Genomic DNA, 72,089 nt, shown 5'->3' on the forward strand with positions numbered 1-72,089 from the left:
ACACATATTGGAAGAAACTTTTAAACCCATAGCCCATTAAAATACACAAAATGTCATTATCTGTTTTCCTAATCAGATCTGTGACTCCATATACTCAGTGATGAGCCCTTTCATACTTTCCTGTATGAGTCAGAGAAGTATGCTTTGCTCTTAGCAGGCATCTTTTATACACATTTTAAATTATCTTTTAGAGAAAGTCTAGTGACAAATGTTTGCTGATACAGTGCATAATATTTTCTTTGGGGCATAATTTTCGACAGGCTTTTCATCATAATCCATTATATACTACTTGATTATATAGACATAATATATACACATATACACACACACAAACACATATAGTGTCATGTGTCACAATGATGCGGATACTTTCAGAGAAATGCATTGTTAGGTGATTTCATTACTGTGTGAACATTTCAGAGTATACTTACACAAACCAAGATGGGATAGCCTACCTACATAGTATAGCCTATTGTTCCTAGGCTACAAACCTTTGCAGCATGTTACTGTACTGCATACTATAGACAAATGTAACACAATGGTAAGTATTTGTGTATCTAGTCATATCTAAGTATAAAAAAGTACAGTAAAAATATGATATAAATTATTGAAAAATGGTACAACTGTATAGGGAACTTGCCATAAATGAAGCTTGCAGAACTGGAAGTTGCTCTGGTTGAGTCAGTGAGTACATGGTGAGTAAAGGTGAAGGCCCAAAACATTAGTGTACCCTACTGTAGACTTTACAAACACTGTACACATAGGCTACACTAAATTTATTTTAAAAAATTGTTTCTCTCTTCAATAAAAAATTAACCTTAGCTTACTGTAATATTTTTACTTTATAAATATTTTAACTTTTGACTCTTGTAATAACACTTTACTTAAAACAATAACACACTGTACATGTGTTCAAAAATATTTTCTTTCTTTATGTCATTACTCGATAAGCATTTTCCCATTTTTAAGTTTTAAAATTTACTTTACATACTTTTTGTGTTAAAAAAGTAAGATAGAAACACACACATTAGTCTAGGCCTATACAGGGTCAGGCCTTCACATCTTTTCTCACTGGGAGGTCTTCAGGGGTAATAACATGCATGAGGTTATCACCTTCTATGATAAAAATGCTTCTCCTGGAATATCTCCTGAAGACCTGCCTGAGGCTCTTTAATGGCTAAGTTTTTAATTTTATTTTAGGTTTTAATTTTTATTTATTCATTTTTTTGAGACAGAGTCTAGCTTTGTTGCCCAGGCTGGAGTGCAGTGGCACAATCTTGGCTCACTACAACCTCCACCTCCCATTCCCAGGCTCAAACAATTCTCCTGCCTCAGCCTCCCAGGTAGCTTGAGGTGAGGAGTTCGACACCAGCCTGGTCAACATGGTGAAACCCTGCCTCTACAAAAAATACAAAGTTTTTTTAAAAAATAAGAAGTAGTATATTCTAAAATAATGATAAAAAGTATAAAAAAAGTATAAAATTGACAACCTAACATCACAATTAAAAAAACTACGGAAAGAAAATAAAACACATGCAAAAGCTAGCAGAAGACAAAAAATAACTAAGATCAGAGCAGAACTGAAGGAGATAGAAACACGAAGAACCCTTCAAAAAGTCAATGAATCTGGGAGCTGGTATTTTGAAAAGATCAACAAAATTGATAGACCACTCGCCTGGCTAATAAAGAAGAAAAGAGAGAAGAATCAAATAGATGCAATAAAAAATGATAAAGGGGATATCACCACTGATCCTACAGAAATACAAATTGCCATCAGAGAATACTATAAACACCTCTATGCAAATAAACTAGAAAATCTAGAAGAAATGGATAAATTCCTGGACACATACACCCTCCCAAGACTAAACCAGGAAGAAGCTGAATCTCTGAATAGACCAATAACAGGCTCTGAAATTGAGGCAGTAATTAATAGCTTACCAACCAAAAAAAGTCCAGGACCAGATGGATTCACAGCTGAATTCTACCAGAGGTACAAGGAGGAACTGGTACCATTCCTTCTGAAACTATTCCAATCAATAGAAAAAGAGGGACTCCTCCCTAACTCATTTTATGAGGCCAGAATCATCCTGATACCAAAGCCTGACAGAGAAAAAACAAAAAAAAAGAGAATTTTAGACCAATACCCTTGATGAATATTGATACAAAAATTCTCAATATAAAATACTGGCAAACCGAATCCAGTAACACATCAAAAAGCTTATCCACCATGATCAAGTGGGCTTCATCCCTGGGATTGAAGGCTGGTTCAACATACACAAATCAATAAACATAATCCAGCATATAAACAGAACCAAAGACAAAAACTACACGATTATCTCAATAGATGCAGAAAAGGCCTTTGACAAAATTCAACAACCCTTCATGCTAAAAACTCTCAACAAATTAGGTATTGATGGGACTTATCTCAAAATAATAAGAGCTATCTATGACAAACCCACAGCCAATATCATACTGAATGGACAAAAACTGGAAGCATTCCCTTTGAAAACTGGCACAAGACAGGGATGCCTTCTCTCACCACTCCTATTCAACATAGTGTTGGATGTTCTGGCCAGGGCAATTAGGCAGGAGAAGGAAATAAAGGGCATTCAATTAGGAAAAGAGGAAGTCAAGTTGTCCCTGTATGCAGATGACATGATTGTATATCTAGAAAACCCCACTGTCTCAGCCCAAAATCTCCTTAACCTGATAAGCAACTTCAGCAAAGTCTCAGGATACAAAATCAATGTGCAAAAATCGCAAGCATTCCTCTCCACCAATAACAGACAAACAGAGAGCCAAATCATGAGTGAACTCCCATTCACAATTACTTCAAAGAGAATAAAATACCTAGGAATCCAACTTACAAGGGATGTGAAGGACCTCTTCAAGGAGAACTACAAACCACTGCTCAATGAAATAAAAGAGGATACAAACAAATGGAAGAAGATTCCATGCTCATGGTTAGGAAGAATCAATATCGTGAAAATGGCCATACTGTCCAAGGTAATTTATAGATTCAATGGCATCCCTATCAAGCTACCAATGACTTTCTTCACAGAATTGGAAAAAACTACTTTAAAGTTCATATGGAACCAAAAAAGAGCCTGAATCACCAAGTCAATCCTAAGCCAAAAGAACAAAGCTGGAGGCATCACGCTACCTGACTTCAAACTATACTACAAGGCAACACTAACCGAAACAGCATGGTACTGGTACCAAAACAGAGATATAGACAAATGGAACAGAACAGAACCCTCAGAAATAATGCTGCATATCTACAACTATCTGATCTTTGACAAACCTGACAAAAACAAGCAATGGGGAAAGGATTCCCTATTTAACAAATGGTGCTGGGAAAACTGGATAGCTATATGTAGAAAGCTGAAACTGGATCCCTTCCTTACACCTTATACAAAAATTAATTCAAGATGGATTAAAGACTTACATGTTAGACCTAAAACCATAAAAACCCTAGAAGAAAACCTAGCCAATACCATTCAGGACATAGGCATGGGCAAGGACTTCATGTCTAAAACACCAAAAACAATGGCAACAAAAGCCAAAATTGACAAATGGGATTGAATTAAACTAAAGAGCTTCTGCACAGCAAAAGAAACCACCAGCAGAGTGAACAGGCAACCTGCAGAATGGAGACAATTTTTGCAACCTACTCATCTGACAAAGGGCTAATATCCAGAATCTACAATGAACTCAAACTAATTTACAAGAAAAAAACAACCCCATCCAAAAGTGGGTGAAGGATGTGAACAGACACTTCTCAAAAGAAGACATTTATGCAGCCAAAAGACACATGAAAAAATGTTCATCATCACTGGCCATCAGAGAAATGCAAATCAAAACCACAATGAGATATCATCTCACACCAGTTAGAATGGCAATCATTAAAAAGTCAGGAAACAACAGGTGCTAGAGAGGATGTGGAGAAATAGGAACACTTTTACACTGTTGGTGGGACTGTAAACTAGTTCAACCATTGTGGAAGTCAGTGTGGTGATTTCTCAGGGATCTAGAACTAGAAATACCATTTGACCCAGCCATCCCATTACTGGGTATATACCCAAAGGATTATAAATCATGCTGCTATAAAGACACATGCACACGTATGTTTATTGAGGCACTATTCACAATAGCAAAGACTTGGAACCAACCCAAATGTCCAACAATGATAGACTGGATTAAGAAAATGTGGCACATATACACCATGGAATACTATGCAGCCATAAAAAATGGTGAGTTCATGTCCTTTGTAGGGTCATGGATGAAGCTGGAAACCATCATTCTCAGAAAACTATCGCAAGGACAAAAAACCAAACACCGCATGTTCTCACTCATAGGTGGGAATTGAACAATGAGAAAACATGGACACAGGAAGGGGAACGTCACACACCGGCGACTGTTGTGGGGTGGGGGGAGGGGGGAGGGATAGCATTAGGAGATATACCTAATGATAAATGACGAGTTAATGGGTGCAGCACACCAACATGGCACATGTATACATATGTAACAAACCTGCACATTGTGCACATGTACCCTAAAACTTAAAGTATAATAATAATAAAACTAAATAAATAAATAAATCTACGGGTGGATTTTTCAGATGCACTGGCAGAGCAAATATCGGTTTTATATAAAAAGTCAGCATAAGCCAATTGGAGAAATGTGAGGGAATGCTTCTAACTACTTCATTACATCCTAATCACAAAAGCAGAAAGGACAATGGATAAAGACAAAAGCAAATGTACATTATCACATTTTGGCCCTATACAACTATTAGGACAAGAGAGGAAGGAGAAAAGCAGGCCCACGTCAGTTTAAAAATGCCATGTAAGTCAGGTACCTTGAAAACAATCATAGGCAGGGGGCGCGGGGAGGGATAGCATGAGGAGATATACCTAATGTAAATGACGGGTTAATGGGTGCAGCACACCAACACGGCACATGTATACATATGTAACAAAACTGCACATTGTGCACATGTACTCTAGAACTTAAAGTATAATAATAAATATAATAATAATAATAAAGAAAGAAAGAAAACAATCATAGGCTTTGTTCCAGCAAGGCTGAAACTGCCTTTGCAAAAATTACAACTAAGGAAATTATGACAGTAAAAGAGATCAGACCTAACTGACTCGACTCTATCTTGCTTCTAACCTTTAAGCTGGCCTTGTTCATTCCTGGGCATAGGCCAAACTAACCTTGGGAAGGAATTTAGTTTATAGTTCAACTTTGAAACAAAATTAATAATAGCCCTTTCCCAAAGGGGAAAGCAAAACAAATCACCCCTTCTTGCCTGGGGACCAGTCTGAGTCTGTCTTTGTAGGACTAACAAACTAGCTACAAGATTAGAAATTATGGTTTGGGGCCATGCAGCCTCTGGCTGCAAGTATCTGAACCTCCCCAAATTGCTCCTGTGAATAACATCACTATTGCAAAATCTAACATCAGTGATTGACATATTTTGCAGACACTGCACTCCAGGTCTGGTAATCTGGCTCAACCAGATTGAGGCTGGTAACCTGGCTCAACCAGTTCTGCGATTTCACCCAAGAACAGAAGACAGCAAGAGAAACTCACTTTGACCCCCTATGATTCCATCTCCAACCCGACCAATCAGCACACCCCACTTCCCAAGCCTCTCCCCACCAAATTATCCTTAAAAACTCTGATCCCGGGGAAGGCTTGGAAAGACAGATTTGAGTAATAATAAAACTCCAGTGTCCCACACAGCTTCTCTGCATGAATTACTCTTTCTCCATTGCAATTCCCTTGTCTAGGCAGCGGGCAGGGTTTCTAGAAGGCTGACAAGGAAAAAAAACACAAACAAAAATTTGTCTTACAACCAATAGTGCGGAGGTCGGGATGGGGGCAGAAGGGTGAGAACTAACAAATTAGCTCGGATTTTGGTCTCTCCTGGCCTCTTTCCATCTGAGAATTGGGGGAACCTTCTGGTAACAGCTGGGGATTGTGCTTTTGTGGTGACTAGGGGCATAGTGTGGAGGAAAAGAGTCAAACTCTGTAAAATATTTGAAAAGATTTATTCTGAGACAAATATAAGTGACTATGGCCTGTGACACAGCCCTCAGGATATCCTGAGAACATGTGCCCAAGGCGGTTGGGGTGCAGCTTGATTTTACACATTTTAGAAGACATGAGACATCATTTAAATACATTTAAGATACACATTGATTCGGTCCAGAAAGGCAGGACAACTGGAAGGGGGGGTGCTTTCAATTTATAGGTAGATTTAAAAATTTTCTGATTGGCAACTGGTTATTATCAATAAAATGCGATGTCTGGGTTATAGTAAGAGGTTGTAGACACCAAAGTTTCATCATCCTGATGGTGCCTCCAGGTAGATGGCTTCAGAGAGAATACATTAGAATGTTTCTTATCATATTTAAGGTCTGTGTTTATGTTAATGTTGGAGGGTATAATGAGGTAGGTCCGATCCCCCCACTTTCTGCCATATCCTGAACCAGTCTTTCAGGTTAAATTTTAGAGTGCCCTGGCAGAGGAGGATGTCCATTCAGATGGTTGGGGGGGCCTTAGAATTTTATTTTGGGTTTACAGTAGTTTAGTCTTTTATGAGAATGAAAGCCTGGGGTACGGCTGGCTGGTTACTGTTGGTTGGAACTCCACAGTTGATTTCTAGCCAGTAGAGGCAGCTTAGGTTTGGGATGACTCTGCCTAAGCCATTTCCTGTGGAATTGTTCCCCCTCGTGGTAGGCACTGAAGGGTCTGAAGAGCCACCTTATTGAGTGGTTGGTCCACTTTTAACTTTTCCTGGTCCTTAGAGCTCCTAGATGTGTGTGTAAGCCTAAGGCCATAGGGATTCCCTTTATAGGGTAGTAAATGGGAGGTGAGGGTAATTACACCAATGTGTATGGTTCTCATAATGAAAACTGTGTCACAGTCCAAGTCTTTAATGGCTTGGCTCCAGAATGCGACGTTTGGGAGAAAACATCTTGGTGGACAGTTTGTATAAATTGGCAGTCATAACTTTTATGGAATTTTGATAGATATTGAGAATACTGCACATTGTTTGGAAAGGAAATTCAGTGGAAAATGGAGAATCGGATAAGTATGGAGCGGGTCCTTTCTAAACAACCTTTGTTAAACTGTAAAGGACTATGCAATGATCTCTCTTATTTACCTTTTTAGATCTATTTTCTTTTTTGTCCTTACAAAAACTGTATCTGACTAGAATTATTCTGTGTGATTGGTACAGGGATATTTCTACTATTATTAATCTTTATAACCTTCACACTGTTAGAGACATGCTTTTGCATGAATTAAAAATTTTATTTAAAAACATTACATCTCTTATACAAGTGTACATATGTAAAAGAGAGAACAAATTTTCGTTCCATTGCAATTTCTCTGAGGAAATTAAAAGCCTGCCTTCAAAACAAGAGGCTGAAACAGAAATCATTCTAAAAGTTAATGTCCTAATGACCAGCAGAAGAGGGCAACTTCAGTTAGGTAGAGAAAAACTTGTGAGTGGCTATGGAAACTGAGAAAAACTTTCAACTTAGTAGGGAAGAAAAACATATCATGGAAGAAGTGAGCATATTGTTGCTAAAATAGTTTTACCTGCCACTGAAATTTATGCTCTAAAGGGAAAAGAAGACTTTATCATCTTTTTTGAGGAAAGCTGCTATTTATATATTTAGTTCTTTTGAGGATAGCAATGGCCCATGACTGTTTCACTGGGGAGAGTTTGAAATAGTCTTTAAACTCAAATAAATGGACCAAATTAAATTTGTCAGTATAGATTTAGTAAAATAAGATTGCTAGCCAATAATTGCAGAAAGAAAAAGTATCATATTTGTTCACAAAGTCCAATATTTTGTTCATTTAAAACAGCTTTGAGTGGAGCTGTTACCTGTTTATGTAATTTTTCTTGTTGAAATGAACAAAATAAAATTCCCTAAAAACTGAAATAAAATCAGAGAATTGTACACCTCCTTACCAGAGACTATAAAGCATCTAGCAAATATGGTGAAACTGGGACCAGGTCAAAGGAGGATGTTGAGCATATCTTCTGTAATCTCAAACTGAGTCTAGAACTCCAAAGGACCTACCCAATATTTTACCTGGAAAGATAAGAAATAAATATTTGAATTAACGTGTCACTATTGAAATTCATGCATAAGTACACAATAAATGTGTATGACAATGTTCTTGGTGGCATTGTTCATAATAACCACATTTTGGAAACTGTCCCAATATATATCAACAAGGATTTGCTAAATAAATTATGCTTTATTCACACAATGGAATACTATACAAAGAAGTAACTCTGCATATAAGAACCTACAAACATGTTCACGTTCTATTAAGTGGAAAAATTTATAGAGGAGGATATATACTATGGTTCTATTTCTACAACTTCGTATATGTGCACATAGATGGATTTAATGTACAGGTGTATATATGCGTTTTCTGCCTCTCTGGTCCTCTCTGTGTCTCTACACACATGTGTACATGCATGCATAAAAATACACAGAAAGGAACTTCTATGGTTTGAATATTCCCTCCAAAACTTATGTTGAAACTTAATCTCCAATGTGGCAGTATTCAGAGGTATGGCCTTTAACAGGTGATTGGAACATGAGGGTTCTGCCCTTGTGAATGGATTAATCCACTGACAGATTATCATGGAAGTAGAACTGGTGGTTTTATAAGAAGAGAAAGAGAGACCTAAGCTACCATGTTAGCATACTTAGTCCCCTTGCCATGTGATGCCCTGTGCTACCTCAGGACTGCAGAGAGTTTCTACCATCAAGAAGGCCCTCACCAGATGTGGCCCCTCAATCTTGAACTTCCCAGCCTCCAGAACTGTAAGAAATACATTTTATTTTTTTAAATAAATTTTCAGGTATTTTGTTATAAGCAACAGAAAATAGGCTAAGACAGGTGCCATGAGTGAGAGTGAACCTCCAGAGTTTATGATCATTTGATACCTAGGAGCTGTGTTGGACTTGACATAGCCAAACCTTGATCAGACTGTTGATGGCCTACATGTGATGTAGGAAATATATGGGACATTGTGTGATTGTCTTTAATCAAACCATAAAGCTAGACCACACTGCTTTAGGCCTAGACAGAATTTCCTCCAAAGGGAATATGTTGCCACTGTCAGATTCAATGTATGAACAGGAAATGAAGACCTAGGAGGCAGGCCTTACCTTGACTATGAATGAAGAAAAAGTACTCCTTTCAGTATCTGGAGCTGGTGAAAAATTTGGCCTTGAACTCCACCTTGTGGACAGATGTGGAGATGCTATAAACACTTCCAGTGGTTGGAAGGTGAGCTGTCTGAAGCCAAGTGAAGGCAGAAAAGGAAGACAGACAGGAGAGTCAACTTGGTAGGAGACTCTGGGATGCGTCTGTGCCTGAATAGTTGTAATTATATTCAGTGTAGCATTTTCCTTCTTACATTCCAAAACTTTCAGTAAAATCTTGTAAACGCTTACCTTATGCCCACTCTTAGGATTAAATAGAAAAGAGGCCATCCTGTTGGTTTCACAGCAGTCACCCATGAAGAACAGCTGTTCCTAGGAGAGATGATTGCCCAGGGTTTAGCACCACCAGAAGCAGGAACATGCTACCGTCACAAGACTGGAGCAGAAGATCCTGAGAGGCTTGCTCATGAGCACATGTGGGGATAATAATATTAAGGATAAATAATCTGAAAGCTCTGTAAATGGTGAAACCCTTTTAATTAACAGTATTTACCTGAGGACAGGACTCAGTGAGGTAAATATGATCTTATGTGGAGTCTTGCAATAAGTTTGTCTCCCAGCCTCCAGCCACTCCAGCCCTAATATACATATACCCTTTATACTTCTGGACCTTTTAAAGCATGCATCTGATCCTACTGTCACTGCTCAAAATCATCAGTACTTTCCCTTCTGCCTGCAGAACAGATTCCAAATTCCTTAAACCTTCATTGAAAGGCCATTGTAGATTACAGTGTTAGATTAAACTCAACATATATTTCCAACCTCAGCAATCTCTATACATCTTTTCACTATCTTTAGGTATATGAGAGTCCTAGCTGTTCTACAAAACCTGATAGTGTAATCTGGCAAACATAGTAATTTTGGCTTTTATCCAGCTTGGCCCTGCTGTTTTTTTTTCAAGAGGTCTGAGTCTGCATTGGTTACCAAGAGTTTCTTAGTCAAGCCCTACCTATATGGCAGTCAGTAGGAATTTCTGCCAGAGTATGGTGAACCAATCATTGAGATTCTCCAGTCCATCATGGATTATTCAGTGAGAGAGTAAAAGTGGATGAAGCATCACCAGTTTGCCACCATCTTAACCCAGAAACAAAAACACAGTAAAAAGGAAAGTACACTAAAAGAACCAAACAGCAAACAAAACAACCAGTATTCCAAGTGAGATTTATTTTGTTATGTTCTATTTTTTTGTTAGTGGCCTTTTAAGCTGCAAAATATAACTGAATATGAATTAAACTGTAAACACATAATTGACACATTTATCTATTTTTCTCAGAGACAAAGGCACAGTGCTAGTTTTTCGGTGAAAACATTCTAAACCATGTTAAAACATGTCCAGTTTGTAACCGGCCTTTAGAATTTGTATAGGGCTGATTTTCTGCCTAGAAACTGATGCTATTATGTCTCTTCCAGCTTTATTAAAAAGGATTTTTTCCTGTATGTTTATATCAGATCTAAAGCCCTCACAAAACATGAAGATATAATTAAATGTAATCATTTTTGCTGATTCTCTGGACTTGGTCCTAAGGTAGATAAAATTAAGACCTCGTTCATAGGACAAGTTGGTCATTTATCCAGTGTCTACCTATGACCATTGTTGTCCATATGCTGACTTAAAATTGCCCCTTCACGATTCATGACACAGCACTGTCAACAACTTCACACGTGTTTTCACACTCTAGTTCTGCTTGGATCCTCACTAAATCTTGTGACGTACTCAGATCAGATTCTGGTTCCACCTGACAGACCAATGTAACTATTCGGAAGAGAAGTTTGGTATTCTCTAGCAAAATCGAAGATGTGCCCACCCTATGACCCAGCAATTCTAGGCATATGCACAACAGAAACTCATGTGCAAAAGGAGAAATGTGTAAGGATATTTTAGAACAAGAATTAAAAACAAACAAACAAACAAACAAAAAATCCCAAACTAACAATTACCTAGATATTCATTCTTTGGGAATATATACATTGTGGTATAGCCTCAAAATGGCATTTTATATATCCATATGAAAAGGTCACAAAAATAGAGTGAAAAAAGCAGGACACAAAAATACTGGCATAGTACACTATATGGGTAAAAATTTAAAACATGAAAACAATATATATTTTGGGGATACATATATAGTGAAAAAATAAACTAGTAGGAAGGACATATCAACTACAGTTCAGCGACAAAGGAAAAAAATGGGGTTGGAATAAAATAAGAACTAAAAATGTATCTCTCTTTTTTAATTTCCTTCATTAAAAAAAAAAGGGACAAAAGAAGAAGGGGCAGCAGCAGTAGCAGCGTGGCTTGGGAGTCAGACATACTGATTTAAGATGTGACTCCTATAGGACTTTACTGTTACTTTAAACCCTTTCCACTCTCTGGACCTGTTTCATACTCTGTACAAATGAGGAGGGAGACTAGACAATCTCAAGGCCCGCACAGCTCTTAAATTCTATTTTTCTGTCCTTACCACCAGTCCTTGTCTGTATATGCTTACATTCTTAATTTCCATATACCCAGTTAACAATCTTCTGTACATCTAAGTAACAAATTGGCATTTCCTTTCGTGGTACAGAACATTACCGGCATTAAAAAGAAAAAAAATAAAAAGAAACATATTAGTTAAAATCTTTTTTTTTTTTTTGGTAAGTGCCAGAAAATGAAAGCAATGTATTGACTAATAATACTGGGACAAACAGAGGGAAGAAGAGGCCTAAAGCCTCTCTAAATCCACAGATTCAGGACTGGCACAATGGCTCACGCCTATAATCCCAGCACTTTGGGAGGCCGAGGCAGGCAGATCACCTGAGGTCAGGAGTTTGAGACCAGCCTGGCCAACACGGTGAAACCCCGTCTCTACTAAAAATACAAAAATTATCCAGGCATGTTGGTGGCTGGCGCCTGTAGTCACAGATACTTGGGAGGCTGAGACAGAATTGCTTGAACCCAGGAGATGGAGGTTGCAGTGAGCCAAGATCACACCACTGAACTCCAGTCTGGGAGACAGAGTGAGACTCCATCTCAAAAAAAAAAAAAAAAAGAAAAAGAAAAATTCCGCAGATTCAAATGTTATAATCATGATAAAGTTTTTGTTTGTTTGTTTCATTTTGTGATTTGGTTTTCCCCCTGTGGGTACCTTTATTCTCATGCATATCTTCTCTATATACTTTCAAAGGTGGCCAGCTAAAGGTCCAGGTTTATGACATTGTTGATGTAAACTTTAAACTACCAATGGATAAAAAGTTCCTCAACTTCAAATCCCAAAAACTACAGCTTTAAACTCTCTTATAATTCCTATCATGGCATAGATGAGCACTGCAGACATTAAACTGGTTTCTGGATTTTATACTTATTTCCTATCTGCATTTTCCTGCAAGAGTAATATTCACTCACGGATTTATGGTAACATTTTTTTAAACTTAAATATCCCATTACACTTCACAAGCGTATCTTTGCTCATTATATGACTAGAGCATCACAAAAAGCCTGTGAGGTGCATGGCTTATTGGTGCCATACCCCACCCTCAATTCCCTGTGCCTTTCATTTTGTTTCAGGAATTAATGGGTCCAAAAGGAAGAGAAGTTGACTGACTTCCTCATGTCTCACAGGCAATAGATGGTAGAAGTGGAGCAAGAAGGTTCTCCAGTATCTGCTGCTTCCCCGAGTTTGTTCACAATGTACAGCTCAGTGATGGGTGAAAAAACATCTTTGTTGTCCTGAGGCTGGCCAGAGATAGACACTTGACTCCATCGTTACTTGGAGAGGTACTACATCCTCTCAGGGTAAATGGGCTCACCCTGGACAGCATCACGGACCACCCAGGATCATGATGGAATTCTCAGGGCCAGAAGCAACATATGGAGAAACCCCTTATCCTGAATGCATCCAGGTCAGGCTTGAGCTATAACTCCTGCCCAGATTCAGGGGAGCTGGAGCAGGAAGTTTAGGGTCTGGTGTTAGGAGCCCAAGGTTGGAGTTCCAGCCCCACTGCTGATTAGCTGTGGGACCTGGGAGACCTGCCACTTCCCTTCTCAGTTTCTTCTTGTGAGAAAAGGGAGGGAAACATCTGACTTCACAGAAGCACTGGAAGTTATCATCTGAAAGAATGGCCGTAAGATTGTTACTGTCACCTCAGTTCTTTTCTCCTCCAGTGCTTCTGTGTACTCTCGTGGCAAATCCCTTCTACTTGTCTTGAGAAGAAAATACCCAGGGCCAGCATTGCTTCTCTCAGCCAGTCACTTAGTCAAAAAATACTTTCTGATGCCCCAGAAAGAACCTTGTCTGTGCTGGGCAATGTCTAGAATATGAAGAGGAATTCAACCACACAGCTGTTGCCTCTGAAGAGATCACAGAGAAGCTGTCATTCTGGGGGAACAGGAGGTAGCAGTAAATACTATAACAAAGGGATAAAGGATATAAGAGTAAAGAGCGATCAACTGACCAAGCTGTGGAGTTAATTAAAGACTTCAGATATGAAATGTTTAAGTAAATCCTGTTTCCACCCAGGTAATACAGTGAGAGGAAGCACATTCCAGGCAGGAGAAACAAGTGCAAAAACCAAGAGACTTGAAACAACTTGGACTGTTGAAGGAAATGGCCTGAAACATAAGGACCAGGGAGTAGTAGTAAATAGTGCAGTAGTAAATAGTTAAGCTACAAAGGTAGAAAGGAGCCAGATCATGAAGGGCCTTGAATGCTGGGCTGAAAAGGTGGTCTTCATTCCAGGCAAATTATGTAATGCTGTCATGCAGTTTAGTGGCCCCATTTGTCATGCAAAATTACAAACTGCATTTCCATTCTGTGAAACTATCCACTTTAAAAGGCATCATCAATTTCAGACAATACTGATATGTTAATATTTATTCCAAAACCTGCCTTTCCTTGTGCAGGGTGATAGTTTTCAACAGTCATTCTTGAGACACCTGTTCTTTTACGTGCCCCGCAGCTAGTGGTACTCATGTGTGCAGGGTACTCACATTTTAGTGAATGAGGGGAAAAAGGAGAGTGAGAGACAAGGAATAAGAGGTGAGGATTAGAAAACTTTGGGATTTTCTACCCTATCCCCAGCCATCCCACTACTCTTCAGTTCTTTTCTCTCTTCCCATGCAGAATGGAATCTCTTAAGAAACAGTCACAATCTCACACAGGGTAACTGATAGCATTCCAAATGTCTGAGGTTTTGGAAAGAAGTGGGCCAAGCACCATTTGAATTACTGTGTGGGTGAATCTGATAGTGTGTGTGCAGTGATTTGTGTACTTCAGTGTTTAAGCAAGGGAGGCCCTAAGGCCAACGAATATCTACAGTTATCAACAAATATTCAGCAAATAATAAATCAACAGATATCCATGGGAATCAACAGTTTCAACAGACCTGAGTAGTGGGATGAGCAAAGGCTCTGCAAGGTCAGTACTATGCTAGGGTGGGGCTTGACTACTGGGGACCCCGCTGAGGCCATCTGCACTAGAAATATTTTGTGTTCCATAACTAAATGCTGGTAAGAAGAGGCAGATCACTGAATGATAGCATCTGGGTAGTGCTTGGCTATGTATGTATAATACAGAGGACTGATATAATAGAGCCGTAGGTTAACTAGGTCTCTCCTTGCATTGGCCTTGACTTCCTTCTTTTATTTTAGTTTTTAGAGATGGAGGTCTCACTATGTTGCCCAGATGGGACTTGAACTCCTGCACTCAGGGATCCTCTCACTTCAGCCATCCCAGCAGCTGGAACTACAGGCACATACCAGCACGGCCCTCTAATTTCCTTCTTTAATTAGTCAACTGAGCTTTGAGTTAGGCTTTCAGAGCCCACCTCCCCTCTCTCTCGTTCACGAAGACACTGTTTTTTGACACTTGTTCCATCCATTCCATTTGCTTTCTGCCGTGTTATAGGGTTGGAAGAGGATATTTAAAAAATAACTTCTTACCTTCTAGGTGTTTGCTGTTGGTCTGCTGGTCTCATTCATAACATTGGTGTGGGGTGAAGGAAACCATATTGTCCCTCAAAATCTTTCCAGCTTTAGAGATGTCTGAGGAAGAAGTGAGTTGCTGGTGCTCACACCGGTGGACACATTACTTTGATACAATGAAAAGAAAGTCATGTATGGGTTCTTGGTGGTGGGCAGGTTTATTCAAAGGAGCTGAAAAGCAAAAAAAAAAAGTACAGTGGAGGAGCTGACATTTGAGATTAAGTGAAAAAAAAAATTGTCACAAAGAGATTTATGGGAAGGAGGAAGGCCAAAAAGGACTTCCAAGACATCACACTTCGTTTACCTCCTACCTCACTGGTGGTGACTTCTCAGTCTCTTGTTTGTGTCTCCTCTTCTCTCTGATCTCTTTAAGACCCAGGTCTCTGTCCATGGTCATCTGTTGTTCTCTATGTACACCCATTCCCTAGGGTGATCTCATACAGTCCCATGGTTTTAAGTATTATTTACATGGAGAAATTTCCAACTTATGTATCCAGCTTAGTCAGACCTCTCCCATGAACTGCACACTCATATATCCAATAACTGTTCAACAGCCCCACTTAGGTGTCCTAAAAACACCTTCAAACTCAACTTGTCCAAAACTGATTTCCTAGCCTCTCCTCTTCCTAGCACCCATCCAAACCATAGCCTTCTTCATCTCTATCAGTGGCAACTCCATCTTCCCAGTTGTTTTTTGGAGCCATCCATGACTCCTCTCTTTCCTTACATTTCACTTCTAATTTGTGAGAAAGTTCTACTTACTCTTCCTTCAAAATATACCCCAAATTTAAATACCTCTCACCATCTCCATTGTTACCTCTCAGATATAATCTCACACATGGGATACTGCAATACTCTAACTAGTTTCCCTGCTTCCTCACTCTCTCCTTTATAGCCCGTCCTTAAAACAGCAGAGAGATTTTTTTAGAAACATAAGTGAGGTCAATTCTCTGCTGAAAATCCACAGTGGGTTTGTGGACATGGGATGCAACACCCAGGTTATGCTTCAGTGATGGACTTATTATGCTGCTTCAGCTCTCACCCCCATTAGAGATTGCCTCAGCTGCTGAAAGCAACTTTGTCCAATGCAACACCCCTTCCTGGGGCAGCCCATATCCAAAGACGGATTAGTGTAGGGGTTGAAAGGCCTGTAAATATTACCCCAACTCTGAAGGGCCATTCTAGTTCCACAGCTTCCTGTGGGTGTGGTTGACACTGTAACTGAGTCTTTTTAGAGCTTCATTTTCTTTGTGCTCCTGCTGCTTTCCCATTTCTTCCCCAGGTATTGACCCCAAGGGCGCTGCTTAATAAATTTTCTACAAGATTAACTTTGTTTCTGGGTCTGTTTCCTGGGAAAACCCAACTTGTGACAGGCTCCCCATTTCATGCAGAGTAAATACCAAGTCTTTACAATGCCTTATATTATTTAGACCCTTATTTCCTCTCTGACTTCTCTTATGTCTTTCTCCTTCACCTATGTAGCTCTAGCTAAATAAGCCTCCCTGTTAGTCTTTGAACATGCCAAAAACACACTTATCTCTTAGGCCCTTTCCTCTAGTAGTTCCTTTTGCCTAGTATGCTCTTTCTCTAGATATATGCTTGGCTAACTCACTTCCTTCATTTATTTGCTCAAATATTACCTTCTCCATGAAGTCCACCCCAATCTCCCTATTTACCATGGTGACCTACCACTTCCCTTCCCTCTTATCTTGTTCTAATTTTCTTTTTTATAACAGTTATCAATTTTGACATCCCACATAATTTACTTATTATTATTATTTTTTTAATTGTTAGCCTCCCCTTGCTTGAATGTAAGCTCCATGAGAACAGGCATCACTGAATGCTTTGTTCATGATATATCCCAAATGCCTAGTTAAAGTGCCTGGAACAAAGTAGGCACTGAATAAATTTGTTGAACAAATGAATGAATTAAGTAGATTTAACAGTAGGAACAAAGTGTGTGTAAAAGAGGGTGATAGAGAGGGAAGAATATGAATGAGTCATGGCGAAAATCACAGCTGTGAATCACCTGGACTTCCCCCTTGGTGCTACTGTTTCTTTCCCATTTCTTTATGCAAATATTAGGAAAAAATAATAATTAGACTATTACTTGGCATCAAGAGAGCTAGTTTCAGTCCAGCACTCTTACCAGCTGTGTGACCTTGGTTTCCTTTTTCTCTTTAAGCTTTATCTCCTTATCTGAAAAATGGAGGTAGTAACACACAGCTTCCAGTATCCTGTGCAGATTAAGATGTGCCCAACACATACTAGGTGTCCAACAAATGTTTACTGACATCCCGACATCCTCCAAGGGCAAATGATTTAAACTAATAATACAAATGTCTTGTAGTATGTGCTTGAAAATGTAACCAGAAAAATAGGTATACACATTCATTACATTACATGTGAGCTTCAACTTTATGTTATGCACCTGTTTCATAGATTTGGGGTAGAGGAAGAAATCTGCCCCATTTCCATTTAATCAGTGACCTCTTAGCCACTTTACTTGCTTTCTAGGATAACAATAGAAAAACATATTTAAGGCCGGGCATGGTGGGACATGCCTGTAATCCCAGCACTTTGGGAGGCTGAGGCAGGCGGATCACCTGAGGTCAGGAGTTCAAGACCAGCCTGACCAACATGGTGAAACCATGTCTTTACTAAAAATACAAAATTAACCAGGCATGGTGTTGCATGCCTTTAATCCCAGCTACTTGGGAGGCTGAGGCAGGAGAATTGCTTGAACCCAGGAGGTGGAGGTTGCGGTGAGCCGAGATTGGGCCATTGCATTCCAGCCTGGGCAACAAGAGCAAAACTCTGTCTCAAAAAACAAACAAACAAACAAACAAACAAAAACATATTTAAAAACTCCAAAAACATACCAGAAAACAGCAGAGGTATAGTGTTAGCTGTGCAGAACAGTAGAGAAGAATCACAGGCCCTAGGTTTCAATGTTAAACACATTACTGAATTAATAGCTATGGATAAATGACATCAGGTATTCCAGCCTTTCAACTTTTTTTTTTTTTCTCTCTAGAACACTCCTTCCTCAAATCATTGCATGGGCTGGCTTCTTTAGTTATTTGCTAATATCCACTCAGGCCTTCCTCTGAAAACCTTTTGCTGAAGTAGTTCCCTTATTTCCGTTCATCTCTATCCATTGCTCTGCTTTTTTGTTCTTCATACAACTTATCACTCTCTGAAATTATACACGTTATTTAGGTTATTTGTCTATATCTTTGTTGCTTTTCTCCCCTCTATGAAAATGTAAGCTCCCTGACAGAATGGACAGTATCTATCTCATTAATCACTATTGGGCAAATCCATCAAAAAGTAGCTGAATGAATGAATGAATGATTGCATTCAGGATAATAACCCTGCTCTCTTAACTGTCCAGTAATGTTATAAAGATTAACGAGCTCTCTGGGAAAACAAACTCAGTTCTTAGCAGAGATTAAAAGAGCTATGTACATCTAAAGAATTATTTAAATAATTTCTTTCACATTTCAGTAATAGAATTTCTAGACCTATATTCACTAGTTACATGTCACTGGAGCACTGCTAAATATAAAGGTTAACCAAAAGGACATGCGGTTTACCCTCTTGAGAACTAAAGGGAATTCACCTTTATTAAGCATCTGTGCTGCACTATGTTACATGCTAAGGATATAGTTTCTCATATACTTCTAAACAGAACTGAGTAAAGAGTGTTACTCTCTCTATCAAGAAGGGGAATAGATTCACAAAGATTAAGTAACTTGCTAGTATAGAGCTAGTAAAACCTGGAATTAATGTCCAATCAGCTGACTTTATTGTTTTTTTCACTTATTCCACCCTTTCTTGGGAAGCATGTGGCCCTCAGATCTGTGCTTCTTAGGCCAAGATCAAGCATAACATCTCCATTGTTGAAATGGGCCTACTTGAAAACAGTGAAAGAAGAAAATAAAACTTTGCTTGTTTACTCACTGGTTTTGTGAAATCCCAGTGGAAAGAGACGTGGGTAATTTGGAACTTTGTATGATTTGAAAAGCCAAGTTTTTTTTGCCCCAAATTAAGCTTAGTGAGAACAAGGGCAAGCAGATGGAAGACTTATTAGGAAATAAGATTGGAGCAAGAAAAACCTAATTTCCTAGATCAGTGTTTCCTAATCATTACTGATGATAAAGAATCACCTGAGGTATCTTGTACAGCTGCCCCAGGTCCCTTCCCAAGAGATTTTGATTCATTACATCTAAGATGGGACTCAGCAATTTATATTTAACAATCACTCCAGGTAAATCTTATCAGGTAAGTATAGGAAATAATAACTCTGACCTCACTCAATTGCCACCTATAAATCAGTGATTTTCAATGTGGGGTCCCAGCAGCATCAGTCTCATGTGGGAACTTGTTATAAATATAAGCCTGTGGACCCCACCCTAGACTTGCTCAATCAGAATCTCTGTAAGAGGGCCCCAGAAATCTGTATTTTAACAAGTTCTCAAGGTGATTCTGGTGTGTACTAAAGTGAGAGCTACTGTACTAAATAATCTCTAATTATAGCCAATAATTTAAAAACCTCCAATTGTTCAACCCCCAGGTGCAAGAAGTGGCGTAGAATGCCCAGTTCAACCCCCAAAAAGGGCATCCACCCAAGATATGCCTCCAAGAGAGAACGTCTCAGAAAACACAAAGAGGTATTTGACCAAAGGAGTCACTCAACTGCCAGGATAGGTAGTCCTTGTCTAACAGGTTATGATATATGCTTTGGACCAGAAGCTACTATGTATTGTTTCCTATTTCCTCCCTTTTTCAAATGGTAGTTTTGATTATATTTCTCTGGTTATCTCCCCACTAGTGTATATTGGGTATGTTGAGAAGAGTAGTTTATAATTTAAGTATAGGTGACCAGACTGCAAGGAAGATGGATCTAAAGATGGCTGCATATCAACTAGGGATCTTGAACTTAACGCTAAATGCAGTAACTAGATAAGACTTCAGGTTTTTCTCCTTTGGGGACATGAATTTATCACACCTACATGTGGGCATTCTTTGAAAGAGGATGTGTAGGAAGAAATGTGTCCATGGATACTAGGTATTCAAATGAAGAAGCTATACTAGATATTTGTGATTGGTGAATAGCATTCATTATTCATTTACCCAAAGCCCTTGATTCTACTGGAAATCCATCTGGTTTCAGAGAGATATACCCTAGTGCAGGGGTCCCCAACCCCTGGGCCACTGACAAATACTGGTCCATGGCCTGCTAGGAACCAGGCTGCACAGCAGGAGGTGAGTGGCAGGTGGGTAAGCAAGCGAAGCTTCATCTGTGTTTATAGCTGCTCCCCATCACTTGCATTACCACCTGAGTTCTGCCTCCTGTCAGATCAGCAGTGGCATTAGATGCTCATAGGAGCATGAACCCTATTGTGAACTGTGCATGCAAGGAATCTAGGTTGCATGTTCCTTATGAGAATCTAATGCCTGATGATCTGTTGCTGTCTCCCACCACCCTCATTTGGGACAGTCTAGTTGCAGGAAAACAAGCTCAGGGCTCCTACTGATTCTACATTATGGTGAGTTATATAATTATTTCATTATATATTAGAACATAATAATAGAAATAAATTGCACAATAAATGTAAGGCATTTGAATCATCCCCAAACCACCCCCCTCCCCTCACCCACCCTGTCCGTGGAAAAATTGTTTTCCATGAAACCAGTTCCTGGTGCCAAAACAATTGGGGACCACTGCCCTAGAGGTTAGGGATGGAACACCTGACCTTGCTAAGCCAATCAGTGTATTTCATCCCTGAGATTTTAGTGATTGGTCAAAGTATCTGACCTAAGCCAGCTGAGAATACATCATAGGACACAGGTTATCTATCTTTCTCTAGATTGGACTGCTGTAGCCTGGAACTGCTGGTCCAATTTTGCTACCATAAGAAAAAACAGCCTGAGAATGAAACTGACACACAGAGGGAAAATCCTAAAGAATCATAAACACTGAGCCTGAGCCCCAATTCAAACTATGCCTGAAGCCCATCTGAGCTCTAGATTTTTTTTAAATTTATATTGATCAACGTTTGGTAACAGTTTAAGCCTGTTTGAAATGGGTTTCCTGTTACATGCAGGCAAGTTCTGTTAGAAAAGGCAAATCAAAGCTATAAATATGAATTTGCATATTGCAGTAGATGTGAGTGCAAGTTTAAACAGAAAAAAATAATTGTTCATTTCATTTCTGGTTTATTAATTATATAGTACCTTAACTTTCCCCACAGCTTCAATATATAATTGGTTTTCCTTTTAACTTCCCTCAGTAAAAATATACTGGCCTCTCTTGAGAAGTTCCTCTCAGAGAATACGTTATGTTCACATATATTTCACATTCTACTTTTGAGAAAAATTGGACTGGCAGAAATTGTGGGTTTGTAGGGTCATGTAAGTTTTCATTAAACTGGGTTAGGGTCTGAAGGTTTGAATTAATTACACCTCCTTCCCTTCCAGATTCTGAACCAATTAAAAAATATACACAGGAATCAAATAGGGATTAAGATATCAGCTTTAATATATTGTTCAGTGAAAAAAGCAAAATTCAGAACAGCATGTATAGTATGCCACCATTTGTGTAAAAAAAAAAAAAAAACCTGATACACACATACCCACACACAATATGCTTGTAAATACATGGAATATCTCTGGAATGATACATCAGTAACTGGTAACAGTTGTTACTTTTTGAAAATGGGACCAGGGAACTGAGGCCAGGGGTGAGAAGGAGGAAGAGAGACTTACTTTTTAATAGTATACCCTTTTATACTGTTTGACTTTTACCATAGGCATGTGTTATTTTTCTAAAAAACAATTTATATATTAAAACTGTAAAAAAGAATCAAAATAGATACCAGCTTTATAGCTGATAGAGCTGGATTGGAGAACATGGCTTGGACCTGAGGCTGAAATGAACTTCTATCATAAGTCTAACGACTTTGGGATTCCCCCACCCCAAGGAGAGATAGTTGGGTCTAGAAAGCAGATGTTTACCCAGCCATGTAGTGAAGGACTGCAGTCTTTCCCACATCTTGCTGTGTGGAACGAACTCAAGATCCAAGAGTGGCCTAAGCTGCCTATCCATTATAACCATTTTCTCAATCTCATCAAGTTATTCCTCCTCCCAAGCATAAGATTGAATGAGTGTAAGAGAAGATGGGTAGAACTTTCTTCCAAACATTTTTGAGAGATGCAAGTCTTTTCCTTTTCTTGAGTCAGGAGCATGGAGAGAGGAAGAGGATAGATCCCATCATACCCTTGTACATTTTCATTCTCTTAAGCCACAATGGTTAATGCTCAAGACTCTGGTCAACAAACAGGGCTGTGGCTGTCCCCTTCCAGGGAGACCAACAGTATCTTAGAAAAGTTCTGCTCCCATCAATGTAAGATTGGTGAGCAGTTGTTTTTGCCCCCAAGAGGCTCTGAAATAAGTCAAAATAGAACAGTAATTAAATTAACTCTAAGGCTACATTACACCCTAGACTGAAAATTTGATCACAATTGCAGCCCTAATTTACAATTATGTCCAGCCATATTTCCTGACATAGCTGACAACAATTATACAATGACTCCCAAAGATAGCATTAAAATACTCCAAATAATACAATATCAACAACATAATAAAAATGCCTTAGTTTGAACTATATGACCTCACCCCCACCCCATCAACTATTAAACTCCAAGGGAAAAAGGACTGCCCAAAATTAAATTTCTAATTCAAAGTCCAAAATAATTAAAGTCCAAAATTCTGCCTTTCCCAATTTCTCGTTTTTCTCATTTCAGCCATATAGATCTCACAAAGATGTCTGCCCAGATATGGGGTTCCTTCAGCAGCTGCAGCCTTGGCTGTCTTCCTCTTGACTGGGTGAAGTTCCTTCAGGACCTCAGGAGTTGAATTAATCTAACCCCACAATTGCATGTCATACATATTAAAGAGTCCAAAGGGTCAAGAAGACATAAGATTATCACAATATCAACCTCACATCAAAAAAATTAGAAAGCACACTAGTCCCCAGCCACTAGAACAGTTTTTTTAAGCAAATATATGACCCCAGGACTTAGAACATAGGGCAATACAGACCCACATTGCTGTTGTCAGTCAAACATCATAGTAGAGACTTAGTGGCATCAAAAAGCAAAAGTAGACAGATAAAACATAGGAGAAAAGAGAACATCTTCTTTGTTTCATCCTCAGCAGGATGCCAATCTGTGCCGGTAGTCTGGACTCCATGACCTGTGAACTTAAACTAATTTGGAAGATATCTTGCAGTACAGTCCCAATATGATTGTACTGCCTTGAGTCCCAGCCCCAAATGTGCAGAACTCCATGGCCTTATTAGGCTGTTACTGCTAATGGAGCTTCTGTGAGAACCTCAATGAGAAAGCTTTGGTTTTGGCCAGGTGCTTCTCTCAAAAACCATGCTTGTACTTCAACTTTTCTTTCCTAGGCTTTGGTTAACCTCCGCCAATGGCTCTTTAATAATGGAAAGCTCAAAGGCCCTTCCATTGTTTACTTTTCTGCCACAGTAGAACTCACCCTTATCTGCATATAAGTTTCTTAGGGCCAGCCAAGAAACAGGATAGTTAAAAATCCAAACACTAACAAAAATCTATTAGATTTCTATCTACCAATGCCAGCACTTAAAACATCATTAAGCCTACAGATTACCTACCACTGACTGTGTTCCAAGTCCTGCTGGGATACCATAATAGATGAGCCCACCAGTCCCTGCAAGGAAGTATAGCCTGCTTTCAGCCATTCTTGGTTCTCACAAGTGCCTTGCCCACCTCACATGCTGGGACTCTGAATTCAGTCTCCTAAGAATCAAATCTAAAACTTGAGTCTCTCTTAGCACAGCAAAGAAATCTGTATCTCAGTTTGATTCTAGGTTTCTCCTCTTTCATTTTGAGGTTCTGGACAGATCTGTCCAAACCCAGCCAAACCCAGCCTTTGCCTGTGACTGAGGGCTCTAGCTAGAGCCTGGCTTAATGCTCCTCTGGGCTGGCAAAGACCATTTGTGCTAAAGTCTGCCTGCACAGCTTCTATCAGTTAAAACCTACTCCATGTCTGCAGATACCAGCCAGAGCTATTGGAGACAAGAGAGACCCTAATGCCACTGATGACTAAAACCTTTCACTTAAGCTCCACCAGAAATCTTGATCTCTCCACTTGGAGTTTGGTCCCCAAATGCTTGTCTTCTTATCAGTTTTGCAAGGTTTCTCAGCCTATGGTTAGGTACTAAAATGCAAAGTAATTACCTTCTTAATTCTAAAACAGTTGAGCAATAGGTGAAAGAACCGGAAAGAGAGCAAAATTATTAGCCTTACTTTTAGTACAGTTAGAACTGAGAATGCAACTTGAACAAGAGACCAAAATGGGCTTCCCACTCTTTCCCAAGTTAGATTTTTGAAGCCACTTGGGGGAGATTTGAGATTGCAAAGACACTTACCCAGCCAGTCACATGGGATATCTCAGCAAGCTTCACACCTCAATGAGTGTAGAGTCCAAGTGCCAAAAAGAGTGAGGTGAGAGGTGTTCAGCTACCTTTAATCTATTAACACCACCCAAGATAAAAAAAAGTATGAGCCAATGGATGTCAGACTTTACCCTTCTCACTAATCAGTTAAATTGCGGAGAGGAACCAGTGAAAAGGTTGGACAGATGGGCAAAAGGTTTCTTCCAAAAACGTATGAGAGGGCAGAAGTTCCAATTTTTTTGCCAAGCAAAACGTGCAAAAAGGGAGAAGATGGTTCTTACAAACTGGAAAGCAATCAAGACTTTCTGTGTCTACAGATTTAGAGTCTCATATATTTGGCAAATTTCAAGATGACCTCTAAGATGTTTTTACCAAATCGTAGACATAGATATGGAAATCATCATCAAATTTGATGAAGTACACAGAGGGTTTTGCTTCTACCTGATGAATGACCATGCCAGTTCTCTTGGAGCCATCGTCTTTGGCGTATTCCACCTGTTTGCCTACCAGGCTGTCTATGACTTCTCCTGGCTCCCTCTCTGCCAGAGGAGAATCATTGGAATCTTGAAGGATGCGGAGGTCACCATCTTTATAATCATCTAAGAGCTGGTACATATATAATACAGGATCTTTCTCATAGGTAATGTAAAACCATGTGTTCATGACAGGTGCCTGAGCTAAGACCATCCCCCTCCATTCATTTTTGGAACCTTCCTCTGTCTCAAAAATATGTTCCACTGCTTTGCCAACCATTATTTCTGCCAAGTGTGTATCACTGATTCTAGATGATGCAACTCTATTAGGAAGGACTTCAAGTGATGACACTCTTTCATCTCTGTGAAGTTCCAATCCATAAACACAGTCAAATCCATCATATTTGATAAGATACAGAGAGGGATTTACAGGTACCTGATCCAGAACGGTTCCTTTCCACTGTGTTAGAGGTTCATCTCCATCTTTCCATCCGTGCTGAATTCTGCAGCCCACGATGTTCCCCCGAGGCTGGGAGGTGGGTCGGCTCCTATGCTTCTTGTGTGCAGCCTTCCTCTTTATCATGGTAACAGACACACTGCCGTGGCCAGCGCCCGTCCTGGACCGCTGCCCTGCAGCTGCCTTTCCAAACGGGGTCTTCATGCCTGCGAAGAGGAGCACAGTTGCCAGGTGGACCGAGAAAGGAAATTAACAAAATCAATGCATAACACGGAGAGCTTTTTCTCCTAATCAGCGCACCCAGTAAACCCACACCTGTTTTTCCCGAAAGCTAGATAGCAAAGCTGGAAATCAAGGCACCCTGGCTGAGTGCCTGCAGTAACCTTCCTCCCCAGCTCAGTCTGGCTAAGATCTGCGGTTCGGTGAAATACGAAGCGTTTCCCCATTCCCCTCGCCCTGCTTCCAACACTACCCGGCCAGGAGGCGCAGATTCCCCACCGTCCCGGATTGCGGGCCTCAAGTGCACAAATCGGACACCTCGCCGTTGCCTCCGCAGTGAGCCTATGGAGGAGGAAAATCAGCGGGCGAGCAGCCCGGTGCTTGCAAAAGCTGGGAGAGGATGATCCATAGGCAATGAGTGTCTCTAAGAGGGCGGCGGGGCAGGCGAAGATGACCGTGGCGGCGTCCCTTGCTCTTGGCTCCTGCGTCCTCCGCCTTCCTGGTGGCGGCGGCGGTGGCGGTGGCCGCAGCCCCTCTCCCACATCGGACTCCCACTAGTCGCTGCTGCGCCGCAGTCTCCTCCTTCTTTTTCTAGCGCAGCTTCCGGTCAGTAGAGAGGCCTCCCCTTCCTGCCAAACACCGCGTGGCGCCCCTCCCCCACCAACCTGTACCACAGCCCTGGGCGTGGAAGGTGCTCCTAGGCTCTCGGTCTCGCAGCTTCCTCCAAATCAGAAGCTGTGGAGCCCACAACCACCTCTCTCTCACTGCATTGGTTTACCTCTTCTGGTTTAGCACGCGCCCCTCCCCTCACCTAACCTCAACCCTCTGCGCCCCTGCCCCTTCTGCTTTCCACCTTTCAGGAATTAGCCCTTTCCTTTCCCCTCCCTCCCCGCGTCCCCCCACCCTCCATTGAAGGGGATTTGTGGTAGGACAAGAGAAATGCGCTACTGCTCAGTGTTCAGGCTGCCATCTTGACCCAATCTACGTAATTTTTACTGACTTGTCATTCCCAGACTTAACTTCTTGAGGATTTCTTTTCTTTTCCCCTGATTGCAAAAGAATTGCATGCACAATATTGACACTGTAAAATTCAGAAAATTGACATGAAGAGAAAATAATTAACTAAGCCGGCCTCCCATTTTCCAGGGCTCACAGTGAAATATTAACACTATTTCCTTTTCCTTTTTTCTAAGCTCTTACAAAGCTTGGATAATTTTGAATATGCACTTTCATGTCCTGCTCATTTCCATGTAGAATAAACATTTGCTCAATTTTTTAGATATTTTCTGAGAACATGTTTTGTAGTAGCTTCATAAAATTAAGCATTAGGATTTTTCATAATTTTGCCGTTGCCTCCTATCTTCAGACGTTTAATTGTTAAATACCTATAAATTGTGCTTGCGCATGAATTATTCTGTTCACTTGAACAGAATAACCTAGACACTAAACTTAGAACAATTGCTATAATTAAAACAGGAATTTGTGAGATCATAAATCTGTGGAGAAAGACATTTTAGAAGTGATTCAATCAGTTTTATCGTTACAGCCATCCTAGTGGGTATGAAGTGGTACCTAATTGTGGTTTTAATTTGCATTTCTCTAATGACTAATGAGGATGAGCATCTTTTTGTGTGCTTGTTGGACATTTGTGTATCTTTGGAGAAATGTCTATTTCAAGTGCTTTGTTCATTTTTTAAATGAATTGTTTGTAGCAGGGCTGTTAATTGTTCTTTTTAAATTCTGGATGAGAGAACCTTATCAGATATATGATATGAAAATATTTTATCCCGTTTTGTGGGGTGTCTTCACTTTCTTGATAGTATTTTTGATGCACAAAAGCTTAAAACTTGGTTGTGCGTTTGGAGTCACACCTAAATAAACACTGCCAAATCCAAGTTCATGAAAATGTACCCCTATATTTTCTTGTAAAATTTTGTTTGTTTTTAGCTCTTATATTTATGTCTTTGACCCATTTTGAGTTAATTATTATGTATGGTGTGATGAAGGGGACCAAATTCATTGTTTTGCACATGGATATCCAGTTGTCTCAGCACCTTCTGTTGAAGAGACAATTCTTAGCCTTTTTAATTGTCTTGGCATACTTGTTGAAAATCAATTTAGTACAGATGTATAGGCTTATATCTGGACTCTTAATTCTATTTCATAGAATTTTATGCAAAAACCACGTTTTTAATTTATCTTTATGCAAGAACCACATTTATTTTTTGATTACTGTAACTGTGCAGTATGTTTGAAATCAGTAAGTGTGATTTCTCTGAAAATATTATTAAGATTGTATTGGCTACTCATGCTCCTTTTTTTTTTTTTTTTTTTTTTTTTTTTTTGAGACAGAGTCTTGCTCTGTCGCCCAGGCTAGAGTGCAGTGGCACAATCTCGGCTCACTGCAACCTCCACCTCCCGGGTTCAAGCGATTCTCCTGTCTCACCATCCTGAGTATCTGGGGTTACAGGCATGTACCACCATGCTCAGCTAATTTCATAGTTCCTTTCAATTTCATATGAATTTTAGGATTGTCTTTTCCTTTTCTGAACAAAAGGACTGTTGGGATTTTGATAAGGGTTGCACTGACTCTGCAGATAAACTTGGGAAGTATTGTTATCTCAACAATATTGTCTTACAATCCATGAACACAGAGTTTCCAGAGGGCATAATTTCCCACAAACAGAGTTTCCTATGAACACTGGGTATCTTGCAATTTATTTAGATCTTCTTTAAATTATTTCAGCAATGTTTTATAGTTTTGGTTAGATTTATTTCTAAGTTATTTTATTATTTTTGACGCTATGGTAAATGGAATTGTTTACTGTGATATTGTGAAATATATATTTGCTCTTTGATCTCCTTTTCTGGCATACAGCCCCTAAAACCCTTGAAGTATCCTGAGAGATAAGAGTGTCTTTTGTATGCTAATAAGATGACTGATGATTGGCAGCCCCTAGATAGCTTCAGGATGTGGGCTGTTCACGGCAAAGACCAGGGCATGATTAGAAGATTGGAGCAGAGAGGAGTTAAAGGTTGAATCGATCACCAATGGCTCATGATGTCTACATAATGAAGCCTTCATAAGAACCCAAAATAACAAGGTTAAGAGAGCTTTGGAAGCATATCTAGAACTATATGATCTTTGACAAACCTGACAAAAACAAGCAATGGGGAAAGGATTCCCTATTTAATAAAAGGTGCTGGGAAAACTGGCTAGCCATATGTAGAAAGCTGAAACTGGATCCCTTCTTTACACCTTATACAAAAATTAATTCAAGATGGATTAAAGACTTAAATGTTAGACCTAAAAACCATAAAAACCCTAGAAGAAAACCTAGCCATTACCATTCAGGACACAGGCATGGGCAAGGACTTCATGTCTAAAACACCAAAAGCAATGGCAACAGAAGCCAAAATTGACAAATGGGATCTAATTAAACTAAAGAGCTTCTGCACAGCAAAAGAAACTACCATCAGAGTGAACAGGCAACCTACAGAATGGGAGAAAATTTTCGCAACCTACTCATCTGACAAAGGGCTAATATCCAGAATCTACAATGAACTCAAACAAATTTACAAGAAAAAAACAAACAACCCCATCAAAAAGTGGGCAAAGGACATGAACAGACACTTCTCAAAAGAAGACATTTATGCAGCCAAAAAAACACATGAAAAAATGCTCACCATCACTGGCCATCAGAGAAATGCAAATCAAAACCACAATGAGATACCATCTCACACCAGTTAGAATGGCAATCATTAAAAAGTCAGGAAACAACAGGTGCTAGAGAGGATGTGGAGAAATAGGAACACTTTTACACTGTTGGTGGGACTGTAAACTAGTTCAACCCTTGTGGAAGTCAGTGTGGTGATTCCTCAGGGATCTAGAACTAGAAATACCATTTGACCCAGCCATGCCATTACTGGGTATATACCCAAAGGACTATAAATCATGCTGCTATAAAGACACATGCACATGTATGTTTATTGCGGCACTATTCACAATAGCAAAGACTTGGAACCAACCCAAATGTCCAAAAATGATAGACTGGATTAAGAAAATGTGGCACATATACACCATGAAATACTATGCAGCCATAAAAAATGATGAGTTCATGTCCTTTGTAGGGACATGGATGAAATTGGAAATCATCATTCTCAGTAAACTATCGCAAGAACAAAAAACCAAACACCGCATATTCTCACTCATAGGTGGGAATTGAACAATGAGAACACATGGACACAGGAAGGGGAACATCACACTCTGGAGACTGTTGTGGGGTGGGGGGAGGGGGGAGGGATAGCATTAGGAGATATACCTAATGCTAAATGACGAGTTAATGGGTGCAGCACACCAGCATGGCACATGTATACATATGTAACTAACCTGCACATTGTGCACATGTGCCCTAAAACTTAAAGTATAATAATAATAAAATTAAAAAAAAAAGAGAGAGCTTTGGGATAGCTGAACACGTGGAGGTTCCTGAAGGGTGGCTCACTTGAACAGGGCATGGAAGTTTGGTACCCCATTCCACATACCTTGCCCAATGTATCTCTTCCTTCTGGGTGTTCATCTGTATCTTTTGTAATATCCTTTACAATAAATGGGTAAATGTAAGTAAAGTGTTTCCCTGAGTTCTGTGAGCTGCTCTAGCAAATTAATTGAATGAGAACCCTGATTTATAGTTGGTCTGTTAGAAGTACAGATCATAATCTGGAACTTGTAATTGGCATCTAAAGTGCAGGGCAGTCTTGTGGGATTGAGCCCTCATGATTTTTAAGCCTTGATATTGTATCTTGTCTTAGTTCAGGCTGTTATAACAAATTACCATAGAATGAGTGGCTGAAACAATAAACATATATTTCTCACAGTTCTGGAGACTGGGTCTCCAGATAAGTCCAAGATAAGAAGTACAGGCCAATTTCGTTCCCTGGGGATAGGCCCTCTTTCTGGTTCCAAATGGCTATCTTCTCATTATACCCTCACATGGTGGAGAGCAGAGAGAGAGCTAGCTCTCTGGCTACTTCTTATAAGAGCATTAATCCCATCCATAGGGGCTCTACCCTCATGACCTAATTATCTCCCAAAGGCTCCATCTTCAAATATTATCACACTGGAGATTAGGCTTTAACATATACATTTAGGGGACAGGGCCACAAACATTCAATCCATAGCATGTCCTGAAATTTGACTGAATCCTTTTAATCATTTCAGTAGTTACTAATGGATTCTTTGGGATCATCTCTATATACAATGGTATTATCAGTAAATAAAGATAGTTTTACATTTTCCTAATATGGATAACTTTTATTTACTTATTTTCTTACTTGATTGCCCTGTCTAGAACCTACTGCAGTACAATGCTGAATGGAAATAGTGAGGGGGCATTCTTGTCCTCTTCTTATACTTAGGGGGAGAGGTTTCAGCCTTTCCCTGTTGAATGTGAATTTAGCTCTTTTTTTAATGCATATATGTCTCTTATCTTGAAGAAGTTCCCTTCTATTCCTAGTTTGTTGACAGGTTTATTATTATTATTATTAGAGGGTGTTGGATTTTGTCAAATGCTTTCTTGTGTCAATTGAGATAATCATTTTTTTCCCTTCATCCTATTGAGGTGTATTATTTTTATTAATTTTATAAAATTTTTTAATTGGAGTGAACTATACTATGACATAAAATTACCACTTTAAGAGTACAATTTAGTGGCAGTAAGTACATGCACATTGTTGTGCAATCACCATTATCCGTTTTCAGAACTTTTTTGTTATCCCAAACATAAAATATGTACCCATTAAAAAATAATTCCCTATTCCTCCCTCCCTCAGTCCCTGGTAACTTCTTTTCCTTGGTGCCTCATATAAGTGATATCATACTATATTTGTTCTTTTATGTCTATTTTCACGTAGCATACTGTCTTCAAGATTCATTTATATTATAGTATTTATCACAATTTCATTCCGTTTTAAGGCTGAGTAATATTCCATTGCACCTATATATCACATTTTGTTTTTCAATTCATCTGACAATAGACATTAGTGTTGTTTCCATCTTTTGGCTGTGTGAATGATGATGCTATGAACATTTGTATAGAAATATTTGTTCAAATCCCTGCTTGCCCTTCATTAGAGTATATACTGAGAAGTAGAATTACTGGATCATATGATAATTTAACTTTTTGAGGCACTGCCAAACTGTTTCCACTGTGGCTGTACCATTTTACATTCTTGTCAGTAATGCACAAGTATTCCAATTTCTCCACATCTTCACTCACAGTTTTTATTTTTTTTGTAATAGTCATCATAATGATTGTGCAGTGGTACCTCATTGTACTTTTGACTTGCATTTCCTTAATGATTAGTGAAACTGAGCATCTTTTTATGCTTTTATTGGCCATTTGTATCTCTTTGGAGAAATACCTATTCAATTCATTTGCCCACTTTTTAGTTGGTGCTTGTTTATTATCATTAAGTTGTGGGAATTCTTTGTATATTCTGGATGTTAGTTTCTCATTGGATATATAATTTACAATTTTTGTCTCATTCTGTGAGTTGTCTTTTCATTCTGTTGATGGTGTCCCTTGATGCATTTATTCTAATTTTAATAGAGTCCAATGTATCTCCTGTTTCCATTCCTGTGCTCTTTGTGTCATATCTGATAAATTATTGCAAAATCCAATTTCATAGAAGTTTTCTCTCATGTTTCCTTCTACCAGTTTTACAGTTTTAGCTCTTATGTTTAGGTCTTTGGTTCATTTAAGACAGCGCGGTGTAAGGTATATAGTGTATATGGTGTAAGATAAGCATCCAATATCCTTCTTTTGCAAGTGTCCATGTAGTTTTCCCAGCACTGATTGTTAAAAATATTTTTCTTTCCTCATTTAATGGTCACGGCATTCTTGTCAAAAATCACTTACATAAATAAGCAAGAGTCTATTTCATAGCTCTCTTTTATTCCATTGGTCTATGTGTGTGTGTTTATACCAGCAGCACACTGATTTAGTGCTGTAGCTTTGTAATAAATTTGAAATCAAGAAGTGTGAATCCTCTTTGTTCTTTTTTAAGAATTTGTTTTGTTTTGTTTTGTTTGTTTATTGTTTCGTGGTTCCATATGATTTTATAACAAGTGTTTAAATTACTTTAAAAACCTTGAAACCTTATTAAGATTTTGATAGGAAATTCATTAAATCTGTAGACAGCTTTGGGTAGTATTGTCATCCCGAAGGACTTCTTTTAACATTTTTTGTAGGGCAGGTGTTGTGGTAATGAACTTCCTTGGCTTTTGTTTGCCTGGGAATATCTTAATTTCTCCTTCGATTTTGAAAGACATTTTTGCCAGATATTGAATTCTCAGTTGAAAGATTTTTTTTTCTTCATCAGTCTATCATCCAATTGCCTTCTGGCCTTTAAGATTTTTGCTGAAAAATTGGCTGAAAGTTGAAGGAGAGAGGTGGAGCAAGATGGTGGAACAGGGCTCTCCAGTGATTGTCCCCGCACAGAAACATCAATTTGAACTATTTACAAACTAAAATATCTTCACAAGAACAAAGAAAACCAGGTGAGATATCACAGTACCCGGTTGTAGCACAACAATAAGAATAGATGCATTGAAGAGGGTAGGAAGGACAGTTTTACATTATCCACATCACCTCTCAAAAAACTGCAGGCAACACAGTATAAAAATATGTAACATCTGCTTGAAGGAAAGAGAGGGAAATGAGTACAGGAATTACCTAGGACCAATACCAGTCCCACTACAGTAAAACCCAGCATGAGACAGGTCCCATGGCTCCAGACTGTAGGTCAGTACCCACAGATTGATCTTCCAGCCTTGCCATGGTGCCAGGTGGGACCCCACATCTCCAGACTTCAGGCCTGAGAGGTGCACTTGCTCTCTGACTCACTCCAGTGCCATGGCAGGTAGAGCAGACCCAGGCTTTGGGCATCCCCCAGTGCCACACTGACTGCAATGGCTCCAGGCTTTCATCATGCCCCAGAACCATGCTGGCCCAACTGGCCCTGGGCATCAGTAAAACACAAGATGGCCTGCCCAGAATCTCTGGACAGGCTGACATGGAAGGGTCTTCCAAAACAAAGCCAGTCTGTGAAGCCTGGAGTCAGTACCTATTTCTTCAAATGTGAAGACATCAGTGAACAGCCACAAGGATCAATAGCAATCAGGGAAACATGACATCATCAAAAGGACAAACAAAAATAGCAGTGACTGAAATGGAGATGTGTGAATTACCTGAAAGGGAATTCAAAATAACTGCTTATTAAACTTAATCTTGAAGAAAAATGCCTTTTAGGAGTTATATTATTCAGTGCATTATTTACAAAGTATAACCAAGTCTATGGTAAAATGAATTTCTAATTCAGAGAATGCTGTTATCCTTATTTAACATTTTCCCTATAATAATTACTATTTAAAGATAATTATGATTACAATTTTCAAGCTTTGTGAAAAAATTGTTCATACAAGGAAGTAATGATTACAACCTGCTAAAACTGGCCAGCCTGTAAATACTTTTTATTTGTTTATTACTTTTTACTAGTAGAAATACATTTATATTCTTTTTCTTTCTTTATCCATCCTCCCCACTTCCCTTTGTAGCCTCTGGTAACAGCTAATCTGACCTCTATCTTCATGATATACTAAAAAAGCTAAAAAAGCACTCACATATGAGTGAGAATATGCAACAGGATTTAATTCTTTTTTTATGGTGGAATAATATTCCATTGTGTATATATACAACATTTTCTATTTTTAATTAAAAAAATTTTACTGATTTGAGGGTACAAGTGCAGTATTGTGTAGTAATGAAGTCTGGGCTTTTAGCCATCACTTGAATAATGTACATTATACCCAGTAGGTAATTTTTTATTCCTAACCTCTTCCCAACCTCCCACCTTTCAGAGTCTTCAATGTCTATTATTGCACCTTGTATTCATGTGTATTCATTATTTAGCTCCCGCTTATAAATGAGTCCATGCAGTATTTAACTTTCTGGGTTATTTAACTTAAGAAAATGGCCTCCATTGTTCTCCATGTTGCTGCAAAAGACAGGATTTCATTCTTTTTTATGACTGAGAAGTGTTCTATGGCATGTGTGTATGTCACATTCTCTTTATCCAATTATTCATTGATGGACACTTAGGTTTATTCTATGACTTTGTGAATAGTGCTGAAATAAAGACATGAGTACAGGTAGCATTTTGATGTAACAATTTCTTTTCTTTTTGGTATGTATCTAGTAGTGGGATTGTTGTATCAAATGGTAGTTCTATTTTTAGTTCTTTGAGAAATCTCCATATATTTTTTTCCAGAGAGGTTGTTCTAATTTACATTTCCACCAACATTGAATAAGTGTTCCTTTTCCTCAGCATCCTTGCCAACATCTGTTGTTTTTTGACTTTTTAATGATAGTCATTCTGACTGGAGTAAGATGGTATGTCATTGTGGTTTTAATTTGTATTTCTTTGATGATTAGTGATGTTGAGTATTTTATTTTTTGTTTTGTTTTGTATTGTTTGTTGGCTGTTTCTATATCTTCTTTTGAAAAGTGTCTGTTCATGTTCTTGGCCCACTTTTTAAGGGATTATTATTATTATTATTTACATTACTTTCTGTGTTGCTTGGGTTCTTTCTAGATTCTAGATATTAGTCCTGGGTCAGATGAATACTTTGCAAATATTTTCTCCCATTTTGTAGGTTGTTCATTTACTCTGTTGACTGTTTCTTCTGCTTTGTAGGGGATTTTTAGTTTAATTAAGCCCTATTTGTCTATTTTTGTTTTTGTCGCATTAGCTTTTGAGGACTTAGTCATAAATTCTTTGCCTAGGCCAATGTCCAGAAGTGCTTTCCCTAATTTTTTTCTAGGTTTTGTATGGTTTTATTTACATTTATGTCTTTTATCTGTCATGAGTTTTGTTTGTTTGTGTGTTTCATTCTTCTGCATGGCTATTCACTTCTCCTAGCAACATTTACTGAGTAGGGTGTCTTTTATTCAGTGTATATATTTGTCAGCATTGTTGAAGATCAATTGGTTATAGGTATGTGACCTTACTTCTGGGTTCTCTATTCTGTTCTACTAATTTGTGTGTCTATTTTTATACCAGTACCATGCTGTCTTGGTTACTATATCCCTGTAGTATAAATTGAAGTGAGGTGATGTGATTCTTCCAGCTTTGTTCTTTTTGCTTAGGATTGCTTAGGCTGTTGGGGCTGTTTGTTTCCATATGAATTTTAGGATTGTTTATTCTAATTCTGTGAAAAAATGATGTTGGTAATTTGATAGCAACTGAATTGAATCTGTAAATTACTTTGGGCAGTGTGGTCATTTTAACAATATTGATTCTTCCAATTCATGAGCCTGGGATGTTTTTCCATTTGTTTGTGTTATGTATGATTCCTTTCATTAGTGTTTTGTATTTCTCCTTGTAAAGATCTTTTATCTTCTTTTGTAAATGTATTCCTAGGTATTTTTGTTTTGTAGCTATTGTAAATAACATTGAGATTTAAATTTGGTTCTCAGCTTGATTGTTATTGGTATGTAGATATGGTACTGATCTTTAGACTTTTTTGGAATAGTTTCAGTAGGAATGGTACCATTTCCTTGTATGTCTGATAGAATTCAACTGTGAATTCCTCTGGCCTAGACTTTTACTTTTGGGGACTTTTTTTTTTTTTTATTCATGATCCAATCATACTGCTCATTATTGCTGTCTTAAGAATTTCTTTTTTTTTTCCCTAGTTCAATCTTGGGAGGTTATATGCTTTCAGGAATTTATACATTTACTCTATGTTTACTAATTTGTGAGCATAGAGATGTTCATTCGAGCCTCTGATGATCTTTTTATGTGTCTGTGGTATTAATCGTAATTTTTCCTCTTTCATTTTTGATTGTTCTTATTTGAATCTTCTTCTTTCTTGGGTTAATTTAGCTAGTGGTCTCTGGATTTTGTTTATCTTTTTTAAAAAACCAACTTTTCATTAATCTTTGGATTGTTTTGGGAGTCACAATTTTATTTAGTTTTGCTCCGATCTTTGTTATTTCTTTTCTTCTGCTACCTGTGGACTTGGTTTGTTCTTTTTTTTTTTTTTTTAGTTTCTTGAGGTACAATGTTAGAATGTTAACTTGTAATATTTTTTCCTTTTTGATGTAAGCATTTAATGCTATAACCTTCCCTCTTACCACTGCTTTTGCTATATTTTAGAGGTTTTGGTATGTTGTGTCTCTACTTTTGTTTTGAACATTTAAAAATTTCCACCTTAATTTTGTCATTTGCTCAAAGATCATTAAGAAACAGGTTATTTAATTTTCTTGTATTTGTATAGTTTTTAGAGTTCCTCTTGATATTGATTTCTAGTTTTTTTTTCCCCACTGTGGTCTGAGAAGATACTTGATATGATTTTAATTATTAAAAATGTATTGAGACTTGTTTTGAGGCCTAATATATGATCTATTTTGAAAAACGTTTTAGTGTGCTAATGAAAAGAATGCATATTCTGCAGTTGTTGGGTAAAATGTTCTATAAGTTTCTGTAAGGTCCATTTCGTCTAGATTTCAATTGAAGTCTAGTGTTTATACCTCATTTAAAAAAATTATTTATTGTTGATCTTTACTTTGGTTGATTCTATATTTTGTCTATTATGAATAGTGCTGAAATAAACATTAAAGTGCAGCTAAATCTTTGATATATTAATTTTTTGGATATATACTTAGTGGTGGAATTACTAGATCATATGATAATTCTAGTTTTAGATTTTTGAGTACCTTCCACATTGTTTTTTTATAGTAGATGTACTACCTTGCATTCCTACAATGTATGAGAGTTCCCCTTTCTCCAAATTTTTGCCAACATTTGTTATTTCTTGTCTTTTTGATACAAGCCATTTTGGCTATCGTAAGATGATACATCCTTGTGGTTTTGATTTTTCATTTCCCCAATTATTAGTGATATTGAGCATTTCTCACATACCAGTTGGTCCCTTGTATGTCTTATTTTGAGAAATGTCTATGTAGATATTTTCCCCATTTTAAGTGGATTAGATGGGTTTTTTGCTGTTGAGTTGTTTGAACTTCCTGCACATTCTCATTCTTTCTTTTAACTTTATTTTAGCTTCAGGGGTACATGTGCAAGTTTGTTACATAGGTAAATTTTGTCACAGGGGTTTAATGTACAGATTATTTCGTCACCTAGGTAACAAGCATAGTACCCAATAGGTAATTATTTGATCCCCTACCTCCTTCCACCATGCACCCTTAAGTAGGTCCTGGTGTCTGTTGTTCCCTTCTTTTTGTCTATGTATTCTCAATGTTTAGTTCCCACTTATAACTATGAGGATGCAGTATTTGGTTTTGTGTTCCTGAGTTAGTTTGCTTAGGATAATGACCTTCATCTCTATTCATGTTACTGCAAGGGACGTGATCTGATTATTTTCTATGGCTGCATAGTATTTCATGGTATACATCTACCACTTTTTTATTTTTATTTTTATTTTTTAATTTCTGAGCATTCATAGTAGGTGTATATATTTATGGGGGTACATGAGATGTTTTGATACAGGCATGCAATGCGAAATAATTACATCATGGAAAACGGGTATCCATCCCCTCAAGCATTTATTCTTTGTTTTATAAACAATCTAATTATACTCTTTTTAGTGATTTTAAAATGTGCAATTAAATTATCATTGACTATAGTCACCCTGTTGTGCTGCCAAATACTAGGTTGTATTCATTCTTTCCAACTATATTTTTTGTAACCATTAATCATCATCACCTCCCCCTCAGCCCCTCACCACCATTTCCAGCCTCTGGTAACCATCCTACTCTCGATTTCCATAAATTATATTGTTTTGATGTTTACATACCACAAGTAGGTGAAAACATGCTATGTCTTTCTTACTGTGCCTGACTTATTTCACTTAACATATGATCTCCAGTTCCATTCATATTGTTGCAAATGAATAAATCTCATTCATTTTTATGGCTGAATAGTACTTCATTGTATATATATATGTACCGTGTTTTTTTTGTTTTTTTTAATTTTTATTTATTTTTTTATTATTATACTTTAAGTTTTAGGGTACATGTGCACAGTGTGCAGGTTAGTTACATATGTATACATGTGCCACGCTGGTGCGCTGCACCCACTAACTCGTCATTAATCTGTTGATGAATACTCGGTTGCTTTCATATCTGAGGTATTGTGAACATGCTCTAAAAAACATGGGAGTGCAGTTATCTCTTCCATATATTGATTTTCTTTCTTTTGGATATACACCTAAGAGTGGGATTCCTGGATCCATTGGTAGCTCTATTTTTAGTTTTTTGAGGAACGTTCAAACTGTTCCTAGTGGTTGTACTTTTTTACTTACCCACCAGCAGTGTATGAGGTTTCTATTTCTTCCACATCCTTGCAACCATTTGTTATTGCTTTTTTTTTTTTTTGGATAAAAGCCATTTTAACCGGGGTGAGATGATATCTCATTGTAGTTTTGATTTGCATTTCTCTGATGAACAATGATGTTGAACACCTTTTAATATGCCTGTTTGCCATTTGTATGTCTTCTTTTGTATGTCTATTCAAATCTTTGGCCCAGTTTTTAATTGAATTATTAGAGTTCTTTCTGTACAGTTGTTTGAACTCCTTATGTATTCTGGTTATTAATCTCTTGTCAGATAAATAGTGTGCAAGTATTTTCTCCCATTCTGTGGGTTGTCTTTTCTCTTTGTTGACTGTTTACTTTACTGTGCAGCTTTTTAACTTGATGTGATCTCATTTGTCCATTTATGCTTTCATCGCCTGTGCTTGTGGGGTATTGCTCAAGAAATTTTTGTCCAGGCCAATGTCTGGAGATTTTTCTCAATGTTTCCTTGTAGGAATCTCATAGTTTGAGGTCTTAGATTTAAGTGTTTAATCCATTTCAATTTGTTTTTGTATATGGCAAGAGATGGGGGTCTAGATTAACTCTTCTCCATATCTAGTTTTCCCAGAACCACTTATTGAAGACACTGTCTTCTCCCTAGTGTATATTCTTGACACCTTTGTTGAAAATGAGTTCACTTTAGGTGAGTGGATTTGTTTCTGGGTTTTCAATTCGGTTTCATTGGTCTGTCTGCTTTTATGCCAGTACTATGCTGTTTTGATTACTATAGCTCTAAAATATCATTTCAAGTCAGGTAACGTGATTGCTCCAGTTTTGCTCTTTTTGCTTACAGTAGCTTTGACTATTCTAGGTCTTTTTTGATTCCATATAAATTTTGGGATTTTTTTTATTTCTATGAAGAATGTCATTGGTATTTTGATAGAGATTGCATTAAATCTGTAGATTGCTTTGGGTAGTACAAACATATTAATAATATGAATTCTTCCAATTCATGAACAAAGAATATATATATATATATGTATATATATATATATATACGTATATATATATATGTATATATATATATATATGTATATATATATATATATATATATATATATATATATAGAGAGAGAGAGAGAGAGAGAGAGAGAGATGGAGTTTTACTCTGTCACCCAGGCTGTAGTACAGTGGCACGACCTCAGCTCACTGCAACCTCTGCCTCACAGTTTCAACCGATTCTCCTGCCTCAGCCTTCTGAGTAGCTGGGATTACAGGTGCACGACACCACGTCTGGCTAATTTCTGTGTTTTTAGTAGAGATGGGGTTTCACCATGTTGGCCAGGCTGGTCTCTAACTCCTGACCTCAGGTGATCTACCCGCCTTGGCCTCCCAAAGTTCTGGGATTACAGGCATGAGCCACCGTGCCTGGCCAGAGTATTTTTCAGTATTTTGGTGTTCTCTTCAATTTCTTTCATCAGCTTTTTATAGTTTTCATTATAGAGATCTCTCTCTTTGGTAAATTCCTAGGTATTTAATTTTCTGTATGGCTATCTTAAATGGGACACATTTTATTTTTTATTTCTCTTTTGGATTGTTTACTGTTGGCATATAGAAATACTACTGAATTTTCTATGTTGATTTTGTGACCTGCAACTTTAATTTAATTTTAATTTTTTATTGACTTGTATTTTTTTATCCCTTGTATGTTTTTTGGTTTGAAGTTACTGTGAAGCTTGTCTTATAACCCATTATTTAAACGTAATAAATACTCAACACCTTTTGCATAAACAAACAAGCAAAAAGAAAAGTAAGAAAAACTCTATGCCTCAACTTTGCCCCTACCCCACCACTTTTTGACTTTTTGTTTTTTCTATTTCTACCTTCTTGTACTATGTATTGAAAAGTTGTTGTAGTTATTATATTTGCTTGGTTCATCATTTAGTCTTTTTACATAGGCTAAGAGTCATGTATGCAGCATAGCTACAGTGTTATAATATTCTGTGTTTTTTTGTGTACTTACTATTAACAGTTAGTTTTGTACCTTCAGTGATCACTTATTGCTCATTAATGTCCTTTTCTTTCTGATTGAAGTACTGCCTTTAGCATTTCTTGTAGGACATGTCTGGTGTTGATTAAATCCCTCATCTTTTGTTTGTGAGGGAAAGTCTTTATTTTTCTTTCATGTTTGAAAAATAATTTCACCAGATATATTATTCTAGGGTGAAAGTGTGTGTATGTATTTTTTTTTTTAATCAGTACTTTAAATATGTCATGCCACTCTCTTCTGGCCTGTACGGTTTCCACTGAAAAGTCTGTTGCCAGACATATTAGAGTTCCACTGTATGTTGTTTCTTTTCTCTTGCTGCTTTTAGGATTCTTTATCTTTGACCTGTGGTAGGTTGATTATTAAATGCCTTGAGGCAGTCTTTTCTGGGTTAAGTCTGCTTGGTGTTTTATAACCTTCTTATACTTTGATATTGATCTCTTGCTCTAGGTTTGGGAAGTTCTCTGTTATTCTCCCTTTGAATACAGTTTCTACCCCTATATTTTTCTCTACCTCCTCTTTAAGGCACATCACTTTTTTTTTTTTTTTTTTTGATAGTGTCTTGCTCTGTCACCGAGGCTGGAGTGCAGTGGTGTGATCTCAGCTCACTGCAACCTCCACCTCCTGAGTTCAAGCGATTGTCCTGCCTCAGCCTCCCAAGTAGCTGGGATTACAGGCATGTGCCACCAAGCTCAGCTAATTTTTGTATTTTTAGTAATGACAGCGTTTTACTGTGTTGGCCGGGCTGGTCTTGAGTTCCTCATCTCAAGTGCTCTGCCTGCGTCGGCCTCCCAAAGTGCTGGGATTACAGGCGTGAGCCACCGTGCCTGGCCCAATGACTCTTATATTTTCCCTTTTGAGGATATCTTCTAGATTCTGTAGGCATGCTCTATTGTTTTTTATTCTTTTGTTCTTTTTTATTATTATTAAACTTTATGTTTTAGGGTACATGTGCACAACGTGGAGGTTTGTTACATATGTATACATGTGCCATGTTGGTGTGCTGCACCCATTAACTCATCATTTACATTAGGTATATCTCCTAATGCTATCCCTCCCCCCTCCCCCTACCCCACAACAGGCCCCAGTGTGTGATGTTCCCCTTCCTGTGTCCATGTGTTCTCATTTTTCAATTCCCACCTATGAGTGAGAACATGCAGTGTTTGGTTTTTGTCCTTGTGATAGTTTGCTGAGAATGATGGTTTCCAGCTTCATTCATGTCCCTAAAAAGTACATGAACTCATCCTTTTTTATGGCTGCATAAAAAAGGCTAGTTAGATTGCCATTCTAACTAGCGTGAGATGGTATTTCATTGTGGTTTTGATTTGCATTTCTCTGATGGCCAGTGATGGTGAGCATTTTTTCATGTGTTTTTTGGCTTCATAAATGTCTTCTTTTGAGAAGTGTCTATTCATATCCTTCACCCACTTTTGGATGGGGTTGTTTGTTTTTTTCTTGTAAATTTGTTTGAGTTCATTGTAGATTCTGGATATGAGCCCTTTGTCAGATGAATAGGTTGCAAAAATTTTCTCCCATTCTGTAGGTTGCCTGTTCACTCTGATGGTAGTTTCTTTTGCTGTGCAGAAGCTCTTTAGTTTAATTAGATCCCATTTGTCAATTTTGGTTTTGTTGCCATTGTTTTTGGTGTTTTAGACATGAAGTCCTTGCCCATGCCTATGTCCTGAATGGTATTGCCTACGTTTTCTTCTAGGGTTTTTATGGTTTTAGGTCTAACATGTAAGTCTTTAATCCATCTTGAATTAATTTTTGTATAAGGTGTAAGGAAGGGATCCAGTTTCAGCTTTCTACATATGGCTAGCCAGTTTTCCCAGCACCATTTATTAAATAGGGAATCCTTTCCCCATTTCTTGTTTTTGTCAGGTTTGTCAAAGATCAGATAGTTGTAGGTATGCAGCATTATTTCTGAGGGGTCTCTTCTGTTCCATTGGTCTATATCTCTGTTTTGGTACCAGTACCATGCTGTTTTGGTTAGTGCAGCCTTGTAGTATAGTTTGAAGTCAGGTAGCGTGATGCCTCCATTGAATGTATAAATTACCTTGGGCAGTATGGCCATTTTCACGATATTGATTCTTCCTATCCATGAGCATGGGATGTTCTTCCATTTATTTGTATACTCTTATTTCATTGAGCAGTGGTTTGTAGTTCTTGAAGAGGTCCTTCACTTCCCTTGTAAGTTGGATTCCTAGGTATTTTATTCCCTTTGAAGCAATTGTGAATGGGAGTTCACTCATGATTTGGCTCTGTGTTTGTCTGTTCTTGGGGTATAGGAGTGCTTGTGATTTTTGGACATTGATTTTGTATCCTGAGACATTGCTGAAGTACCTTATCAGCCTAAGGAGATTTTGGGCTGAGACGATAGGGTTTTCTAAATATACAATCATGTTGTCTGCAAACAGAGACAATTTGGCTTCCTCTTTTTCTAATTGAATACATTTTATTTCTTTCTCTTGCCTGATTGCCCTGGCCAGAACTTCCAATACTGTGTTGAATAGGAGTGGTGAGAGAGGGCATTCTTGTTTTGTGCCAGTTTTCAAAGGGAATACTTTCAGTTTTTGCCCATTCGGTATGATATTGGCTGTGGGTTTGTCATGAATAGCTCTTATTGTTTTGAGATACATTCCATCAATACCTAGTTTATTGAAAGTTTTTAGCATGAAGGCTGTTGTATTTGTCAGAGGCCTTTTCTGCATCTATTGAGATAAGTGTGTGGTTTTTGTCTTTGGTTCTGTTTATATGCTGGATTATGTTTATTGATTTTCGTATGTTGAACCAGCCTTGCATCCCAGGGATGAAGCCCACTTGATCATGGTGGATAAGCTTTTTGATGTGTTGCTGGATTCGGTTTGCTAGTATTTTATTGAGGATTTTTGCATCAATGTTCATCAAGGATATTGGTCTAAAATTCTGTTTTTTTTTTGTTGTGTCTCTGCCAGGCTTTGGTATCCGGATGATGCTGGCCTCATACAATGAGTTAGGGAGGATTCCCTCTTTTTCTATTGATTGGAATATTTTCAGAAGAAATGGTACCAGCTCCTCCTTGTACCTCTGGTAGAATTCAGCTGTGAATCCATCTAGTCCTGGACTTTTTTTGGTTTGTAAGCTATTAATTATTGCCTCAGTTTCAGAGCCTGTTATTATTGTATTCAGAGATTCAACTTCTTCCTGGTTTAGTCTTGGGAGAGTGTATGTGTCGAGGAATTTATCCATTTCTTCTAGATTTTCTAGTTTGTTTGCATAGAGGTGTTCATAGTATTCTCTGGTGGTAGTTTGTATTTCTGTGGGCTCGTTGGTCATATCTCCTTTGTAATTTTTTATTGTGTCTATTTGATTCTTCTCTCTTTTCTTCTTTATTAGTCTTGCCAGCAGTCTATCAATTTTGTTGATCTTTTCATAAAACCAGCTCCTGGATTCATTGTTTTTTTATGGGCTTTTTGTGTCTCTATTTCCTTCAGTTCTGCTCTGATCTTAGTTATTTTTTGCCTTTTGCTAGCTTTTGAATGTGTTTGCTCTTGCTTCTCTAGTTCTTTTAATTGTGACATTAGGGTGTCAATTTTAGATCTTTCCTGCTTTCTCTTGTGGGCATTTAGTGCTGTAAATTTCCCTCTACACACTGCTTTGAATGTGTCCCAGAGATTCTGGTATGTTGTGTCTTTGTTCTCATTGGTTTCAAAGAACATTTTTATTTCTGCCTTCATTTCGTTATGTACCCAGTAGTCATTCAGGAGCAGGTTGTTCAGGTTCCATGTAGTTGAGCGGTTTTGAGTGAGTTTCTTAATCCTGAGTTCTAGTTTGATTGCAGTGTGGTCTGAGAGACAGTTTGTTGTAATTTCTGTTTTTTTATTTCCAACTATGGTCAATTTTGGAATAAGTGTGATGTGGTGCTGAGAAGAATGTATATTCTGTTCATTTGGGGTGGAGAGCTCTGTAGATGTCTATTAGGTCTGCTTGGTCCAGAGCTGAGTTCAATTCCTGGATATCCTTGTTAACTTTCTGTCTCATTGATCTGTCTAATATTGACAGTGGGGTGTTAAAGTCTCCCATTATTATTGTGTGGGAGTCTAAGTCTCTTTGTAGGTCTCTAAGAACTTGCTTTATGAATCTGGGTTCTCCTGTATTGGGTGCATATATATTTAGGGTAGTTAGCTCTTCCTGTTGAATTGATTCCTTTATCATCATGTAATGGCCTTCTTTGTCTCTTTTGATCTTTGTGTTTTTTTTTAAGCCATCCTGTTTGTGGTTTTTTTTAGAGCAGACATAGGACACTAACAAAATTACTCATTTTTAAAAAAACTTTGATTTTTGATAGCTCCTTCAGGTTGATTCTTGTGTCATTTCTGATTTTGAGTATTTTTTCCACGTGCTTATTGGCGATTTGTATATCTTTCTGGAAGAAATGTCTATTTAAGACCACTGCCCATTTTATTTATTTATTTATTCAATTAAAATTGTAGCATTTATTACCAAGCAATAAAAATTTTATAAGGACAAAAGCAACAGAGATATAGGGTAAAATATTTATGTATGCAATATTGCATAATAATTTGTTTTTTTTTAATTTTAGCTTTAGGGATACCACTGGTTTTTGATTACACTGATAAATTGTATAGTGGTGAAGTCTGAGCTTTAAGTGTACCCCTTGCCTGAATATTGTAGGTTGTACCCAATAGGTAATTTTTCATTCCTCACCCTACTTCCACAATTCCTGGTTCTGAGTCTTTAATGTCCATCATACCACTCTTCCTGCCTTTGTGTTATTGCCCATTTTAAAATTTAAATTGGGTTATTTGTTGTTGAGTTGTAGGAGTTTTTCCTCATTTTGTTTTAGATACAGGATCTCTCTCTATCTCTTAGGCTGGAGTGCCATGGCAAGATCATAACTCACTACAGCTTTATATATGTGTTCTTTATATAGGTGTTCATCCTACTCTGCTCTTAAACACTAGAACTTATTCTATGTGTTTGTACCCATTAATCAGCCTCACTATATACACCCCAACACACACAATCTTCTCAGCCTCTGATATCTATCATTCTATTCTCTACCTCCAAAATAAAATGTTTTACCTCCCACATGTGAGTGAGAACATGTGATATTTGTCTTTCTGTGTATGGCTTATTTCACTTAACATAATAAACTACAGTTTCATCCATGTTGTTGCAAATGACATAATTTCATTGTTTTTTATAGCTGCATAGTGTTCCATTGTGTAAATATATTACGTTTTCTTTATCCATTCATCTGTTGATAGATGCTTAGGTTAATTTTCTTATTTTTGGGTAAATATACATAAATTATATAATAATTACATCATTGCTGTATCATATTGTAGTTCCATTGTTAGTTTTTGAGAAATCTCCATACTGTTTTTTATAGCGCCTATACTAATTTGCATTCCCAGCAGCAGTGTTCAGGAGTTCCCTTTCCTCTGCATTCTTGACAGCATCCGGTTCGTTTTTTTTTTTTTTTTTTTTTTTGTCTTTTATTAATAGCCATTCTTACTGGGATAAGATGATACCTCCTTAGTTTTGATCTGCATTTCCTGTATGATTAGTGATGTTGAGTTGTTTTCTTTTTTCATATACCTTTTGGCCACTTATAAGACTTCTTTAGAGAAATGCCTATTCAGATTTTTTGCCCACTTTTTAATGGGGTTATTTGTTTTTATCTTATTATTGAGTCGTTTGAGTTCCTTGTTTATTCTGGATATTAGTCCTGTGTCAGATCAATAGTTTGCAAATATTTCCTTCCATTCAACAGGATGCCTCTTCAGTCTGTTGATTATTTTCTTTGATGTGCTTTTCAGTTTAATATAGTTCCATTTGTCAATTTTTGTTTTATATATCTGTGCTTTTGAGGTCTTAGCCATAAAATATTTTCCTATACCAATGTCCTGAAATGTTTTTCCTTTGTTTTCATTTATTAGTTTTATATTTTTGGGTCTTATGTTTAATGCTTTAATATATTTTGAGTTGATTTTGTATATGGTGAGAGATAGGTGACAAGTTTTATCCTTCTTTATATGGATATCCAGCTTTCCTAGCACCATTTATTGAATAAGATATCTTTTCCACAATTATATTCTTAGCACTTTGTGAAAATAAGTTGGCTCTAAATATGTGCCTTTATTTCTGAGTTCTCTATTCTGCTCACATGGTCTATGTTCCTGTCTTTATATCAATACCTAGCTATTTGGGTTACTGTAGATTGTGGTGTGAGTGTGTGTGTGTGTATGTATATATATACTTATACTTTTGTGGTATATATATACTTATAGATATACTTTTGTGGTATATATAGGCTTATATATATATTTTGAGGTATATATAAGTGTATATATATACTTATATAAATATATGTACCTATATATAATACTACTGGTATATAAGTGTGTATGTATATATCTATACACATATATATATACTTTTGAGGTATATATATACTTATATATATAAGTATATATATGAGGTATATATAAGTATATATATAAGTATATATATGAGGTATATATATAAGTATATATATGAGGCATATATATATAAGTATATACATATATACATATATATGTATATATATACACATATATATGTATATATACATATATACATATATACCTATATATATACATATATACCTATATATATATACTTATAGATACCTATATATAAATATATATACTTATAGATACCTATATATATAAGTATATACATACTTATAGATACCTATATATGTAAGTATATACATACTTATAGATACCTATATATGTAAGTATATACATACTTATAGATACCTATATATGTAAGTATATACATACTTATAGATACCTATATATGTAAGTATATACATACTTATAGATACCTATTTATGTAAGTATATACATACTTATAGATACCTATATATGTAAGTATATACATACTTATAGATACCTATATATGTAAGTATATATATACTTATAGATACCTATATATGTAAGTATATATATACTTATAGATACCTATATATGTAAGTATATATATACTTATAGATACCTATATATGTAAGTATATATATACTTATAGATACCTATATATGTAAGTATATATATACTTATAGATACCTATATATGTAAGTGTACATATATACTTATATAGGTTTGTTACATACATAAACTTGTGTCATGGGGGTTTATTGTACAGATTATTTCATCACCTAGGTATTAAGGCTAGTATCCATTAATTATTTTTCCTGATCCTCTCCCTCTTCTCACCCTCCACCCTCTGAAAGGCCCCAGTGAGTGTTGTTCCCCTATATATGTCCATGTGTTCTCATCATTAATTCCCATTTATAAGTAAGAACATGCAGTATTTGGTTTTCTATTCCTGTGTTAGTTTGCTAAGGGTAATGCCATCCAGCTCCATCCATGTCCCTGCAAAGAACATTATATTGTTCATTTTTACTGTTGCATAGGATTCCATGATGTATATGTACCACATTTTCTTTATCCAGTCTATCATCGATGGACATTTAGGTTGATTTCATGTCTTTGCTAATGTGAATAGTTCTGCAGTGAACGTACCTATGCATGAGTCTTCAAAATAGAATGATTTATATTCCTTTGGGTATGTACCCGGTAATGGGATTGCTGGGTCAAATGGTATTTCTGTCTTTAGGTGTTTGAGGAATCGCTACAGTGTCTTGGTTGTGGTATATTTTGAAATCATGATGGCCTCAGTTTTGTTTCTTATTTTTCTCAGAATGTCTTTGTCTATTTAGATTCTTTTGTGGTTACATACAAATTTTAGGACATTTTATTTCTAAGAAAAGTGGCATTCATATTTTGATAGAGATTGCATTGAATCTGTAGGTTTCTTTGGGCATATGGAGAGTTAAAAATATTAAATCTTCTCATCCAATAGCATAGGAAGTCTTTCCACTTGTTGGTGTCCTCTTTAATTTATTTCATGGATATTTTAGTTTTTCCTGTAGAGGTGTTTCACATCATTAAACAAATCTATTCTTAGGTATTTTATTTATTGTAGATATTGTAAATGGGATTGCCTTTTTAATTTATTTCTTAGCTAGTTTGTTTTCGGTATATAGAAACCCTATTGATTTTTGTGTGTTGATTTTGTATTTTGAAAACTTTACAGAATTTATTTAAAAGAACTAAAATGTTTTTGGTGGGGTCTTTAGGTTTTTCTAGATAAAAAACCAGATCATTAGCAAAGAGGGACAATTCAGCTTCCACTTTTTCAATTTTGATGCCTTTTATTTCTTTCTCCTGACTGACTGCTCTGGCTAAGACTTTCAGTACTATAATGAATAGAGAGAAGAAAACGGGCATCTTCTTCTAGTTCAGTTTTCCAGAGGAAAGGCTTTCAACTTTTCTCAATTCAGTACAATGTTAGCTGTGAGTTTGTCATATGTGAACTTTATTATTATGAGGTATGTTGCTTCTATGCCAGAGTTGTTGAGAATTTTTATGGTGAAGGGATGTTGAAGTTTATAAAATGTTTTTATCTACATATTGAGATGATCATATCAATTTTGTTCTTCATTTTGTTGATGTGTTGTATCATATTTATTGACTTGTGTATGTTGAATGATTCTTGCAGTCTCGTATAAATTCCACTTGATTGGTATCTATTATTTTTTCTGTGGGGGATAGTTAACTATTTTATTTTCACCTTTTGTTGTGCATATAGAAGGTACATGTGCAGGTTTGTTACATGGGCTTATTGCATGATGCTGAGGTTTGGGTATGGATCACGTAATCCAGGTAGTGTGAGTAGTACTTGACAGATAATATTTCAACCCATTGCTACTCCTTTCACCCTCCAGTAGTCTCCAGTGTCTATTGTTCCCATATTTTTGTCCATATGGGCACAATATTAGCTTCCACTTATAAATGAGATAATGTGGTACTTGATTTTCTGTTCTAGCATGAATTTACTTAGGATTATGGCCTGAAGTTCCATCCATGTTGCTTTAAAGGACATTATCTCTTTCTTTTTTATAACTGTATAGTATTTCAGGTTGTATTTGTACTGTATTTTAACAATCCAATCTATAATTAATGGGCAACTAGCTTAATTTTATGTCTTTGCTACTATGAGTAGAATAACAATGAACATACAAATGCATGTGTCTTTTTGGTAGAATAATTTATTTTAATTTGAGTACATACCCAATAATGAGATTGCTGGGTCAAATGGCAGCTCTGTTTTAAGTTCCTTGACAAGTCTCCAAACTACTTTCTACAATGGCTGGGCTAATTGACATTCCCCACAACAGTGTATAAGCATTTTCTTTTCTCTGCAGACTTGTGAACATTGGTTGGTTTTTTACTTTTTAATAATAGCCATTCTGATTGGTGTGAGATGGTATCTTGTGGTTTTGCATTGCATTTCTCTAATGATTAGTAACATTGAGCATTTTCTATCTTTTCAATGTGTAAGTTCAGGGGTATACGTGCAAGTTTGTTATACAGGTTTGTTATATGTCTGATTGGTTGATTTTAGAGTATGTACCATATGGAGATCAGAAGAATGTATATTCTGTTGTTTTGTGGTGGAGTGTTCTGTAGATATCTGTTAGGTCCATTTGGTCAAGTGTTGAGTTCAGGCCCTAAATATTTTTGTTAGTTTTCTGCCTCAATGATCTGTCAGTGAGATGCTGAAGACTCCTACTCTTATTGTGTGGTTATCTAAATCTCTTTGCAGGTCTCCAGTAACTTGCTTTATGAATCCAGGTGCTCATGTGTTGGGTGAATATATACTTAGGATAGTTAGGTCTTCTTGTTGAATTGAGCCTTTTACCATTATAGAATGCTGTTCATTGTCTTTTTTGGTCTTTGTTGGTTTAAAATATGTTTTCTCTGAAATTAGACTAGTAACCCCGACTTATTTCTGTTTTCTGTTTGCTTGGTATATTTTTCTCCATCTCTTTATTTTGAGCCTATGAGTGTCATTGCATGATATGGGTCTCTTGAAAACAGCATGCTGTTGGGTCTTGCTTCTTTATCCAGCTTATCACTCTTGCCTTTTAACTGTGGGCAGTTAGGCCGTTTACATTCAAAATTAGTTTTGGTATGTGCAGATTTAACATGTTGTTAGCTGATTATTATGCAGACTTTTTGGTGTGGTTGCATTATAGTGTCACTGGTCTATGTACTTAAGTGTGTTTTCATAATGGCCAGCAATTGTCTTTCTTTTTCATATTTAGCACTCTCTTCTGGACCTCTCGTAAGGCAAGTCTGCTGGTAACAAAATCCCTTAACATTTGCTTGTCTGAAAAGATGTTGTTTCTACTTCACATCTGAAGCTGAGTTTGGCTGGATATGAAATTCTTGGTTGGAAAGCCTTTTCTTTAAGAATGCTGAATATAGGCTCACATTCTCTTCTGGCTTCTAGGGTTTATGCTGAAAGATCTGATATTAACCTCTTGGGGTTCCTTTGTAGGTGACCTGCCTCTTCTTTCCAGTTGCATTTAACATTTTTTCTTTCATTTTGACACAAGAATCTGATGACAGTTTCTTGGAGATGATTTTTTTCTGTATTATTTCACTGGGTTTTCTGCACTTCCTGAATTTGAGTGTTGGTCTGTCTAGCAAGGTTGGGAAAATTTTTCATAGATGATATCCTGAAATATGTTTTTCAAGTTGCTTGCTTTCTCTCCTTGTCTTTCAGGAATGCCAATAGATTTGGTCTCTTTGTATAATCCCATACTTCTTGGAGGTTTTGTCCATTGTTCATTATTCTTTTTAAAACTTTTGTTCTGACTGAGAAGTTTCAAAGAGCATCTGGAATTCTTTCCACGGTGTGGTTGATTCTGCTGTTAATATTTGCAATTGTATTATAAAATTATTGAAATAAGTTTTTCGGCTCTATCAACTCAGTTTGGTTATTTCTTAAAATGGCCACTTTGTCTTTCATCTCCTGTATTATTTTATTGTATTTTGTACAATCCTTGGGTTGGATTTCAACTTACTCCTGAATGTTGATCTTCATTCTTATTCATATTCTGAATTTTATTTCTGTCATTGCGTCCATTTCACCCTAATTAAGAATCATTACTGGGAACATAGTGCAGTTGTTAATTAGATCCTATTTGTCAATTTTTGTTTGTTGTGCAATTGCTTTTGTGTCTTTGTCATGAAATCTTTGCCAAGGCCTATGTTCAGAATGGTATTTCCTAGGATTTATTCAAGGAATTTTACAGTTTTAGGTTTTATATTTAAGTCTTTAATCTATCTTGAGTTGATTTTTGTATATGGTGTAAAGAGGGTGTCAAGTTCAATCTTCTGTTTATGGCTAGCTAGTTATCCCAGCACCATTTATTAAATAAGAAGTTCTTTACCCATTGCTTTTTTTTTCATTGTTGAAGATCATATGGTTTTAGGTGTGCAGCTGTATTTCTGGTCTCTCTATTCTGTTCCATTGGTCTATGTGTCTATTTTGGTACCATTCCCATGCTGTTTTGCTTGCTGTAGCCTTGTAACATAGTTGGAAGTTGGGTAATGTGATGCCTCCAGCTTTTTTTTCTTTTTTTCTCTTGGGATTGCTTTGGCTATTTGAGCTTTACTTCTGGTTCAATATGAATTTTAGAATAGCTTTTCTAATTGTGTGAAAAATGTCATTGATACTTTGATAAAAATAGCATTGAATCTGTACATTGCTTTGGGCAGTGTGACCATGTTAACAATATTGATTCTTTCTATTCATGAGCATGGAAATTCAGGGGTACGTGTGCAGGATGTGCAAGGTTTATTACATAGGTAAACATGTGCCATTGTGGTTTGCTTCACAGATCATCCCATCACGTAAATATTAAGCCCAGCATGCATTAGCTATACTTACTAATGTTCTCCTTCCCTCCTCCTTGCCTACAGGTCCCAGTGTGTGTTGTTCCTTTGCATGTGTTTATGTGTTCTCATCATTCAGTTTCCAGTTACAAGTGAAAACATGTAGTACATGCTTTTCTGTTCCTGTGTTAGTTTGCTGAGAATAATGGCTTCCAGCCCCATCCATGTCCATGCAAAGGAAAAGATCTCATTGTTTTGTATGGCTGTATAGTATTCCATGGTGTATATATACCACATTTTCTTTATCTGGTCTATCATTGATGAGCATTTGGGTTGATTCCATGTCTTTGTTATTGTAAATACTGTTTCAGGGAACATACATGTACATGTATCTTTATAAAAGAATGATTTATATTCCTTTGGGTATATACCCAGTAATGGAATTGCTGGGTCAAATTTTATTTCTGCCGCTATATCTTTGAGGAATTTCCACACTGTGTTCCAAATGGTTGAACTAATTTACACTCCCACTGCAAGTGTAAAAGCATTTCTTTTTCTTTACAACCTCACCAGCATCTGTTGTTTTTTGACATTTTAATAAAGGCCATTCTGACTGGCGTGATATAGTCTCTCATTGTGATTTTGATTTGCATTTCTCTAATGACCAGTGATATTGAGCTTTTTGTTTTATATGTTTGTGGGCTGCATGTATGTCTTCCTTTGAGAAGTGTCTGTTCATATTCTTTGCCCACTTTTTAATGGGGTTGTTTGTTTCTTTCTTGTAGATTTAAGTTTCTTGCAGACTCTGGATATTAGACCATTGTCATGTGAATAAATTTAAAAAAAGTTTATCCCATTCTGTAGATTGTCTGTCCACTATGATGATAGTTTATTTTGCTGTGTAGAAGTGCTTTAGCTTAATTAGATCCTATTTGTCAATTTTTGCTTTTGATGCAAATGCTTTTGGCATCTCCATTATGAAATCTTTGCCCATGCCTATGTCCTGAGTGGTATTTTCTTCTAGGGTTTTTATAGTTTTTGGTTTTCCATCTAAATCTTGAATCCATCTCGACTTAATTTTTGTATAAGGTGTAAGGAAGCGGCCTAGCTTCTTTTTTCTGCATACGGCTAGCCAGTTCTCCAAGCATTATTTATTAAATAGGGAATCCTTTCCCCATTGCATGTTTTTGTCAGGATTGTTGAAGAACAGATGGTTTTCAGTGTGTGGTCTCATTTCTGAGTTTTATATTCTGTTCTATTGGCCTATTTGTACCAGAACAGTGCTGTTTTGGTTACTGTAGCCGTGTAGTATAGTTTGAAGTCAGGTAGCATGATGCCTCCAGCTTTGTTCGTTTTGTTTAGGATTGTCCTGGCTATTCGGGTTCTGTTTTCTTTCCATATAAATTTTAAAATAGTTATTTCTAATTTTATGAAGAGTGTCAGTGGTAGTTTAGGGAAAATATCATTGAATATAAATTACTTTGGGCAGTACAATTATTTTTACAATATTGATTCTTCCTATCCATGAACATGGAATGTTTTTCCGTTTGTTTGTGTCCTCTCTGATTTCTTTGAGCACTGGTTTGTAATTCTCCTTGAAGAGGTCCTTCATTTCCCTTGTTAGCTATACTCCTAGGTATCTTATTCTTTTTGTAGCAATTGTGAATGGGATTTCATTCATGATTTGTCTCTGTGGTTGCCTGTTATTTGTGTATAGCAATGTTAGCAATTTTTGCACTTTTTTATTATACTTTAAGTTCTAGGGTACATGTGCACAATGTGCAGGTTTGATACATAGGTATACATGTGTCATGTTGGTTTGCTGCATCCATCAACTCGTCATTTACATTAGGGATTTCTCCTAATGCTATCCATCCTCCAGCCCCCCAACCCCTGACAGGACCCAGGGTGTGAAGTTCTCTGCCCTTTGTCCAGGTGTTCTCATTGTTCAATTCCCACCTATGAGTGAGAACGTGTGCTGTTTGGTTTTTTGTACTTGTGATAGTTTGCTGAGAATGATGGTTTCCAGCTTCATCCATGTCCCTACAAAGGACATGAACTCATTTTTTTATGGCTGCATAGTATTCCATGGTGTATAGGTGCCACATTTTCTTAATCCAGTCTATTATTGATGGGCATTTGAGTTGGTTCCAAGTCTTTGCTGTTGTGAATAGTGCCACAGTAAACACATGTGTGCATGTGTCTTTATAGTAGCATGATTTCTAATCCTTTGGGTATATACCCAGTAATGGGATGGCTGGCTCAAATGGTATTTCTAGTTCTAGACCCTTGAGGAATCTAAAAGTGTTCCTATTTCTCCACATCCTCTCCAGCACCTGTTGATTCCTGACTTTTTAATGATAGCCATTCTAACTGCTGTGAGATGGCATGTCATTGTGCTTTTGATTTGCATTTCTCTGATGGCCAGTGATGATGAGCATTTTTTCATGTGTCTGTTGGCTGCATAGATGTTTTCTTTTGAGAAGTGTCTGTTCATATCCTTCCCTCACTTTTTGATGGTATTGTTTGATTTTTTTCTTGTAAATTTGTTTGAGTTCATTGTACATTCTGGATATTAGCCCTTTGTCAAATGAATAGATTGCAAAAATTTTCTCCCATTCTGTAGGTTGCCTGTTTACTCTGATGGTAGTTTCTTTTGCTGTGCAGAAGCTCTTTAGTTTAATTAGATCCGATTTGTTATTTTGGCTTTTGTTGCCATTGCTTTTGGTGTTTTAGTCATGAAGTCCTTGCCCATGCCTGTGTTGTGAATGGTATTGCCTAGGTTTTCTTCTAGAGTTTTTATGGTTTCAGATCTAATATTTAAGTCTTTAATCCATCTTCAATTAATTTTTGTATAAGGTATAAGGAAGGGATCCAGTTTCAGCTTTCTACATATGGCTAGCCAGTTTTCCCAGCACCATTTATTAAATAGGCAATTTTTTCCCAATTTTTTATTTTTATCAGGTTTGTCAAAGATCAGATGGTTGTAGATATGTGGTGTTATTTCTGAGGCCTCTGTCCTGTTCAATTGGTCTATATCTCTGTTTTGGTACCAGCACCATGCTGTTTTGGTTACTGTAGCCTTGTAGTACAGTTTCAAGTCAGGTAGCGTGATGCCTCCAACTTTGTCCTCTTTTCTTAGGATTGTCTTGGCTATGTGGGCTCTTTTTTGGTTCCATATGAACTTTAAATTAGCTTTTTCCAATTCTGTGAAGAAAGTCATTGGTAGTTTGATGGGGATGGCATTGAATCTATAAATTACCTTGGGCAGTATGGCCATTTTCATGATATTGATTCTTCCTACCCATGAGCATGGAATGTTCTTCCATTTGTTTGTGTCCTCTCTTATTTCATTGAGAAGTGATTTGTAGTTCTCCTTGAAGAGGTCCTTCACATCCCTTGTAAGTTGGTTTCCTAGGTATTTTATTCTCTCTGTGGCAATTGTGAATGGGAGTTCACTCATGATTTGGCTCTCTGTTTGTCTGTTATCGGTGTATAGGAATATTTGTGATTTTTGTACATTGATTTTGTATCCTGAGACTTTGCTGAAGTTGCTTATCAGCTTAAGGAGATTTTGGGCAGAGATGATGGGGTTTTCTAAATATACAATCATGTCATCTGCAAACAGGGACAATTTGACTTCCTCTTTTCCTAATTGAATACCCTTTATTTCTTTCTCTTGCCTGATTGCCCTGGCCAGAACTTCCAACACTGTTGAATAGGAGTGGTGAGAGAGGGCATCCTTGTCTTGTGCCAGTTTTCAAAGGGAATGCTTCCAGTTTTGGCCCATTTAGTATGATATTGGCTGTGGGTTTGTCATAAATAGCTCTTATTATTTTGAGATATGTTCCATCAGTGCCTAGTTTATTCAGAGATTTTAGGATGAAGGGCTGTTGAATTTTGTCGAAGGCCTTTCTGCATCTATTGAGATAATCATGTGGTTTTAGTCATTGGTTCTGTTGATGTGATGGATTACATTTATTGATTTGCATATGTTGAGCCAGCCTTGCATCCCAGGGATGAAGCTGACTTGATCGTGGTGGATAACCTGTTTGATGTGCTGCTGGATTCGGTTTGCCAGTATTTTATTGAGGATTTTGGCATCGATGTTCATCAGAAATATTGGTCTAAAATTCTCTTTTTTTGTTGTGTCTTTACCAGGCTTTAGTATCAGGATAATGCTGGCCTCATAAAATGAGTTAGGGAGGATTCCCTCTTTTTCTATTGATTGGTCATTTACTGCACCTAACAACCCATCATCTAGAAATTAAGCCCAGCATGCATTAGCTGTTTCTCCTGATTCTCTCCCCCAACAGGCCCCGGTGCGTTTTGTTCTCCTTCCTGTGTCTATGTGTTATTACTATTTAGCTCCTACTTATAAGTGAGAACATATGGTGTTTGTTTTCTGTTCCTGTGTTAGTTTGCTTAGAATAATGGCTTTCAGCTTCATCCATGTTCTTATTCATCCATGAGCAAGATCAGCCAAGGGCATGACCTTGTTCTTTTTTATGGCTGGATAGTATTGCATGGTTTATATGTACCACGTTTTCTTTATCCAATCTATCATTGTTGGGCATTTGGGTTGATTCTATGTCTTTGCTATTGTGAATAATGCTGCCATGAAAACATATGTGCATGTTTCTTTATAACGGAATGATTTATATTCCTTTTGGTGTAAACCCAGTAATTGGATTTCTGGGTCAAATGGTATTTCTGGTTCTAAATCTTTGAGGAATTGCCACACTGTCTTTCACAATGGGTAAACTAATTTAAATTTCCAAGGGTGTAAAAGTGTTTCTATTTCTCTGCAACCTCACCAGCATCTGTTGTTTCTTGACTTTTTAATAATCACCACTCTGACTGGCCAACTTGATCATGGTGGATAAGCTCTTTGATGTGCTGCTGTATTTAGTTTGTTAGTACTTTAATGAGAAACTTTCCATCAGTGTTCATCAATGATACTGGCCTAAATATTTTTTTTGTTTTTTTAAATCTCTGACAGGTTTTGTATCAGGATGATGCTGACCTCATAGAATGACTTAGGGAGGAGTCCCTCCTTTTCAATTGTTTTAAATAGTTTCAGAAAAAGTGATATTAGCTATTAGCTCCTCTTTGTGTTTCTGATAGAATTAAGTTGTAAATCCACCTGGTCCTGGGCTTTGTTTTTTGATTGGTAGGCTGTTTATTACTGCCTTAATTCCAAAACTTGTTATTGGTCTATTTAGGGATTCAACTTCTTCCTGATTCAGTCTTGGGAGGACGTACGTGTTCAGAAATTTATCCATTTCTTCTAGATTTTCTTTCTTTCTTTCTTTTCTTTTTTTTTGAAATGGTGTTTTGCTTTTGTTGCCCTGGCTGGAGTGCAGTTGCATAATCTCAGCTCATTGCAACTTCCACCTCCCAGGTTCAAGCAATTCTCCTGTTCTCCTGTCTCAGCCTCCTGAGTAGCTGGGATTACAGGCACACGTCACAATGTCTGGCTAATTTTTTGTATTTTTAGTAGAGATGGGGTTTCACCATGTTGGCCAGGCTGCTCTTGAACTTCTGACCTCAGGTGATCCACTCACCTCGGCCTCCCAAAGTGCTGGGATTACAAGTGTGAGACACCATGGCTGGCCCATTTCTTCTAGATTTTCTAGTTTACTTGCATAGAGCTGTTTATAGTATTCTTTGATAGTTGTTTGTATTTCTATGGGTTAAGTGGTGGTATCCCCCTTATTTCTAATTATGTTTATTTGAATCTTCTCTCTTTATAGCTAGTGGCCTATCCATTTCATTAATTTATTAAAAAAACCAGCTGCTGGATTCATTGATTTATGAAGGGTTTTTTTTGTGTGTGTTTCTATGTCCTTCAGTTTTACTCTGAACTTGGTTATTTCTTGTCTTCTGCTAGCTCTGGCATTTATATGTTCTTTGTTCTCTATTTCTTCTAGTTGTGACGTTAGGGTGTCAATTTGAGATCTTTCTAGCTTTTTGATGTGGACATTTAGTGCCATAAATTTTCCTTTTCACACTGCCTTAGCTGTGTTCCAGAGATTCTCATACATTGTTTCTTTGTTTTCATTGATTTCAAAGAACTTCTTGATTTATGCCTTAATTTTGTTATTTACCCAGAAGTCTTTCCAGAGCAGGTTGTTCAATTTTCATGTAGCTGTGTGGTTTTGAGTGAGTTTTTAAATCTTGATTGCACAGTGGTCTGAGAGACTGTTATAATTTCAGTTCTTTTGCATTTGCTGAGGCATGTTATACTTCCAATTATGTAATCAATTTCAGAGTAAGTGTCATGTGGTACCAAGAAGAATGTATATTCTGTTATTTTGGGGTGGAGGGTTCTGTAGATATCTGTCAGGTCCACTTGATCCAGAGCTGTGTTTAAGTCCTGAATATCTTTGCTAGTTTTCTGTCTTGATGATCTAATATTGACTGTGACTTATTAAAGTCTCTCACTATTATTGTGTGGGTTCTAAGTCTCCCTGTAGGTCTTTAAGAACTTGTTTTATGAATCTCGGTGCTCCCATATTGAGTGCATATATATTTAGTATAGTTAGCTCTTCTCGTTGCATTGATCCCTTTACCATTATGTAATGCCCTTCTTTGTGTTTTTTGATCTTTGTTGGTTTAAAGTCTGCCTTATCAGAGACTAGGATTGCAAACCCTGCTTTTTTGCTTTCCATTTGCTTGGTACATCTTACTCTATCCTTTTATTTTGAGCCTATGTGTGTTTTGGCATGTGAGATGGGTCTCCTGAATACAGCACACAGATGGGTCTTGACTCTTTATCCAATTTGCCAGTCTGCTGTCTTTTTAATTGGGACATTTAGCCCATTTACATTTAAGGTTAATATTGTTATGTGTGAATTTGATTCTGTCTTCATGATGTGAGCTGGTTATTTTGCACATTAGTTAATGCAGTTTCTTCAGAGTCTCATTGGTCTTTATATTTTGGTATGTTTTTCCAGTGGCTGGTACTGGGTTTTTCTTTCCATATTTATTGCTTCCTTCAGGAGCTCTTGTGAGGCAGACCTGGTGATGACAAAATGCCTCAGCATTTGCTTGTCTGGAAAGGATTTTGTTTCTCCTTCCCTTATGAAACATAATTTGGCTGGATATGAAATTCTGGGTTGAAAATATTTTTCTTTAGGAATGTTGAATATTCGCCCCCATTTTCTTCTGGCTTCTAGGGTTTCTGCAGAGAGATCCACTGTTAGTCTATTGGCTTCCCTTTGTGGGTAACCTGACCTTTCTCTCTGGCTGCTCTTAACATTTTTTTCTTCACTTCAACGTTGGTCAATCTGATGATTATGTGTCTTGCGGTTGCTCTTCTTGAGGAGTACCCTAGTGGTGTTCTCTGTATTTCCTGAATTTGAATGTTGGCCTGTCTTGCTAGGTTGGGGAATTCTCCTGGATAATATCCTGAGGTGTGTTTTCCAACTTGGTCCCATTCCCTCTGTCACCTTTTGGTACACAAATCAGTTGGAGGTTTGGTCTTTTCACATAGTCCCATATTTTTTGGAGGCTTTGTTCATTCCTTTTTATTTTTTTCTCTAATCTTGTCTTCATGCTTTATTTCATTAATTTGATCTTTAATCTCTGATATCCTTTCTTCCACTTGATCGATTCGGCTATTGATACTTGTGTACACTTCACGAAGTTCTCTTGTTGTGTTTTTCAGTTTCATCAGTCATTTATGTTCATCTCTAAACCGGTTATTATAGTTAGCAGTTCTTGTAACCTTTTATTGAGGTTCTTATCTTCCTCGCATTGAGTTAGAACATACTCCTTTAGCTTGGAAAAGTTTGTTATTACCCACCTTCTGAAGTCTACTTCTGTCAATTCCTTAATCTCATTCTCCATCCAGTTTTTTGCCCTTGCTGGAGGGGAATTGCAATCATTTGGAGAAGAGGCCTTCTGGTTTTTGGAATTTTCAGGGTTTTTGCACTTTTTTTTTTGTTTTTCATCTTCATGGATTTATCTACCTTTGATCTTTGAGGGTGATGACCTTTAAATGGGGTTTTTGTGTGTAGGTCATTTATGTTGATGTTGATCTTGTTGTTTTCTGTTTGTTAGTTTTTCTTCTAACAGTCAAGGCCCTCTTCTGCAGGTCTGCTGCAATTTGCTCTAGGTTCACTCCAGACACTGTTCACCTGGGTATCACCAGTGGAGACTGCAGAACAGCAATGATTGCTGCTGCTCCTTCACCTGGAAGCTTCATTCCAGAGGGGCACTGGCCTTATGCCAGCCAGAGCTCTCCTGTTTGAAGTGTCTGTTGATCCTTGTTGGGAGGTCTCTCCCAGTCAGGAGGCATGGGTGTCAAGGAACTACTTGAGGAGGCAGTCTGTCCCTTAGCCTTGCTCAAGATCTGTGCTGGGAGAATCCCCCTTGTCAGGATCAGCTGCTTTCTTCAGAGCTGGCAGGCAGGAATGATTAAATCCGCTGAAGCTGCACCCACAGCTTCCCATCCCCCCTGATGCTCTGTCCCAGGGAGATGGGGGTTTTGTCTGTAAGCCCCTGACTGGGGCTGTTACCTTTCTTTCAGAGATGCCTTGCCTATTGAGGAGAACTATATAGAAGCAGTCTGGTCACAGCCACTTTGCCACACACAGCCCAGACCTCCCAGCCTCTTTAGCACAGTCAGGGGAAAACCGTCTATTAAAGCCTCAGTAATGGCAGGCACCCATCCCCCCATCAAGTTTGATCATCCCAGGTTGACTTCAGACTGCTGTGCTGGCAGTGAGAATTTCCAGCCAGTGGTTCTTAGCTTCCTGGACTCTGTGGGAGTGGGACCCACTGAGCGAGACCACTTGACTCCCTGGTTTAAGCCCCATTTCCAAAAAAGGAAATGGTTCTGTCTTGCTGGGGTTCCAGACACCACTGCAGTATGGAAAACCAACTCCCGTAGCTAGCTCAGTGTCTGCCCAAACAGCCGCCCAGTTTTGTGCTTGAAACCCAAAGCCTGGTGGTGTAGGCGCATGAGGGAATCTCCTGATCTGCAGATTGCAAAACCATGGGAAAAGAGTAGTAACCTGGCAGGGTAGCACAGTTCCTCACAGCTTCCCTTGGGTGGGGGAGGGAAGTCCCCCAGCTCCTTGTAATTCCTGGGTGAAGCAATGTCCCACCCTGCTTCTGCTTGCTCTCCATGGGTTGGACCCACTGCCTAACCATTCCCAATGAAATGAACTGAGTACCTCAGTTGGAAATGCAGAAATCACCCACCTTCTATGTTGGTCTCACCAGGACCTGCAAACCAGAGCTGTTCCTATTTGGCCATCTTGGACCCTCCTAACTATTAATTTCTAATTTTATTATGCTGTCATCCAAGAAGATACTCGATATGATTTTTTTTTCAACTTAGTGAGGCTATTTTTTGACCTAATATATGCTCCATCTTGGAAAGTGCTTCTTGGACTTGTTAGAAGAATGTATGCTCTATGATTGGTGAGTAAAATGGTCTGTGTGCGTTATGTCCATTTGGTCTCAGTGTAATTTGATTCCGGTGTTTGTTTCTTGATTCTTCTGTCTCAATCATATGTCTAGGGTTTTCTTTTTGATGTTGACATTCCCCACTATTATTGTGCATCTGTCTATCTCTTTTCGTAGCTCCACTAGTATTTTTTATGAATCTTGGTGCTCTGGTTTGGTTGTATATATATGTAGTAGTGTCATATCATCTTGTTAGTTGATACCTTTATCATTATGTAATGATCTTTTATATCTTTTGTTTTGTTGTTGATTTAAAGTCCATTTTATTTATATAAGTATAGCAATTTCCACTCACTTTTCGTTTTTATTTGCATGTAGTACCTTTTCCCACCCTTTTACTTTGAATCTATATGTATGTTTAAAAGTCAAATGTGTTTGTTGTAAGTAACATGGTTAGAACATGTTTATTTATTCAATGTATATGTTAAGCAGTTGATTTAATCCATTTATGTTCATAGTTGATATATGAGGTCATGAGCCTGTTTTTTAAAATATTATTATTATACTTTAAGTTCTGAGATACATGTGTAGAAGGTGCAGGTTTCTTACATAGGCATACACGTGCCATGGGGATTTGCTGCACCAATCAACCCATCATCTACATTATGTATTCCTCCTAATGCTATCCCTCCCCTAACTCCCACCCCCTGACAGACCCTGGTATGTGATGTTCCCCTCCCTGTGTCCATGTGTTTTCATTGTTCAACTCCCACTTATGAGTCAGAACATGCAGTGTTTAGTTTTCTGTTCCTTTGTTAGTTTGCTGAGAATGATGGTTTCCAGCTTTATCTATGTCCCTGCAAAGAACATTAACTCATCTATTTTTGGGGCTGCATAGTATTCCATGATATATATGTGCCACATTTTCTTCATTCAGTCTATCATTGACGGGCCTTTAGGTTGTTTTCAAGTCTTTGCTATTGTGAATAGTGCTGCAATAGACATATGTGTGCATATGCATATGTCTTTATAGTAGAATGATTTATACTTCTTTGGGTATATACCCAGTAATGGCATTGCTGGGTCAAATGGTTCTAGATCCTTGAGGAGTCACCACACTGTCTTCCACAATGGTTGAATTGACACTCCCACAAACAGTGCGTAAGTGTTCCTATTTCTCCACATCCTCTCCAGCATCTGTTGTTTCCTGACATTTTAGTGATCACCATTCTAACTGGTGTGAGATGTTATCTCATTGAAGTTTTGATTTGCATTTCTCTAATGACCAGTGATAATGAGCTTTTTTTCATATGTTTGTTGGCCGCATAAATGTCTTCTTTTGAGAAGTTTCTGTTCATATCCTTCGCCCACTTTTTGATGGGGTTGTTTATTTCTTGTAAATTTGTTTAAGTTCCATGTAGATTCTAGATATTAGTACTTTGTCAGATGGATAGATTGCAAACATTTTCTCCCATTCTGTAGGTTGCCTCTTCACTCTGATGATAGTTTCTTTTGCTGTGCAGAAGCTCACTAGTTTAGTTAGATCCCATTTGTCAATTTTGGACTTTGTTGCCATTGCTTTTGATGTTTTAGTCATGAAACCTTGCCCATGTTTATATCCTTAATGGTATTGCCTAGGTTTTCTTATAGGGTTTTTATGGTTTTGGGTCTTATGTTTAAGTCTTTAATTCATCTTGAGTTAATTTTTGTATAAGGTGTAAGGAAAAGGTCCAGTTTCAGTTTTCTGCATATGGCTAGCCAGTTTTCCCAATACCATTTATTAAATAAAGAGTCCTTTCCCCATTGCTTGTTTTTGTCAGGTTTGTCGAAAATGTGATGGCTGTAGATGTGTGGCATTATTTCTGAGGCCTCTGTTCTGTTCCATTGGTCTATATGTCTGTTTGGTAACAGCACCATGCTGTTTTGGTTACTGTATCTTTTTAGTATAGTTTGAAGTCAGGTAGCATGATGCCTTCAGCTTTGTTATTTTTGCTTAAGATTGTCTTGGCCATACAGGCTCTTTTTGGTTCCATATGAAATTTAAAGTAGTTTTCTTTCTAATTCTGTGAAGAAAGTCAATGGTACCCTGAAGAGGATAGCATTGAATCTATAAATTACTTTGGACAGTATGACCATTTTTATGATATTGATTCTTCCTATCCATGAGGATGGACTGTTTTTCCATTTGTTTCTGTCCTTTCTTATTTCCTTGAGCAGTGGTTTGTAGTTCTCCTTGAACAGGTTCTTCACATCCCTTGCAAGTTGTATTCCTAGGTAACAGATTGATTTTGTATCCGAAGACTTTGCTGAAGTTGCTTATCAGCTTAAGGAGATTTTGTGCTGAGACCATGGGGTTTTCTAAATATATAATCATGTCATCTGCAAACAAAGACAATTTGACTTTCTCTCTTCCTATTTGAATACCCTTTATTTTTTTCTCTTGCCTGACTGCCCTGGCCAGAACTTCTAATATTATGTTGAATAGGAGTGATGAGAGAGGGCATCCTTGTCTTGTGTGGGTTTTCAAAGGGAATGTTTCCAGCTTTTGCCCATTCGGTGTGATATTCGCTGTGGGTTTGTCATAAATAGCTTTTATTAGTTTGTGATACGTTCCATCAATACCTTGTTTATTGAAATTTTTTAGCATGAAGGGGTGTTGAATTTTGTAGAAGTCCTTTTCTGCGTCTATCCTGTGGTTTTTGTCATTGGTTCTGTTTATGTGATGGATTACGTTTATTCATTTGTGTACGTTGAACAAGCCTTGCATCCCTGGGATGAAACCAACTTGATCGTGGTGGATAAGTTTTTGATGTTCTTCTGGTTTCAGTTTTCCAGTATGTTATTGAGGATTTTTGCATTGATGTTCATCAGCGATATTTATCTGAAATTTTCTTTCGTTCTTTCTTTTTTTTTCTGTTGTGCCTCTGCCAGGTTTGGGTATCAGGATGATGCTGGCCTTATAAAATGAGTTAGGGAGGAATCCCTCTTTTCCTATTGTTTGGGATAGTTTCAGAAACAGTCGTACCAGCTCCTCTTTGTACCGTGGGTAGAATTCAGCTGTGATTTCATCTGGTTCTGAGCTTTTTTTGTTTGTAGGCTATTAATTTCTGCCTGAATTTCAGAACTTCTTTTTGGTCTATTCAGGGATTCGACTACTTCCTGGTTTAGTCTTGGGAGGGTGTATGGAATTTATCCATTTCTTGTAGATTTTCTAGTTTATTTGTGTAGAGGTGTTTATAGTATTTTCTGATGTTTGTTTTACTGTGGGATCAGTGGTGATATCCCCCTTATCATTTTTTATTTGATTTGATTCTTCTCTCTTTTCTTCTTTATTAGTCTGGCTAGCAGTCTATTTATTTTCTTATTCTTTTCAAAAAAAACCTCCTGGATTCATTGATTTTTTGAAGGGCTTTTCATGTCTCAATCTCCTTCAGTTCTTCTCTGATCTTAGTTTTTTCTTATCTGCTGCTAGCTTTTGAATTTGTTTGCTCTTGCTTCTCTAGTCCTTTTAATTGCTATGTTAGGGTGTCGATTTTAGATCTTTCCTGCTTTCTCCTATGGGCATTTAGTGCTGTAAATTTCCCTCTAAATACTGCTTTAGCTGTATCCTAGAGATGCTGGTTCATTGTGTCTTAGTTCTCATTGTTTTCAAATAACTTATTTATTTCTGCCTTCATTTCGTTATGTACCCAGTAGTCATTCAGGATCAGGTTGTTCAGTTTCCAGGTAGTTGTGCAGTTTTAAGTGAGTTTCTTAATCCTGAGTTGTAATTTGATTGCACTGTGGTCTGTGAGACTGTTTGTTATGATTTCCGTTCTTTTGCATTTGCTGAGGAGTGTTTTACTTCCAATTACGTGGTCACTTTAGTATAAGAGCGATGTGGTGCTGAGAGGAATGTATATTCTGTTGATTTGTGGTGGAGAGTTCTGTAGATGTCTATTAGGTTTGCTTGGTCCAGAGGTGAGTTCAAGTCCTTCATATCCTTGTTAATTTTTTTTCTTGTGGATCTGTCTAATATTGTCAGTGGGGTGTTAAAGTATTCCACTCTTATTGTGTGGGAGTCTAAGTCTCTTTTTAGGTCTCTAAGAACTTGCTGTATGAATCCGGGTGCTCCTGTATTGGGTGTATGTGTATTTAGGATAGTTAGCTCTGCCTGTTGCATTGATCCCTTTACCTTTATGTAATGCCCTTCTTTGTATTTTCTGATCTTTGTTGGCTTAACTATTTTATCAGAGACTAGGATTGCAAACTCTGCTTTTTTTTGTTTTCCATTTGCTTGGTAAATATTTCTCCATCTCTTTATTTTGAGCCTATGTGTGTGTTTGCACTTGAGATGGGTGTCCTGAATACAGCACCCCAGTGGTCTTTACTCTTTATCCTATTTGCCAGTCTGTCTTTTAATGGAAACATTTAGCTCGTTTACATTTAAGGTTAATACTGTTATGTGTAAATCTGATCCTGTCATCATGATGCTTGCTGGTTATTTTGCTTGTTAGTTAATGCAGTTTCTTCATAGTGTCAATGGTCTTTACAATTTGGTATGTTTTTGCAGTGGCTGATACCAGCTTTTTCTTTTCATATTTAGAGCTTCCTTCAGGAGCTCTTGTAAGGCAGGCCTGGTGGTGACAAAATCTCTCATTTGCTCATTTCTAAAGGATTTTATTTCTTATTCGCATATGAAGCTTAGTTTGGCTGGTAATGAAATTCTGGTTTGAAATTTTTTTTTATTAAGAATGTTGAATATTGGCCCCTACTCTTTTCTGGCTTGTAGGGTTTCTACTGAGAGATCCACTGTTAGTCTGATGGGCTTCGCTTTTGTGGGTAACCTGACCTTTTTCTCTGGCTGCCCTTAACATTTTTCTTCGTTTCAACCTTTATGAATCTTACAATTATGTGCCTTGGGGTTGCCCTTCTTAAGGAGTATCTTAGTGTTGTTCTCTTTATTTTCTTAATTTGAATGTTGGCCTATCTTACTAGGTTGGGGAAGTTCTCCTGGATAATATTCTGAAGAGTGTTTTCCAACATGGTTCCATTTTTCCCATCACTTTCAGGTACACCAATCAAACGTACATTTGGTCTTTTCACATAGTCCGATATTTCTTGGAGGCTTTGTTTTTTCCTTTTCATTCTTTTTTCTCTAATCTTGTCTTCATACTTTATTTTATTTAGTTGATCTTCAATCTCTGATATCTTTTCTTCCACTTGACTAATTCAGCTATTGATTCTTGTGTATACTTCACAAAGTTCTTGTGCTGTGTTTTTCAGCTCCGTCACATTATTTATGTTATTCTCTAAACTGGTTATTCTCATTAGCAATTCCTCTAACCTTTTTTAAGGTTTTTATTTTCCTTGCATTGGGTTTGAACATGGTCCTTTAGCTCAGAGCTATTTCGTATTACCCATCTTCTGAAGCCTACTTATGTCAATTTGTCAAACTCATTCTCCATCAAATTTTGTTCCCTTGCTGGTGAAGAGTTGTGATCCTTTGGAGGGAGAAGAGGCATTCTGGTTTTTGGAATTTTCAGCCTTTTTTTGCTGTTTTTTTTTTTTTTTCTCATCTTCGTGGATTTATCTACCTTTGATCTTTGATGATGGTGACCTTCGAATGGGGTTTTTGTGTGGACGTCCTTTTTGTTGATGTTGTGGTATTCCTTTCTGTGTGTTAGTTTTCCTTCTAGCAGTCAGGCCCCTCTGCTGCAGGTCTGCTGGAGTTTGCTGGAGGTCCATTCCAGACCTGGGTATCACCTGTGGAGGCTGCAGAACAGCAAAGATCGCTGCCTGTTCCTTCCTCTGGAAGCTTCGTCCCAGAGGGGCACCTGCCAGATGCCAGGCAGAGCTCTCCTGTATGAGGTGTCTGTCGACCTCTTATGGGAGGTATCTCTCAGTCAGGAGGCACAGGGATCAGGCACCCACTTGAGGAGGCAGTCTGACCCTTAGCAGAGCTCGAGCGCTGTGCTGGGAAATGTGCTGCTCCCTTCAGAGCTGGCAGGCAGGAACGTCTAGGTCTGCTGAAGCTGCCCCCATGGACAACCGTTCTCCTAGGTGGTCTGTCCCAGGGAGATGGGATTTTCATCTATAAGCCCCTGACTGGGGCTGCTACCTTTCTTTCAGAGATGCATTGCCTAGAGAAGGGGAATTTAGAGAGGCAGTCTGGCTACAGCGGTTTTGTGGCGCTATGGTGGGCTCCACGCAGTTCAAATTTCCTGGTGGCTTTGTTTACACTGTGAGGAAAAAATTGCCTACTCAAGCTTCAGTAATGGTGGATATCCCTCTCCCCACCAAGCTCGAGCACCCCAGGTTGACTTCAGACTGCTGTGTTGGCAACAATAATTTCAAGCCAGTGGATCTTAGCTTGCTGGGCCCTGTGGGGGTGGGATCTGCTGAGCTAGACCACTTGGCTCCCTGGCTTCAGCCTCCTTTCCAGGGGAGTGAATGGTTTTTTCTTGCTGGCATTCCCGGAGACACTGAGCTGTGAAAAAAAAACTGCTGCAGCTAACTTGGGGTCTGCCCAAATGGCTTCCCGGTCGTGTAGTCACCCATGGGAATTTTCTGGTCTGTAGGTTGTGAAGACCATGGGAAAAGCATAGTATCTGGGCCAGAATGCACCATTCCTCACGACATAGTCTTTCAAGGCTTCCTTTGACTATGGGAAGGAGTTCCCCGACCCCTTGTACTTCCTGTGTGAGGTGACGCCCCACCTGCTTTGGCTCACCCTCTGTGGGCTGCACCCACTGTCTAACCATTCCCAATCAGATGAGCTGGGTACTTCAGTTGGAAATGCATAAATCACCCACCTTCTGTGTTGATCTTGCTGGGAGCTGCAGACTGGAGCTTTTCCTATTTGGCCATCTTGGCAGCCACCGTCTCATACTTCTGTTATAGTGTTAATTGCTACCTAGTTGCTTTTAGTCTCATTTGTGTAATTGTGTAACTGTTTTATAAGACCAGTGAGGTTTATACCTTTGTGGGTGTTGTTTTTTCTTTTTATGACAGTGAATATCAACCTTACGTTTCCATGATTAGATCTCCCTTGAGCATTTCTTGTAGAGTTAGTCTAGTGGTTACATATTCTTTTTGTGTTTGCTCTTCTGGGAAATACATTATTTTTTATTTCTTCAGAAGCGTAGTTCAGCAGGATAAAAAATTTGTGGTTGGCTTTTTTTTTTTTCTTTAAGAAGATGGACAATAAGACCTTAATCTCTTCTGGCTTGTAAGGTTTCTGCTGAGAAGTCCACGGTTATTCTGGTAGAATTTCCTTCATGTGTAATTAGATGCCTTACTTTTGCTGATTTTAGGATTTTTTTCCCTCACGTTGAATTTATATAGCCTGATGGTTGTATGTTTTAATTACATCCATCTTTCAATGTATGCTGAAGGTCTCTGAGATTCTTGTATCTGAATGTCTAAATCTATAGAAAGACTAGAGAACTTTCATCCAATTATTTTCTCAAATAGGTTTTTGATACTTTCTACTTTTTCTTTTTTTTTTTTTGGAATATCTATATTTCATATGTTTGAATATTTTACATAATCCCATACTTCTTGAAGGCTTTGTTGTACATTTTATCAAATTATATTTTAAAACATTTGGTCTGGGTTAAATCTAAAAATACTCATCTTCAATCTTTGAGACAGTTATACCTTTGTAAAAAATCTGTTTGGTAAATTTTTTTGATATACTGAATTCTTTAAAAAAAATTTTTTTGTTGGTTTTTAACTTGCTCTTAGATCTCATTGAACATATTCAAAATTAATATTTTTAATTTTTATCTAGCATTTTAATGACTTTATTTTTGTTACAATTCATTGCTAAAGAGTTAACATGACTCTTTGGGAGTGTTGTAACACTGTTTTTTCATACTTTCAGAATTGTTCTATTGGTTTCTTCTCATCTGTGTAAACTATCTCTTCCTATTTTTGAATTTACTTTCATTTGGAAAATTTTTTTTTTTTCTTCTCATTGAGGACGTGCCTACAATGTACATTGTCTGGGGTCTTTTGGCTTTAGTTATGGATGATTTCAGTGGCCAAGGCTCTGTATGAGTTTCTTCTTTATAGACAAGATTTGTGTGGTGGCTTTCTCGTATACTGTCTGTAGTAGTGTTGAACTGGGCATTTGAGCAGGTACACGATCCCCTTTAGGGCCTGGGATTGCAGAGGTCTCAGGAAACTTATGTCTTTACTCAGTGCTGTGCACTTATGTCAGCAGATTTTGTATTGGTTCTGTGGGTCAACCTTGAAGCCAGTAGGTATCATTTGTCATTAAAGCTGGCTGCAGTAGTAGCACGTGGGGATATATATATATATATATATATATATATATATATATATATATTTTTTTTTTTTTTTTTTTTTTTTTTTTTTTTTTTTGAGATGGAATCTCACTCTGTCACCCAGGCTGGTGTGCAGTTGTGTGATCCTGGCTTACTGCAACCTCCACCTCCTAGGTTCAAACAATTCTCCTTCCTCAGTCTCCCAAGTAGCTGGGATACAGGCGCCTGCCACCATACCTGATTAACTTTTGTATTTTTAGTAGAGATGGGGTTTCACCATGTTGTCCAGGCTGGTCTTGACCTCCTGACGTCAAGTGATCCTCCCACCTCAGCCTCCCAAAGTGCTAGGATTACAGGCATGAGTCACGATGCGGGTGTAGGTAATATACTTGATCTTTGTTTACTGGGAGATCTCTGTTGCCTCAGGCAATACGTTTGTCATTGAGATGCACAGTGGCCTGAGTCTCCCCTTCAACTCTGGATGATGAGACAAAGCAGGGTGGAGCTGGACCACCAAGTCCATCCTTGGATACCCCCATGGCTGGCATAATCATTATCCCTGACAATGATAATAAGGTTAGTTCTTGGTGAAATACTCCATGATCTCTGCAATGAAGAGGTGGAAGCTGCCCCATTCCCGTGGCCTAGGCAGGCAGGAATGAGATTCGCTTCACTGTCACACCCCTGTTCCAACACTCAGAACACAGATTTGTCAGGGATCACTGTCTATTTCCAGACTGCAATGAAGCTGAGAGCTGTCAAAGACAAATGCCCCATGACTTACAACTGAATCTTGTGTGAAATATTTTCCCAATGTTTTAAACAAACAGATTTGCAGCACTTCTGCTCTCTGCTGCAGTAGTGCTGCCACTCTGTGTAGAGAAGGGGAGGGGCCCTGCCTTTGTGCAAGCCCAGGCCCAGTGGGCATACTGCCAGTGGGGACACATTTGCCCCTAAAAGACCTAGAAAGGCCATCCTCCAGTGGACCTGTGTCAATTAATTATGGTAGCAGTCATGACTGTGGGTGCAGAAGTAAGCAGGCAACAAGAAGTCTTCTCTACACCTGTGCCTGAGTGCTGACACTGGCCACTGGGATGGAACCACATTTCTTTCTTGCAGAGCCAAGCACAGCACCTGTATCTCTGCTGGATTTGGCACAGCCACTGAGAGCTCACGAGTGGGGAGCTCTCAGGTACATCTAGTTTCTTTTGTCCCGAGGAGTGCTCCTCCTTTGATATATTGTTCTTCTTCCCTTAGGAGCATAACTCTCTAAGAACTAGA

General features: G+C 37.8%; 1 protein-coding gene across 5 annotated transcripts, besides 1 other annotated feature; it reads right to left on the bottom strand.

Annotated features, from left to right (window-relative positions):
* Positions 1–6,046: 6,046 nt before the first annotated feature.
* Positions 6,047–26,468, bottom strand: SPIN3 (spindlin family member 3). 5 transcript variants are annotated; one of them, NR_027139.2, is made up of 5 exons: positions 26,143–26,468; positions 25,650–25,876; positions 15,193–15,405; positions 9,507–9,587; positions 6,047–8,123 (listed from the first exon to the last, which is right to left on the bottom strand). NR_027139.2 is itself a non-coding variant. In XM_006724578.4 (2 exons), exon 2 carries the CDS (start codon positions 25,872–25,874, stop codon positions 25,098–25,100), a length of 777 nt encoding a protein of 258 aa, XP_006724641.1. In that variant the 5' UTR covers positions 25,875–25,876; positions 26,208–26,468; the 3' UTR covers positions 21,758–25,097. The 5 variants fall into 5 exon arrangements, 4 of the variants coding, with proteins under 4 accessions (XP_006724641.1, XP_006724640.1, NP_001010862.2 ...); XM_006724578.4 differs by lacking the exons at positions 6,047–8,123; positions 9,507–9,587; positions 15,193–15,405 and having other exon boundaries at positions 21,758–25,876; positions 26,208–26,468; XM_006724577.4 differs by lacking the exons at positions 6,047–8,123; positions 9,507–9,587; positions 15,193–15,405 and having other exon boundaries at positions 21,758–25,876; positions 26,169–26,468.
* Positions 26,400–26,499: an enhancer, noted in NCBI's record as "active region_29701". NCBI's record gives its function as "activates an Ori minimal core promoter by ATAC-STARR-seq in GM12878 lymphoblastoid cells {active_cell/tissue: GM12878}" and the evidence as "EXISTENCE:reporter gene assay evidence [ECO:0000049][PMID:35858748]".

The sequence above is a fragment of the Homo sapiens genome, chromosome X (genome assembly GCF_000001405.40).
Source record: "Homo sapiens chromosome X, GRCh38.p14 Primary Assembly".
Taxonomy (NCBI): Eukaryota; Metazoa; Chordata; class Mammalia; order Primates; family Hominidae; genus Homo; species Homo sapiens.

What these genes read in the sequence shown, in the direction of transcription:
- SPIN3 (XM_006724578.4), bottom strand. Translation starts at nt 25,874, where the DNA reads ATGAAGACCCCGTTTGGAAAGGCAGCTGCAGGGCAGCGGTCCAGGACG.